Here is a 72,089-nt window from a genome sequence, read left to right on the forward strand (position 1 = left end):
AATTTAAAAGAATAAAGAGGAATTGCACATATGAAAAAGTTTGTAGAACAGAGATAGAACTGGTCGGTGAACGCTGTAAAAATAAAGGATATTCAGAGAAAAATATCACAAACGCTAAAGCTGCATTAAATGAGATTAATAGGGATGAACTTTTGAAGTCCAGCAAGAAAGTTGACAATAATGATCCATCATTACAATGGGCGTTTATGTCAATATGGATTTCATTTTAAAGCAGTAGAAAAGAGTGTACGAAAAAAATTGGAGGGTCCTACAAGAGGATTCCATTTTGAAAGAACACTTACCTGAAATACCCAAGTTTATTTACAGATGAGCACCGTCAATAAAAGACAAACTTGTCAAGAGTACCTTATATGATTCCAAAACCATGAGTGAAAGAACAAGGGGCTTTCACAGATGCGGCTCATGTTTAATGTGTCGTTCTACCAACAACTCATTTAACCCTAGGAAGATTACCTTGTTTGAGGTAAACAGTAAGACCTATACTCTGAAAAGTTTCATCACTTGTCATTCTAGGAATGTCATTTATTTAATAGAATGCATGTGTGGACTCCTCTATATTGGGAAGACCACCCGTAATTTAAAAATCCGTATGGCAGAACACATCTACAATATCTCTTTCCCCTACCTCTAGTAGCAAGGAAGGAGGACCCTCGCCCTTTTTTGTATTTATTGGGCCGAAAGGACTGCATCTGATAGTGAGGCGTTTTCTTCTGCTGTGTAGGGACATAAGGTAGAAAACGAGTTATGCTAAGAACTAACCTTTGTTAAAACTCTTTCTGCAAGGTACACTGGGCTCCACAAGTAAAGACATAGGGGTGTAGAGTAGGATCTTGATCCGAGGCACCAACAGGCTCAAAAGCTTTGACTGTTCCCAGAATGCACAGCGCCACCTCCTTTATAACCCCGCCTCCCTGCACAGGAGCTCAGTTTTTAGTTAACCAGCCCAATGCAGTAGCAGGAAAAGAGACGACAATGGTTAGTAGCCACATACACCACACTCTCACGACAGGAGAAGTGTCAGCGGCTAATGCCATACCAACCCAAAGAAGCTAAGTGCGTTAGGGTGGGCGCATTGTGGAGCCCAGTGTACCTCGCAGAAAGAGTTTTAACAAAGGTAAGTTCTTACCATAAAACTCGTTTTCTGCTGCGGGGTACACTGGGCTGCACAAGGAAAGACATAGGGGATGTCCTAAAGCAGTTCCTTATGGGAGGGGACGCACTGTAGTGGGCACAAGAACCCGGCGTTCAAAGGAAGCATCCTGGGAAGCGGCAGTATCGAAGGCATAAAACCGTATGAATGTGTTCATGAAGGACCACGTAGCCGCCTTGCACAATTGTTCAAGGGTCGCACCACGTTGGGCTGCCCAAGAAGGTCCAACAGAGTAGAATGGGTCTTAATATGATCAGGAGCAGATAGACCAGCCTTCACATAAGCATGTGCAATCACCATTCTAATCCATCTGGCCAGGGTTTGCTTGTGAGCAGGCCAGCCATGTTTGTGAAACCCAAACACAACAAAGAGAGAATCAGATTTCCTAATAGAAGCAGTTCTCTTCACATAGATATGGAGAGCCCGTACCACATCCAAAGACCGCTCTTTGGGAGACAAGTCAGGAGAGACAAAGGCCGGAACCACAATCTCCTGATTAAGGTGGAACGAAGAAACCAGCTTCGGTAAATAACCGGGACGATTCCGGTCACAGTGAAAAATCAGATATGGGGAACTACAGGACAGGGCACCCAAATCTGATACTCGTCTAGCAGAGGCAATAGCCAGCAAGAACACCACCTTAAGGGAGAGCCACTTAAGATCACCTGATGCAAGGGGTTCAAACGGAGGCTCCTGTAACGCCTCCAAAACCACCGACAAGTACCAAGGAGCCACAGGCGGGACATAGGGAGGTTGGATACCCAACACACCCTGAGTAAAGATATGCACATCAGGTAAGGTCGCAATTTTTCTCTGAAACCACACCGACAAGGCAGAAATATGAACCTTGAGGAAAGCCAGACCAGGTCTAAATCCAGGCCCTGCTGCAGAAAAGCCAAAAGTTTGGCTGTACTAAATTTGGAAGCGTCATAATTGTTAGATGCACACCAAAGTAGGAATGCCAGACCCTATGGTAAATCCAGGCAGAAGTCGGTTTCCGGGCCCGCAACATAGTTTGACTGACCGCCTCAGAAAAACCCTTAGCCCTCAAGACGGAAGCTTCAAGAGCCACACAGTCAAAGACAGCCGGGCTAGGTCCTGGTAGATCTAAAGCTACACAAAATCTGCTATAAGTGCCTAATCAGATAATTTAATATTTTAAAACGACATCATGAGCGCTGCCAAAAAAGCACTGTGTGTATGCTTTAGCAATTACCAGAAGCAAAGAGAAAAAGATTGGCTGCGCTTATAATGTAGTTAAAGGTGACCTTATTAATAGAGAGCTGACAAACCAATAATAATGAATAAAAATATTTATTAAAAATATTAGAATACCAATATGAATGTAGATACAATATCTTAAAAGATTAAGTATGTGTATGTACTCTGAGCTGACCCTAAGTCATATGCAGCAAGTAACAATTGTTACATAATAGGTAGATAATTAGTAATAACATAGAAAGTTATTATGACATGCATGTAACAATCAGATCGCTGTTCACTGAGATGGAATTGTTCACACACGAGATGAGACTACACACTATCTATAAGTACAGAGGCAGCATGTACTTTAAGATGTAGCAAGAGTCCCGGCAACAGGTGGTTTAATTGGGTAGGATGATTTAATTACCTCTCCTGGGCTATTACTGCCGGGCGTCCCCGGTGTGATCCACTGGAACCCTTTCTGTGAAGAAATAATTGTGGCAAATTGCTCTGAGGGAGACTATTCCCATGTGCTGAAAAATGTCTCTGTATTAACCGGCTTTTTCTTGGACTCTCCCGTGGGCTGGTACAAGTCCTTTAAAATGCCCACTTACATGCAGAAGGGAGTAAGCCGTCCGGTGCCGTTAGATGCTATTAACAGGGTTGCTGTATTTGCTGTGCATCAACGTAAACCAGGGTTTCCAGGTGTAATTGGTAGATTATCTCCCTGCGGCTGGAATGTCCGTACGCGGCAGCCGCCGCTTGCAGCAGGATGGAGCCGCTCAGTGAGAAGCGCTGGCCGGAGCCGTCCGAGGTATAAAGCCAATGCGGATGGGTCAGCAATCAGAGAGGTAGTGGGAGGAGTCTAACGCGTTTCGTCACGATCACATGACTTTTTCAAAGGAATATCCCCTCCTTAGCATCTCTCTACTTTTATAGTGGTCATACAATTAAAACCAGGTGTAATTGATATACGATAAACAGATGGTTAATTAAAAAATTATAGTCAGCTCTCCATAATATAGAATATACTACTATTACTAAGTACAGACTCGGAGTAATCTTTTGAATCCATTTAAAGGAAATATACCAATAATTGATTGAATAAATAAACTAAAAAGTAAAATACAAGAAAGCGGGACAGGATATATGTTATGTTTTGTAAAGACAGAACAATTAAATGTATAAACTGAAGTCAGCTGCAAGAACTAAGTGACCGACGCAACACAGCGATTAATTGCTGATGTTACGTAGTATAAAATCTATAACATATCTAGATATTGTGATAGAAAGACAGATGGCTACAATATGACCAAATGGATTTAAGTTAATATCCTATGTATCCCAATAGTGCAGGCTTTTTCAACCAGTGTGCCGAGCCAGAGCAGCTTCCTGCACCTTCAGAGTGAACTGTTGACCTGGGCTCTTCTTAGAGGATCAATCATGCTCCGGCCATGACGTATGCCTTGAAGACGCGGCGGTGTGATATCATAGGTCACGCTTCCGCGTCTCATCACCCAGCCAGCTAACCCACCTGCATACACATTTTCCAGTTCCTGCCTGCATCCACAGGTTTCCTTGCCCACCCACATCCACACCTGCCAGACCGCCCACTGCTCAGTATTCGCAGCACTCCAATATGAATAACACCCGCCACTGAGGGACAGGGAGGAGGACAGCTGACCGGTAGGGGCTAAAATTTGTTGTTATTTTTTTCCACCTGTGGGGAAAAAATAGGATTCATGTGGGGAGAATAAGGGTTTATGGATTTATGGGGGGAACAATGTGAATAATTCCTGTAGGGAGCAATATGATTTATGTGGGGAGCAATGTGATTGTTTTTTCTGTGTAGGCCAATGTATGTATGGATTTTTTTTTACTATGAGGGCCAATGTGTGTTTTTTTGTTTTTTGTGTGGGGAACTGATGGTGTGCCTTAGCAATTTTAAAATATTGGCCCTCATTCCGAGTTGATCGGTCGCAAGGCGATTTTAGCAGAGTTACACACGCTAAGCCGCCGCCTACTGGGAGTGAATCTTAGCATCTTAAAATTGCGAACGATGTATTCGCAATATTGCGATTACAAACTTCTTAGCAGTTTCAGAGTAGCTTCACACTTACTCGGCATCTGCGATCAGTTCAGTGCTTGTCGTTCCTGGTTTGACGTCATAAACACACCCAGCGTTCGGCCAGACACTCCCCCGTTTCTCCAGCCACTCCTGCGTTTTTTCCGGAAACGGTAGCGTTTTTATCCACACGCCTCTAAAACGCCGTGTTTCCGCCCAGTAACACCCATTTCCTGTCAATCACACTACGATCGCCGGAGCGAAGAAAAAGCTGTGAGTAAAAATACTATCTTCATTGTAAAATTACTTGGCGCAGTCGCAGTGCGAATATTGCGCATGCGTACTAAGCGGAATTTCACTGCGATGCGATGAAAAATACAGAGCGATCAACTCGGAATGAGGGCCATTGTTTGGTGTGCCACAAGTTAAAAAAGGTTGAAAATCACTGCAATAGTGGGTTATTTTCTTCCCCACTATTAGTATATATTTGTATATGTATACGTATTGATGACTTATATGCAGAAAAAGGATAAGTATTGGTCTAAAATAACAAAAGATAACAGTGAAACCAGATGAATTTAGATTATTTACCTGGGTTACCTAATATTTACCTACCTCATTGTAAACTTATTTTTATACCCCTAATATCTTAGGTATCCCAATGATGGGTTATTTTCTTCCCCATTATTAATTTATATTTGTATATGTATGCGTAACGATGACTTATATACAGAAAGGGGATGAACATCAATCCGAAGAGACAAGAGATCACAGTGAGACCAAATAGATTTAGATTATTGACCTAAGTTTCCTAATATTTACCTATCACATTATTAACTTATTTTTATGCCCGTACCTAATGAATTACATGAAATTCTGCACGTAAGTGGGCATTTTAAAGGACTTGTACCAGCCCACGGGAGAGTCCAAGAAAAAGCCGGTTAATACAGAGACATTTTTCAGCACATGGGAATAGTCTCCCTCAGAGCAATTTGCCACAATTATTTCTTCACAGAAAGGGTTCCAGTGGATCACACCGGGGACGCCCGGCAGTAATAGCCCAGGAGAGGTAATTAAATCATCCTACCCAATTAAACCACCTGTTGCCGGGACTCTTTCTACATCTTAAAGTACATGCTGCCTCTGTACTTATAGATAGTGTGTAGTCTCATCTCGTGTGTGAACAATTCCATCTCAGTGAACAGCGATCTGATTGTTACATGCATGTCATAATAACTTTCTATGTTATTACTAATTATCTACCTATTATGTAACAATTGTTACTTGCTGCATATGACTTAGGGTCAGCTCAGAGTACATACACATACTTAATCTTTTAAGATATTGTATCTACATTCATATTGGTATTCTAATATTTTTAATAAATATTTTTATTCATTATTATTGGTTTGTCAGCTCTCTATTAATAAGGTCACCTTTAACTACATTATAAGCGCAGCCAATCTTTTTCTCTTTGCTCCTGGTAGACCTAGCCCATCCTGAACGAGGAGGTCTGGGCGTTGTGGAAGTAGAATTGGACGCTCTGACAAGAGGCACTGCAGGTCTGAAAACCAGTGCCGTCTGGGTCACGCCGGAGCTATGATCAGCAGGAATCCTCCTTCTTGCTTGAACTTCCGAATTACCCTGGGCAGGAGTGAAACCGGAGGGAACACGTACGGTAGCCAAAACCTCCATGGCACAACCAGCGCATCCACGAATGCTGTTTGAGGATCCCTTGTCCTTGCTCCAAAGACCGGAACCTTCTGATTGTGTCGAGACGCCATCAGATCCACATCTGGAAGGCCCCACCTTTCCACTAAGAGTTGAAACACTTTGGGATGTAGGCCCCACTCTCCGGCGTGTACGTCCTGACGACTGAGAAAGTCTGCTTCCCAATTCAGAACCCCTGGAATGAATATTGCCGATATCGCCGGTAGATGGCGTTCTGGCCATCGACTAATCCGTGAGGCTTCCTTCATAGCCATGCGACTTCGAGTGCCGCCCTGATGGTTTATGTAAGCCACTGTGGTGGCATTGTCCGACTGTACTTGAACAGGACAGTTCTGTATCAAATGCTGGGCCAGGTCCAATGCGTTGAAGACCGCCCGCAATTCCAAAATGTTGATCGGGAGGAGAGACTCCTCCCTGGTCCACCGACCTTGAAGGGAGTGTTGCTCCAACACTGCGCCCCAGCCCCGTAGACTGGCATGCATTGTTAACAAGACCCAGTCGAGTATCCAGAAGAGACGACCCCTGCACAGTCGCTGATCCTGGAGCCACCAGTGTACCGACAGATGGACCTCCGGAATCAATGAGATCATGTGAGACTTGATCCAGTGAGGCAGGCCGTCCCAATTGGCTAGAATCAACCTCTGAAGTGGGCGAGAGTGAAATTGAGCGTACTCCACCATGTTGAATGCTGACACCATGAGGCCCAGCACCTGCATTACCGAATGTATCGACACTTGCGGACAAGATAGGAAGCAACGAATCCTGTCCTGAAGTTTCAGAACCTTCTCCTGAGACAGGAAAAACCATTGGTTGTGAGTGTCCAATAATGCTCCCAGGTGCACCATACTCTGAGCAGGGACTAGGGAGAATTTCATCCAGCTGATGAGCCACCCGTGGGCTTGCAGAAACCGGACCATCAGATCTAGGTGACGTAGGAGAAGTTCTGGGGAATTTGCCAGGATCAACAAGTCGTCCAGATACGGTAAAATCCTGACACCTTGATGGCAGAGTACCACCGTCACAACTTTGGTAAAAACTTGCGGAGCTGTGGTTAAACCAAAAGGTAACGCTCGACACTGGTAGTGGAGGTTGTCCACCACAAACCTCAGGTACTGCTGATGCGACACTGCTATAGGAACATGCAGGTAAGTATCCTGTATATCCAGGGAGACCATATAATCCCCAGCTTCCAAGGCCAGAACTATAGAGCAAAGAGTTTCCATACGGAACTTGGAAACTTTCACAAACCTGTTCAATGCCTTGAGATTGAGAATGGTCCGTGAGGACCCATTCAGTTTCGGGACTAGAAAATAGGATTTTGGTACTTACCAGGTAAATCCTTTTCTTTGAATCCATAGGGGGCACTGGAGTACTCTTGGGATATGGACGGCTTCCGCAGGAAACAGGGCACTGAATATTTAAATTTAGAACTCTCCACCCCTCCATATCCCCGAGTACCTCAGTGTACTACCTTAGTGTTTTTTACTGAGCCGAACAGGAACTATAGAGAGGTTGACAATGGAGAATTCCTATAACATAACGGACAACAACAAAGTTGACACATAACGTTACTGACAAATAAACAGTTGACACCATAACCGATAGAACTTTATAATTTGAACCAATCGGTGAAAATGTGTTACCATAAGATCCCCTGAGCTTAATACAACCCAGGTAAAACTGCTCTGAATGGGCGTCCAGTGCCCCCTATGGATTCAAAGAAAAGGATTTACCTGGTAAGTACCAAAATCTTATTTTCTTTTTCATCCACTAGGGGTCACTGGAGTACTCTTGGGACGTACCAAAGCTTCCCCTGTGGGCGGGAGAGCTGTTTGACACCTGTAACACTAGGCGGCCAAAGCTAGATGCTGATGCCGCAAACGTATCAAACTTGTAAAAGCGCACAAACATGTGCACTGAAGACTATGTAGCCGCACGGTCAAGCTGCGTCGTAGAAGCTCCACGACCAGCTGCCCATGACGTTCCCACAGAACCTGTGGCATGAGCTATTACTGATGTAGGCGACTATAACCTAGCCTTAAGGTAAGCCTGACGTATAGTCAGTTTTATCCATCTGGATAAGGTCTGCTGAGAAGCTGGCCTCCACTTGACAGCATCATAGAGAACAAACAACGTATCCGTATTACGAACTGTAAACGTTCGGGACACAAACGCGTAATGCGCGTACCACATTCAGAGTTCCAGAATGTGCTGTCAACACAGGAACTACTATTGGTTGATTGATGTGGGGAAAAAAATTGGACACTAGCTTTGGTAAGAAATCGGGTTTCGTCCGAAGTTCCTCTCTGTCATCATGAAACACCAAATACGGTGGCTTGCATGGCAAGGCACCCAAATCTGAAACACGCCTTGCCGAAGCTAAGGCTAGAAGAAAAATTGTTTTCCAAGTGAGAAACTTTATATCCACTTGCTGTAAGTGTTCAAAATATGAAGACTGTAATAAATCTAAAACCAGATTCAAGTCCTATGGCGCTGTAGGTGGAATGAATGGAGGCTGAACTCTGAGGACACCTTGGAGAAAGGTGTGTATAGACGGCAATAGAGCCAATCATCTTTGAAAGTAAATTGACAAAGCAGATACCTGCACCTTTAGTGCAGATAAACGCAGTCCTCCATTTAAACCCGTCTGTAGAAATAACAGAAGACGGAATAACTGGAAAGATGATGTCGGAAACTTCCGAGCTTCACACCAACCTATATAGGCACGCCAAATTCTGTAATAATGAGCTGCCGTAACCGGCTTCCTAGCCCGTAACATGGTTGTTATAACCGATACTGGAATGCCCTCTCTTCTTGAGAGCGGTCCCAATAGCCACCCCGTCAAACGCAGCCGCGCTAAACTGGGGTAAAAGAATGGACCCTGTTGTAACAGGTCTGGATGTAGTAGGAGCGACCAAGGATCTTATGCGAGAAGTCCGCGGAGATCCGAGAACCAAGCACTCCGAGACCAATGAGGCAACACTAGTATGACTGTGACGGACTCTCTTTTGATCCGTTTTATCAACCGAGAGAGTAGCGGAAACGGTGGAAACAGATACACAGTGAGAGCATCTACCGCCACTGTCTTTGGATCTCTGGTTCTGGACACATACTGGGGCGTTTGGTAATTGTGGCGAGGTGCCATAAGATCCCCCTGAGAGTAACCCCACCTGTGGACCAACATGTGAAACACCTCTGGCTTTAATGCCAAGTGCTTGGATGAAAATTCCGACTGCTGATATAATCCGATGCGCAGTTGTCCATTGTATTCTGGCCAATTGAGGATTCGAGCTACCTCCCGCATTGCCATGCAGCTGCTCGTTCCTCCCTGGTTGTTGATGTATGCGACTGGCGTTGCGTTGTCTGACTGAACTTGGCCAGTCTGAGAGCGAAGCATGTAGTGCATTGTAAATTGCATGGAATTTCAGGACATGTAAAGACAGCAATCTGTCGTGATCCGCCTAAAGACCCTGTCGCTGACAATTTTAAACTACAGCTCTCCAACTTCTGAGACTCTTACCCCGAGTACAGACACCCTCGCCCTTGGGGACAACCTCACCCTGTGGGGAATCTGCCGATGCGAGGGCAACCACTGTGTGGGCACATGCTGTGGAAATGGACGCGAGTGCAAACCTCCGAACTGAAGCGCTTCGAAAGCCACCACCATTGTTCCTAATAGGCGAATACACAAATGTACAGAGAGCGAAACAATCTGTACTTTCTCGTGTAGTAGGTAAATTCTATGATTTACCGTATCTCGAATCATACCTAGGAATTGAAGTCGTTAAGACGGAATGAGATGCGATTTCTTGAAGTTGACACTGCAACCGTGGTGTACATTAGCAGCGCAAGTTGGAGGAACATCTGTTGAGACGGAGCTCTTATGAGCAGATCGTCTAAGTACGGAACGATTGTCACTGCCAGGGATCTGAGATGAGCTATCATCACAAACATCACTTGGTGAATATCCGTGGTGCTGACGAGAGGCCAAACGGTAGAGCCTAACACTGTTAATGGTGTGGCGTATTGCAAATCGCAAGAACCTCTGATGAGGTGACCAAATCGGAATGTGTAAGTACGCATCCTGGAAATTAAGTGCAATCATGCAATCTTGTGACTCCAAATGTGCAAATACTGACCGCAGAAATTCCATCTTCAATCTGTAGTAAGTGACTTACTGATTGAGACTGTGACGGAGCCCTCCGGCTTCGGTACCACAAACAGACGGGAATAATAACCCTGACCTTGTTGGTGTACCAGGGCTGGAATTAAAAACTGCTGAATCCAGCAGATACTGAATGGCAATCTGCCAAAACGCCTTCTTGTCATCCGACAGAGGCTGTCCTGTCTTGAAAAAGTGCAGTGGCGGGAGACAGCTTTCTTTTAACCCTAAATTGCGGATACATCCATTAGTGGATGTCTGGAATCCCGGCTAATGTAACGTCTAAAGGCGCACTCCCACAATTGGAAATCCGAGATGACCTGGGAGCCCGTCAAACCACTGGCTTATTGATGACTTTAGTGCCCTGGCGTTACAAATTATGTACCACAGCCTAGAAAAGACTGAAGCCTAAAGGATTTAAACGCCGGACCAGAGTATTTACATTGTCAAAGTCAGAAAAATATCACACTACACGTTGCCATATATGCACCTCATGCGAGTGCCTGCTGCACGTGCACAGACCCACCCCGGTGCGTGCGCACACTCGCCGTCACGGGCGCACGGTGTGCGCATTTACGGTAGAGTTTGTGCGCATCTAGCATGTGACACGATCACTACATATCTAATCAAAATAATGTATTTTATAAGTTAATATTCCCCTGAGTTCAGCAAAGTATGGTATATTTAAAATGGCTCTTTGACCTTAGAGATTCCCCAAACAATAGCTTTCATGTTGGGAGGGCTTCACATGTTCTTATGCATAGTTAAGCACAGAAATAGTAATTGAAGATTAATTGTATTCCGAATAAATTACACCTAAGACCAGTCAGTTTCTTTCCCGCAGACGGAATACAATAGCCTTTAATTACACTAAGCTTTGAGACTGAATGAAGAGGGCTGGCACTTTGTTTATGAATGGGGCTGGGCTTGTCTCCAGAAGAATGATTGCTGAGATGTCATTGTCTCAACTGAAAGTGGACAGCTGAGAATACAGAACAAAACCCAGAGACAGGGGTTGTTTTGTATTCACCAAACAATAGCTTCCCACAAGACAGGAATTTGAAACAAGTGTTAGTCATCACCCGTTTTGCATAACCAAGATCACATGGCCAGCTCAGCTCACTGATACAGCTAGCCCACATGCTGTGAAAGACACACACTTCCTGTGGTTGACACACCCCCACAGCTGGAATGCAGGTATGATATATCCACTGGAAATCACAGAGCTCACTCTCCCAAAACCACAGGTGGCAGATGTACTGTAGCTGCACACAGCTACCTAGCACCCAGAAGCATGGCTGGCTCATCAACAGGACTGATCTCCTTATGAAGGCTAAGTATTGTATACACATGGCTTAATGGCATAGAATAGTTTAAATATGTGTTTGTGGTAAAGTAGTTGTGAAATGATTGGCATAGAATAGTTAGTTTGGAGATACAAATGGCTTAAGGTTAATTATGTTTGTGCAGTTATGTGATTGTTGTATGGTTGGGATGATACTCTATGAAATCTGTAATGAATTGGAACAGTAGACAATCTGTAGCATAGCATCTCTGGTATACATTTATGGATGGTGATTTATAACAGATTATAGTAGTTTTACATGATGCATCTTGCTGGAAGGTTAGAAGTCAAAACATACTTCCTTTTGTTACTGTAGTCATGTGCTTGTAGCAATAGCAGGCTGATACTTGCGGGTATGGAGATACTGTGTTGGCTTGAAATTGTGAAAGGTGATTTAGATGGTTTGGAATTGTAAAATCAGCACATATGCATTATATTGAAGCTTAGACATTTTGGAATATAGTGGAGTCTTATGTCTTCTGCTATGTGATTATGGTGTAGCAAAGAATGCCATGTGTTTGGACTTGCAAATCTAAAATGGCTGCTGGCATTCCCTTTTGAACCATATGTTACAGACTTTGGAATCATGGGAGTTTTTCCCAAAATGGAGTCTAGATTCAATCCCATGCGGTATTGTAGGGACCATTGTGTTGTTGCTGTGTGTTGTGTATATAGGGACAGCCAGCCTGAGTGAGCTCAAGTTTCTCAACACAAAGGTTCTCAGCATTGACTAACTGCGCAGCGATCATTCCCACATGTGTAAATTCTCTGCAACCATTTTGTCTTTTATTGTTATTGTAAGCCACACTCTCTCTCTCTCTCTCCTTCCCCTTAAATGTAATTGTGCCGCTATTGTATCTTATGTGTAGTAATTTGGTTAGGTATTCTATGTTAGTTTGGTAGTGTATAACTTGTATTGTGTATTCTTTTGCAAATTGAACGTTCATTCTCTCCCTTAAAGGTGTTAGAACCTTAGACCGGTATTTGAGTGTTTATTATATTGCTAAAGGGTTCTCAGAGCGTCTCAGTCGCTCATACAGCTTTTAAGCTAACAAGGTTACACTGCATTACATCTACACATTATCACTGCACAAAGGTTTACAGTATAAGTACATTCCTTAAGGTATAGTTATTAAAGTTTAATTCTGTAAGTATCTGCGACGCCTGTGTTCACACCCTGGCGTACCCTTGCGGTACTTTTTGCGCCAATTGCGTACTGTGTTCATTAACCTTTTAGAGTGTTTTAAATAGGATATATTTTATCCTTTGTCACCGTCTTGGTATCAAATTTAGGACCAAACAACTTCTGGCCACCGTATTCTTTTGACCTCTGACTGCGCTTGCCAAGAACGCAGCCAGAGTCCTTGTCGTGCTGTAACTAGCGACGATGAAAGGCGAGAAGCGAGCTAACAGCCGGCAGCAGAAGCTGTACATAGATACTCACCAGCTTCTCAGATTTGATTAACGATAAGTATAACGTGATCGTCATTGTTACCATACATAGAGCGCCTTAGTGACCCAAATGTATCTTGGGTCTTTATAAGGTTTGACAGAGACGAATTCACCAAAGGCGGATTCTCCAATGTAGATGTCACTGTGTGGAAACGGCAAATAGACTTAAATCTGTGAGGTATAGAACGGGTTATTCGCGTTCTACTAACATCTTAGTAAGATATCCTAAATAAGAAGCCCATTGGAGATCACTGTCGTTTAGTAACTACGACTGATTATATGTTAGAGGCTCCTTAGTCTCTGTAAACTTCAGAGACTGACGCCCTGGTCATTATCAATGTCTGGTTGTCAAAAACCGCACTATCTGACTGCTGGTCTAATGTGCCCTCCTCACCCTTATTTAGCGCCTTGAGGATTGGCATAGAATTGTGAGACTGCAACATAGCAGAAATGGTTAAATTATAAGACCAATTAAATTAACACCTTGTTACCAAAGTGAAGTTGGACCTTTGCAAAGGCTGAAACTCCTCCGTTAGAGCTGGCGTTGTCACCCGAGCCTCCGATCTTGCCGCTTCTGTCGAGCGGCGGCCCCTACAAAACATACTGAACATGTGGTAAATTTATGTACAGACATTGCAGTAAAACTTCTTTTTAGTCTTTGCTGGTGCCGTACTCATTATGCAGACAGACAACACAATAGCAAAGACAGACACTTCCACGACGCAGTAAAATTATTACTTAAGGTGTGTAATATATATATATATATATATATATATATATATATATATGGCCAAATTGCAGTTCACATGGCCAGCCTATGTGAAACCTAAACCAAAATTCCCACTAACACCCCTGCGCCTCCGGTGGAGTAGAGATGTAGGGCAGGAACATTCTGGAATTACTAACTGGAAGAAACAGGAAGCATGGTTAAAATGGCCCCCATACCATGCTTACACTGATAATCACAGGACAGGTTACAATACATGCTCCAGTGTTAATATATAGGCTCAATAGTCTATTATACAGTGATAATCACAGGTTAGGGTACAATACATGCTCCAGTGTTAATATATAGGCTCAATAGTTTATTATACAGTGATAATCACAGGTTAGGGTACAATACATGCTCCAGTGTTAATATATAGGCTCAATAGTTTATTATACAGTGATAATCACAGGTTAGGGTACAATACTCCTGTGTATAATTTAGGCTCAATAGTCTATTATACAGTGATAATCACAGGTTAGGGTACAATACTCCTGTGTATAATTTAGGCTCAATATACCTATGGTGCCTGAATTGTCATGCAACCTTATAAGTTTCTCTCCCCTGCAGCAGCGCTGTCTGTGATCAGACCTTGTGTGTCCCCCCCCCTCCCCCTGTGCTCCGTGTAGTTTAGCGGGGAGCGGGTGCCGGGAAGCTGACCTTCATTGCAGGGAGGCGGTGGACGATTGTGAGAAGAGCCGCTGAGCGAACGGAGTTCGGCTGGCTGGAGCTAGCGGCTTCCAGAGGAGCTAGTGTGAGCGCTGAGCATCCTCAGCTGCGGCGGTTGCCCCCCTCTTAACGCTGGATACAGCGCGGACAGGGCGGCTGGGGCGGCTGGCCGGACGGAGCGGCTGGCCGGACGGTTTAACACGGACCCCATATAGCGGTGTCAAAGTCAGAAAAATATCACGCTGCACATTGCCATATTTGCACCTCATGCGAGTGCCTGCTGCATGTGCATGAGCCCTGCCGTGCGTGCGCATACTCGCCGTTGCGTGCACCCGCGGGCGCCCGGTATGCGCATTTACGGTAGAGTTTGTGTGCGTCTAGCGTGCGACTCGATCGTTACATATTTTAGTCATATAATGTATTTTGTAGATTATGGTCCCTTTGATAGAATCTGAAAGTTTAGTTAATATAGTATGTTCATAGACAACGAGATCCCTCTTTGTTTGATACGAAGGGTCAGACAGAGGTTATACAGTGGTGTTTAGTATCCATCGGAAGAGTATTTAATTAGCAATATTCCGGTGTTGGTTAGAAACGGATTAATCGCTCGTGCGAATAGTTATGACTATAAGAAGGTTATGGACATTTACTTTGTTTGCACTTTATTACCCATGCGGCGGGAAACCTGAGATTCCTTCCCACCTGAGCAGTTTGAAATAGTCACAGCCCACCTGTATGAACCAACCTATGACCTTTTGTTATAATGCAGAGACAAATTCCTGTGTCCAATGAACAATGAGATTGTATGGCCCTTTGTAGTACACTGTATGTTGTGTATATAAGGGTCACCGTCCCCAGACCGGCCAGTACTCTCTCTTCAACAGTTATCGCTGATAATTGGAGGACTGGATTCCGGTTGCGCCTGCGAGTGTTCCCCGTATGGTATGTTTCTCTGTTGCCACTTTGTTACCCGTATAATGTTATCCATTCACACTTAGTCTATGTATTTGTAATGCGATCATTCTCTATTGTGTATATTTCTGTCTAGACATTCTGTTAGAATTATATGTTAGTTTGTAGCATATGATTTGTGAACTGTTTCTCTTTTCAATATAACTTAAGACTCTTGTTAGTAAAGGTGTTGGATCCTTAGCACGGTATTGTGTGTTCATTATATTGCAAGGAGTAATAGGAGCGTCTCAATCGCTCAAACAGCTTTAGTATTAACAAGGTTAAACAGCGTTATATCGCTACAGTGTTTTAGTACAAGGTTTACAGCATAAGAATATCCTTTCTGTGTGTTACATACAGGGTTTGCTGATTGTCATCTTGTGAGCGTCTGCGCCGCTCGTGATCTCCTCGTGGTCTCGAGCGTCCGCTACGCTGGTAGCGTATCATTACGGTAGTCGGCAGCCTATAGCGTGCTTGACTTTACGCGGTAGGCCGTGAGCGAACGTGCCGCTCGTGCGTCTCACCCTCGTCTAAGTGTCTGCTACGCTAAGTGCGTACCCTTACGGTATATCATACGCCAATTGCGTATCAGTCTCTTACTCATACAGTGAAGGTTATTAGGTAATCAATATCAGCATTCTCAATTGAAGGCTCATCCGTCCTCCACACATCCATCTGCACTAGCAAAAAACAGACTTTATCTGTCAGCAAAGGGCGGGAACGCAGTATCCTTTCGTATCCGTATTGGTGGTGAGGGATACAGTGGTGCTGACTAGATAAGCGTCTGTTACGTTACGCTGAAGGAGTGCTGGGGTGGAATCCGGAACCGGAGGTAAGAACAATACGCTATTATCTTTTAAAACTGTTTATTTCTGCTTCTGCATACGCACACACGCATGCACGCACACATCTACATAGTTGCAGCTCACTTTCTTGTTGCCAATAGAATTATTAGACACGTGCTGAGGAATCTAGTGCTATTTAGTTGAGATTAAACAGGATAATTGTTAAGGGTATAATTGTAAAGGACACGCACACAACATAGCAAATACTGTGTGGTGTACGGTAAGCGATTTCTGTTGAATATTGTTTACATTGATAGAAACGTGTTGATTGTGTCGCTGTGGGCATATCTGCACTTTGTGCATAAGGGTCTCGGACAACGTGCGAAAGCACGTACGTGACGCAAAGGCATACGCACGTGGCGTGTTTTACGCAACGGAGCGTACGGATACGCCCATTGAGACTCAAATCACACAATAACCTTGTTTACGGTGGGTGGTATAGTATAGCCACCTGATAATAGCACACGGTTGTTCAGTTTTTCCAAAAAGTATTAGTTAAAAGAAAACCTTTTTCTATTGCAAAACCCAGGGATTGGACTCCTGCCTGTATGAAAGGAATTTCTGTACAGAAAGATCAGTGTATATGATTGAATAGGAATGAGTGTGGAACTTAAGGTATTATTTGTGTGAACCCACAAATCGGGATCCCGTTGGAGACCACATCAGGTGAGCTGAACTTGGTGGCGTGGGACTGGCATGCCCGTGTTAACATTGTATAAGGTAAAGGAACAAGTAGTTTCCGCAGACAAAAGGACTGCGAGGTATTTAAGCGCAGCCCCGGGGGTTTTGCGTAGCACCCATATAGTCAAGGTGAAAGCTCCGGCTGAAGGTTTCACAGTCTAAACAACCGATTCCGTTGGTCGCAAGGCAGATAATTAATAGTTACTTATACGCAGTGCGACTATACCGCACGTAATTGTGTGCATTAGTTTGTTACCTTGATACCCATTAACAATTTACTGTGGGGTCATAAACGCTATTTGTACATTCTAACGTGATTTGTGTAGGTGTTTGTTATTTTAAGGGAGTTTCGCTGTTCACTCAGGAAATCTCTAACAACCAATATTTGCTGGGGAGGGTAGCATACTCCCAACGCGCCCCAGTAAATAGAGGTCATAGGACGGAAGTGAGTGAAGGCACTAGTTGAACTTTCACCGTCGCCTTACCGAGGGCAAGTTGGTCTGTTTGTAGGAATTAGCTAAGACAGCAATATCTACAAACGATGGGGGCCAGTTGTTCAAAGAAGGGACGTCCAACAAGGGTTCACGTTGGTGGTTGCTGGCCCAAAGGGTCCGCACGGTATATAATGTGTGAAAAATACGGATCACACACACAGGTATTATGCAAAGAATGGGAACGTATGACAGAGGATGATGGGGAACAGTTTCCCCGGGTAGGCAGTCTGAACCCTGAGGTATTGCAGAACCTAAGGAAAAGGATAGGTCTAATAAAATCTGCAAAGCCGAGGATTAGACATTATGATTGTTTACAGATATGGCAACAGGAAAGTGAAATACAACAGGAATTAGCTCAGAAAGCAAATTCCAATCCTGGTAGAAATCTAATAGCAACGGCACCACCACCATATATAGTAGGGGACAAAGTGGCTGCAGAGAATGACATGCGGGTGTACGATAAGGGTGCACTTAATCAATGTATTAGTGATAAGATTAAGATAAAAGTAAATGCAAATGTTGATACTAACGCTAACCCATGCAAGCTGTATCCTATTTTAAACTTCCCCCAGGAATACGACCAAGAAGATGAGCCCACTACGATTTCAGCTCTCTCTCTAGCGGCCACCATAAGCGAAACTCCAGTGGGTACCACCCAACCAGTAAGAGGGGCAAAAGCCCATAGCTTAGGGACAGGTTGCCTTATTGACAGATGGGAAGGACCATACCAAGTCTTATTGATTAGCACGACAGCATTGAAGGTTGCCGAGAGAGAGACTTGGGTTCATTCGTCCCATTGTAAGAAGGTTGCTGATCCAGAGAGGTCCCGTGATAAAGAACATACGGTAGAGGAAGTTGTATCACTGGAGTGTCTGTTTCAGGAGGACTGAAACGTCACCTGAGCATTGAAAATAATAAGATCGGAGGCAGTTGTCGATTCCCTGGTCCCTTTTATTGTTTTCTCCACTTCCCATCCCATCTCCCTCAATTATTTCTTTCCCCCTTCTCATTCTTCTCCGTTTCCTCCTATAAGATGGACTTGCCCCAAGAGACTGTGATCCGGATTTTCCTGTTGACCATGATGTTGACCAGAGCAGTCTGTTCAAGCGAGAGTACCATGGAGGTCGAGAGAGGTTCTGGAATGGGTTCTGATGACAAAGATGGAGGCGTAGATTTCCAAGAACAACATAATCAACAAGCAAAGGTGAGTATCAGAAAACGATCCGATAGCATTGACAATAGAAGGAATTGTGAAGGATTGTTAGCTGAAGAGAACTGTATCTGTAGACTCTGTGACAATGTAGTTGAGGATGGGTGCATCAAGAAATGTCAGTCCAGTTTTAATATTCACATGGACCGGCATCCATTGAGTGACTATCACTCCTTAGTGGGTAATGTGTTAAATCAGATTGTTGGGTATGCTCTCAAGTACCTCAAGGTCATAGCAAATCAGGATTAGTACCATTCCCTTTAACGGTAGGGGAGGTACTTGAGCTAAGTGGTGGGAGGCCGGTGGACAGAAGGTTTAATATCTCCAGTCCTCCTAGTTTGAAGCTCCACCAATATCATGTGGATAGATCCCTAATATGTTTTAACATTTCCAATCCCCGAAAGCCAGGAAATTGGGAAGTGTCATGGAATAACCAAACCATGACCTTTTCATATAGAGCAGATAGAATGCCTACAGATACAGAACTTATACGCCACATAGCCGGTAGTGGAAAATCTTTCCGATATAGGTATACCCTAGAAAGTAGGATCATGAGAGTTGGAGAGGTATCACCAGGATACTGTGCACATATCATACAAACAGATACGTGCACTAAACAGATGGGAGAATTAGGGTTAGGAGATTTCATATGGAAAATGTGTAATATGGTTATGTCCTACTCCGTCCCATATGTTCTCCCCGATGATGCATATTTCATATGCGGGAGGAAGGCGTATAAGTGGCTTGCCCCAAACTCAGAAGGATTATGTTACATTGGAAAAGTACTGCTTGAGGTAATGACTGTATCGCATACCAAAATGAAAGATATTCACCGTGGTGCCCAAGCTCCTTACACTCACACTCATTACGAGCACGTAGTTAAAAGGCAACTGGCAGAAAGGACAGAGCATCCGGCCTCTGACCTGATCCATGAATCTACCGGGATTCAGGTTCTACTCGCGTTAGATTTCACTCGCACCGCCAGAGGAGTGTTGAACTATAAATACATATCTGCGCTTGCAAATTTATTAGACAATATCACTGAAATGTATGACAACACTTTTAGGTATACTGGAAGGGAACTCCAGGCTTATAAAACAGAACTGGTTCAGCATAGGATGGTTCTTAATTATCTCACGGCAGTGACAGGTGTATATTGTGTCACACTGGCAACGCAGTATGGCGTGAAATGCTGCACTTATATTACGAATAGCACCGAGGACCCGGTCGAGGTCATAGACCAAAAGATGGACGACATTCTCCAATTAAAGTGGGAATTCCGCAGGAGACACAATCTCACCCTTGCTGCTGTGGGTAATGAGCTGACCGGTTGGGTGTCATGGTTGAACCTGCGAAATTGGTTCTCCGGTTTAGGAGACTGGGCTCAAGGAGTTATAATGGATGTAGGGAAATTTCTTCTGTGTATCTTGGGTGTTGTCATATCGATTGGTTTGATATTTAGATGCGTTCAGGCTTTAACGAAGTGTAAACGAAGTACTAGGGTAATGAGTCTAAGGAGTGAAGACATTGTAATTCCAATAGATTTGATTTATGACCCAGCAATAGAGACAATGTTGTGATGAAAATGTGATTCCACGGTCCGTTTCTTTCACCCGTTTCTCCTTTGTTTTCCTCCAAGGTACAAAGACATCCGCTTGGAAGAAGAATTTGACAACCTTTTACACAGACAACTGATGGACTATGCCATAGACCCCCATTTCCCTAGTAATTTTAACTTACGCTAGCCCAACACTTTTTGTAAGTCTATGGACATTGATAAAACTTTTGCTCGCACTTTTTGCAAAAGCCCAAGGAGACTACAGTCAACATGTACATCGAGACAAGACACCAGACAAGACTTCAATCAACAAATGTTTATTAACCTCACATAGAATACCACTGCATTTACCATAATTGTTTCTTATCTTCACCTCTACAACCTTCAGGTAATGACACACATAGTCGATAGGGAATACAGGCACAGATATCAGCAATCACATATTCCCCCATTCATGTATCATCAACTAAAATGTGCTCCCCCATTTTGTTGCAACTAAAAGCCGAAAAGAGCTCGGTAAAGTTTGACAGCCCATCCACAGACCCTTAATACGGGGGTATCCGGACTCCAGGTCGACAGCACAAAGGTCGACACACTTTAGGTCGACACCAATTGGTCGACACACACTAGGTCGACGGGGTCAAAAGATCGACAGGGTCAAAAGGTCGACAGGAACAAGGTCGGCATGGAAAAAGGTCGACATGATTTTTTCATGATTTTTTTCTTTTTTTTAACCTTTTCATACTTAACGATCCACGTGGACTACGATTGGAACGGTAAAGTGTGCCGAGCGGTGCACTAATTCGGGTTCCCGGTCACTCTACGAAGAAAACGACACCAAAAAAAAAAAAAAAACTCATGTCGACCTTTTTCCATGTCGACCTTGTTCCTGTCGACATTTTGACCCTGTCGACCTAATGTGTGTCGACCAATTGGTGTCGACCTTTGTGCTGTCGACCCTGAGTCCCAGACCCAATACGGGATAAGGAGGAATTCAAATGTATACTTCGCAATACCTCGAAGCTTGATTTAAAACACGTACGGCACGATGATACATGACCCCCCAAACATAGATTCATACACACATGCTTCTGCTATCTCACTAGGTCATACCCTTTTCACACCTTCTTCTCTCCTCCCCTACCCGACCATGGAAATGTATTTACACATGACATATATTTTTCTCTTTTTGAAATGTTTTAGGAAATGGCAGTTATTGATGACTGCCAAAGGGTGGACTGTCAAAGTCAGAAAAATATCACTCCACACGTTGCCATATTTGCACCTCATGCGTGTCCCCGCTGCGCGTGCATGCGCTCTCCCGTGCGTGCGCATACTCACTGTTGCGTGCACCCGCAGGCGCACGGTATGCGCATTTACGGTAGTTTATGCGCGTCTAGCGTGCGACTCAATCGTTACATATTTTTACCATATAATGTATTTTGTAGATTATGTTCCCTTTGATAGAATCTGAAAGTTTAGTTAATGTAGCATGTTCATAGACAAAGAGATCCCTCTTTGTTTGATACGAAGGGTCAGACAGGGGTTATGCAGTGGTGTGTAGTATCCATCGGAAGAGTATTTAATTAGCAATATTCCGGTGTTGGTTTGAAGCGGATTAATCGCTTGTGCGAATAGTTATGACTATAAGAAGGTTATGGACATTTACTTTGTTAGCACTTTATTACCCATGCGGCGGGAAACCTGAGATTCCCTCCCACCTGAGCAGTTTGAAATAGTCACAGCCCACCTGTATGAACCAACCTATGACCTTTTGTTTTAATGCAGAGACGAATTCCTGTGTCCAATGAACAATGAGATTGTAGGGACCATTGTATTGTACTGTGTGTAGTGTATATAAGGGTCACTGTCCCCAGACCGGCCAGTACTCTCTCTTCAACAGTTATTGCTGATAATTGGAGGACTGGATTCCGGTTGCACCTGCGAGTGTTCCCCGTATGGTATGTTTCTCTGTTGCCACTTTGTTACCCGTATAATGTTAGCCATTCACACTTAGTCTATGTATTTGTAATGCGATCATTCTCTATTGTGTATATTTCTGTCTAGACATTCTGTTAGAATTATATGTTAGTTTGTAGCGTATGATTTGTGAACTGTTTCTCTTTTCAATATAACTTAAGACTCTTGTTAGTAAAGGTGTTGGATCCTTAGCACGGTATTGTGTGTTCATTATATTGCAAGGAGTAATAGGAGTGTCTAGATCGCTCATACAGCTGTAGTATTAACAAGGCTGAACAGCGTTATATCGCTACAGTGTTTTAGTACAAGGTTTACAGCATAAGAGTATCCTTTCTGTGCGTTACATACAGGGTTTACTGATTGTCATCTTGTGAGCGTCTGCGCCGCTCGTGATCTCCTCGTGGTCTCGAGCGTCCGCTACGCTGGTAGCGTATCATTACGGTAGTCGGCAGCCTATAGCGTGCTTGACTTTACGCGGTAGGCCGTGAGCGAACGTGCCGCTCGTGCGTCTCACCCTCGTCTAAGTGTCTGCTACGCTAAGTGCGTACCCTTACGGTATATCATACGCCAATTGCGTATTAGTCTCTTACTCATACAGTGAAGGTTATTAGGTAATCAATATCAGCATTCTCAGCGGGGCAGCAGCGTGCGCTCACCGCCCCGTCCCCCCCAGCATACCTTGTCTCCTGTAGGGAGGGCTGCTTCTGTCCGTGCATCAGGTCATGGCTGTGACGGGGCTTCCTGTAAGCTCCGTCCAGCTCTTGTTCATGGCTGTGACAGGGCTTCCTGTAAGCTCCGTCCAGCTCTTGTTCATGGCTGTGACGGGGCTTCTCCTGTAAGCTCCGTCCAGCTCTTGTTCATGGCCGTGACGGGGCTTCTTCTGTAAGCTCCGTCCAGCTCTTGTTCTCCAGCTGTAGCAGCAATCAGTGAGCTGCGTGTGGCTGTGAGGGTGCTCTTTGTGAGGACCGACACGCCATGCGCTGCTTCTGTGCAGCGGCACTATCCCGGACCCATGTTTTTAGGAGAAACTGGGAAGGGATGTGCTTGAAATAGTAATAAAAAGGTAAAAATTAAAATCAAAAATATTCAAAGATAAGAGTGGGAGCTCCACACAAGCCTCTGTTAGTGCATGAGCACAGAAAAAACACTGAGGTAGTACACTGAGGTACTCGGGGATATGGAGGGGTGGAGAGTTCTATATTTAAATATTCAGTGCCCTGTTTCCTGCGGAAGCTGTCCATATCCCAAGAGTACTCCAGTGACCCCTAGTGGATGAAAAAGAAACAGCGGAGAATAGTACCCCCGGCCCCTCTGAGCAAGAGGCACCTGTACTACGACTCCTGTATCCAGGAGGGTCTGTACCACCGAATGTAGAGTGTTTGCATTGTCTAGTCCAACGGGACATCTGTCAGGAAAAATCGATGAGGGGGGCGGTTTTTGAAGGCAATGACGTAACCTCGAGTGATGACTTCCCTTACCCAGGCATCTGAAATGGTCTTCAACCATTCCTGGGTATACCCTAGAAGCTGTCCCCCCACCCTGGGATCCCCCAGGGGGAGGCCCGCCCCGTCATGCGGCAGGTTTATCCATATTGGAAGTTGGCTGATGGGTAGCCCAGGCTCTTTTGGGCTTCGGCTTACCAGGTTTGGAAGTGCGGGCCTGCTTGTTGTACGCCTGACCTTTTGCTTTACCTGAAGGGCGAAAGGAAGTACCTTTAGCCTTTGACACAGATGGAGCGGTACTTGGTAGACAGGCAGTTTTGGCAGTAGCCAAGTCAGCCACTATCTTATTTAAGTCCTCCCCAAACAGAGTATCACTCTTAAAAGGGAGTACCTCCAGGGTTTTTCTAGAGTCCAGATCCACGGATCAGGATCTCAGATACAATATCCAGTGAGCCAGGACTGATGTAGTAGAGGCCTTGGCTGCTAGAATACCGGCATCAGAAGCCGCCTCTTTAATATAGTGAGAAGCTGTGACAATATATGACAAGCATTGTATAGCATGGTCAGAAGAGATTTCAGTTTCCACCTCTAGGGCCCATGCTTCAATAGCCTCTGCAGCCCATGTCACTGCAATAGTGGGCCATTGTGCAGCACCCGTGAGGGTGTAAGTCACTTCCAGACAACCCTCCACACATTTATCCGTAGGCTTTTTCAGAGACATGACGGTAGTGACAGGTAGAGCTGAGGAAACCACCATCCTAGCCACATGTGAGTCTACTGGAGGAGGCGTTTCCCAATTTTTAGACCGGCGCGAGGGGATAGCGAGCCAGCATCTTCTTTTGAGGCACAAACTTCTTTCCCGGGTTTTCCCAGGGTTCCTGACGTATATCCACTAGGTGGTCAGAGTGAGGTAAAACTTGTTTAACCACCTTCTGATGCTTGAACCTATCTGGTTTCTTAGGAGGGACGGATGGCTCGGGATCATCCGTAATCTGTAGAATTAATTTAATAGCCTCCAAAAGACCAGGAACATCCACATGTGAACTACCCTCCCCATCAGCAGTATCTGTGTCAGAATCTGTGGGGTCAGTGTAAGCGCCATCTTCATCAGACGAGGTGTCAGTGACAGCAGTGGATTGTAAGGAGGTAAGAGCTCGCTTAGAGGACCCCTTGGTCTTAGGCGAGCGAGTGTCAGACTTTTTAGTATTCAAGGAGTGGTTCAACTTCTTCAATTGAGCAGACAAGTTATCCACCCAGGGCAGATTAGCTGCGGGGACCACATATGGTTGAACCGGCATAGGAGGTCCCATAGGGGGTGTTAGTTTAGTAACTAGCGTATTTAGAAGCGTGGAGAATGTAGCCCACGGTGGGTTATTTTGGGCCCCCATTGCCACAGTCCCACTGGGGGGCAAGGAGCCCCCAGAACCAGAGCCCGCAGCTGCTATATTCTCCTCATATGGATCTGTGGCTTCAGCAACACCGGCAGTGTGTTCAGCCCCAGAACCGTTACCCTCAGAAGCAGACATGATATAACTTGCAATATCAGGTAACACAGTACAATTGTCAGCAGCACAATACCTCTTGCCCAAACCCCTGCGCAGTGTAGTCAGCACAAGCAGAGATACAGGAGAGATATGGTGACTAAAATCACAGAGAAAAATACGTATCAAGTATATCTTGTGAATATCCTATATTACAGTATTATAAACCTGACGCACCAAGCCCCCCCAGGTTATAGAATATAGGGATAGCAAGTGGAGTGAGAGACACGAAATGTAAACCACCCACCCAGCTAATGCACACATATAGTCACAGTTATACAATGCAGAGGTTATTACCAACAATAATACTGCACTGTACCAACTTATATATATATATATATAGCTTTGTAACAATAGATATAACACTGCACTGTAAGAACTGGATGTATATCACAGGGTACTTGTACCAGAGAACCCTGACTAAATGCACTCTTTCTTAACTAACACTGTCTAAATGACATGTAGAATACTTAAGTGTCATGTAAAGTCTCAGCGCTGATAACCAGGCGGCTTTACAAAGGAGGATTTGCCCAAGCAGTCCCAGGAAGTGTAGCTGAGAAAATGGCGCCCAGACACTGACAGGGAGTGAGGGAGATTCAGATATGCAGCTCCAGAGCGGGAACATTTTCTGGAAATGGCGCCCTGGGGCTTGGGGAGGGGCTCCAGGGCTAAGCCTTATTCCCCCTGCTGGCAAAACCACCAGGTACTGCGGGCTACACACAAAACAGGGTTTTAAGAGAAAACCTGACCTGCTTCCATGCCCTGGTGATCTAGTGGGATCGCCTGTACTGCCACAGTGTCCACCGCCAGCAAGCGTGGGGCCCGCCTCCCACCGACCACGCCAGATCGCGATAAAGCACCACGCGATCCTGGAGAGCCCCCGTTGTGTGTGCCTGATGTAGAAGAAAACCGGAGCCTCCTGCTGTAGTTACCAGGCAACCAGGGCTCGGGAGTGTACAGCGCCACTGGGGAGAGATGGAGCTGTAGCAGTGAATGTCACTAGACATGTACACACAGCTGCAGCCCTTGTAGTCTTCACTTTTCTTCTCAAAAAAAGCTCTTCTTAGGACTGCCCAGAGCAGACCCTCTGTTATGTGCCTGCTATCTGCAGAACCAACTACAAAACTGAGCTCCTGTGTAGGGAGGCAAGGTTATAGAGGAGACGGCGCTGTGCATTCTGGGAACAGTCAAAGCTTTTGAGCCTGTTGGTGTCTCGGATCTACTCTACAACCCTATGTCTTTCCTTGTGGAGCCCAGCAGAAATGATGACTTACCCGCAGTAGCCGTAGATACCAGGTCAGCGAGGCCGTCACCAAACAAGACACCACCTTTATACAGCAGAGCTTCCATAGCCTTCTTTGAGTCCGCATCAGCATTCCATTGACAAATCCACAATGCCCTCCTGGCCGAGACTGCCATGGCATTGGCCTTTGATCCCAAAAGGCCAATATCCCTTGCAACTTCTTTTAGATAAGCTGCAGCATCTCTGATATAACTTAATGTCAAGAGAATGCTATCCCTATCCAGGGTATCAATCTCAGAGGATAAGTTATCCGCCCACTTTTCAATAGCGCTACTCACCCATGCCGACGCAACGGTAGGTCTGAGTAGCATACCCGTAGCGACATAGATGGATTTCAATGTGCTTTCCTGTCTATGATCCACAGGATCCTTCAGTGCTGCCGTGTCAGGACACGGAAGTGCCATATTTTTGGACAGTCGCGATAAAGCCTTCTCCACCGAGGTGGTTGACTCCCACATTTTCCTGTCCCCCGAAGGAAACGGATATGTCAACAGAATTCTCTTGGGAATCAATAACTTCTTGTCAGGATTTTCCCAAGCCTTTTCAAAAAGAGTATTCAGTTCATGAGAGGGAGAAAACGTTACCCTTGCCCTTATACATGCAGACCCTCGTATCAGGAACATCAGGGTCCTCCATGATATGCAACACGTCTTTTATTGCCACAATCATGTACTGAATATTCTTAGCCAGCTTAGGATTCAATCTGGCATCATTATAGTCAACACTGGAGTCAGTGTCCGTGTCGGTATCTGTATCCGCTATCTGGGTAAATGAACGCTTCTGTGACCCCGAAGGGGTCTGTGACAATGCATCCTCCATGGATTTTCTCCATGCTTGGTGCTGAGACTCAGATTTATCAAACCTCTTATTCAGCAAAGCCACATTTGCATTCAAAACACTCAACATATTTACCCACTCAGCAGTCGGCGGTGCCGACAGGGTCACTCCCACAGACTGTACTTTCTCCACTCCTGCTTCCTCCTGGGAAGAGTACTCAGCGTCAGTCATGCCGACACATGCGCATCGACACTACCAAACACACTGGGCTATAGGGGACAGACCCACAACTAAGCCTGTCAGAGAGACACAAAGGGAGTTTGCCAGCTCACAACCCAGCGCCTAACCCGGTTCTGCAGTGTGCAATACAAAGCCTCAGACCTGGCAACGCTTTTCTATTGACATATATAATTAGCACCAAATCAACTGTGCCCCCCCCCCCCCTGTTTTGCTCCGTTACTTGTAAGGTGGAAAGTAAGGCTCAGCGTCTCTGCAGCTCCGTGGAGAGAAAATTGTGCTGGTTAGAGCTGTGAGGGCTAAGCCACGCCCCCTCAATAACGCACTTCAGTCCCGCTTTCTATATTCATATTTATACTGGCGGGGGTACTTAATCTGTGCCCAGGCACTTATATATATATATATATATATGCCAGTGCTGAGAGTTGAGGATTAATGCTGCCCTTCAGTGCCGCTGATGTGTGTGTGGGAGCATGGCGCGCAGCGCGAACGATGCGCGGCACCTCAAACTCTGAAGTCTTCTGATCTTCTAATACTCACCCAGCTTCTTTCTTCTGGCTCTGCAAGGGGGGCGACGGCGCGGCTCCGGGAACAAGCATCAAGACACATCTAGCGATCAGACCCTCTGGAGCTAATGGTGTCCAGTAGCCTAAGAAGCAGAGCCTTTGAACTCACTGGAAGTAGGTCTGCTTCCCTCCCCTCAGTCCCACGAAGCAGGGAGCCTGTTGCTCCCTGAAATAAAAAAACTAAATTAAGTATTTTTCAGACAAACTCTGTAGAGCTCCCCTGTGTGCGTCCAGTCTCTCTGGGCACAGAATCTAACTGAGGTCTGGAGGAGGGGCATAGAGGGAGGAGCCAGTTCACACCCAATAAAATTCTTAAAGTGCCCATGTCTACTGCGGATCCCGTCTATACCCCATGGTCTATGAAGCGTCCCTAGCATCCTCTAGGACGTATGAGAAAACACAATACAATGGAAGCTGTAACTGTTATGATTCCCGTACTCCAGACCAGAGGAGATCTTATGACAGAGGTCTGAGTACTGGAAAGATATGCTGGTTACGGGAGCAGGAAAGCCTAGTAACCCCTGGCGCCCTAACTCCGTTGTCTCGCCCGTGTTATCAGAAATCCCCTGCGAGACTATGGTTGCTTGAGCCCATGGCAGCCGTGTTTGAAGGGCGGATTATGTCTGCCCAACTTCGATGCCCCCTCAGGTCTTAATGGGAGACAAAGGGAAATCCGAGACAGGGTGATAACAAGGGGCCCTCTGACTAAGCAACCAGGCCAGGGGCTACAAGCTAACTAACTTAAACCAAAAGTATGTGCGGACAAACCGCCAGGGAAAAGGACAACCAAAAATCCACTGATCCGTTACTCCTATCCAGCACCGCTGGATACCAGAGTGGATTTGTGGGAGCGGAATCCTCCGCAAAAGCTCCGAAACACAAAATAACTAAATAATAAACAGTAAGCGGTCAAGCCGCAACACACGGCTAGGCCGCGACTCACGAACACCACAGGATGTTAAAGGTGCTCGGTCGGACTCCAGGAATAGATGACAACTTCCGAGTACTGGACCACTGAGGACAGGAACAACCGGATTGAGCAGGACTGGAAACTCTCTGTAACTGACACAGCAAACAGGAAGCTATTACCGGCGTCTGTGAGAAGTCCTGAGAGTGCTTTTATTTGGGAACCCTCCAATCAGGATCCAGACAGGGTAATAATCATCATGCCGTGCAGCTGCATGCTGCACGGCCAGGATACAAATAAACTGATTAATTAGACCTAGCAACGGGGAACGCGGTCCGACAGTGGCGTCCCCGTTGCTATGGTCTGAGCGGCTCCGTGCGCCCGGCGTCTAGCGTTGCTAGGGAGCCGGCGGCTGTCTGCCTGCGGCGTCCCTAGTTGCTAGGCGCCGGGCCGCACTGACGGGCGGACCCTCGGCGCCTAACAGTACCCCCCACTTGAGGAGGGGTCAAGGAACCCCTAAGGCCAGGTTTCTGAGGAAATTCTCGAAAAAATGCCTTTTTAAGCCTTGGGGCATGGAGATCCTCATCCAGGACCCAAGACCTTTCTTCTGGACCATAACCTTTCCAATGTACCAAAAAATAAAGCCTTCCCCGGGACAACCTGGAATCGAGAACCTTCTCCACCAAGAACTCCTGCTGACCCTGTACATCTATTGGTGATTTCCCCTGAGAGATCTTGCGAGGAAATCTACTGGACGAAACATATGGTTTCAACAAAGAGCAATGGAAGGTATTTCCGATCCGTAAAGTTTTTGGTAAACGTGACCGGAAAGCAACTGGATTGACTTTTTTTATAAATTTAGGGCCCAATCTGGCTGAGGTTTGTCGAAGTTTAATGTTTCGAGTCGACAACCATACCCTATCTCCTACTTTAAAAGTGCACGGCCGCCGGAGCCTGTCAGAAATTTTTTTCTCCCGAAATGCCGCTTTTCTGAGAGCAAGGTGCACTTTTCTCCAAATGAGTCTGAGATGAGAGGTCAAGGTCAGCGAGGAGACAGAGGAATGTTGAAAAAAGGAATTAGCTCTGGGGTGAAAACCAAAAACTGTAAAAAATGGAGACACATTGGTGGAGGAATGACAGGCATTGTTGTAAGCAAACTCCGCCAACGGAAGAAACTCAGACCAGTCATTTTGGAGTTTGGCTGAGTACAAACGCAAATATTGTTTTAATGATTGATTAACTCGCTCAGTCTGCCCGTTGGATTGGGGATGGTAGCCAGACGTTAAAGATAATTTCATCTTTAATGAGGCACAAAAAGACTTCCAAAATTGTGCAATGAATTGTGGACTCCGATCAGAAACAATATCAGTGGGTAACCCATGGAGTCTGAAAACATGGCGGAGGAACAAGACTGCCAATCCCTGGGCAGATAACAATCGGGGAAGAGCAATGAAATGGGCCATTTTGCTAAAACGGTCCACTACCACCCATATGACTCGGCATCCGGCTGACAGAGGGAGGTCCACCACAAAATCCATGGAAATATGAGACCATGGCCTAAGAGGAACATTCAAGGGCATAAGTTGACCGATAGGCAAGGAACGGGGAACTTTATGCTGTGCACAGACTTGACAAGAAAAAACAAACTCCTTAGTGTCTTTGGAAAGACCAGGCCACCATACTGAGCGGGAAACTAATTCCAAAGTCTTAGCGATCCCCGGATGCCCGGCAACTTTGCTATCATGAAACTCCGTCAAAACAGTTGCTCTCAAAAACTCAGGGACATAAAGACGACCAGCAGGAGTATTTCCAGGAGCTTGATGTTGAAGCTGCTTTAACTGGGTAAATAAATCTTGTGTGAGGCCTGCCCGAATGACTGAAGATGGAAGTATGGGAGTAACAGGACTGTTATCTTGAACTGGAAGAAAACTGCGTGACAGGGCATCTGCCTTGGTATTCTTGGAACCTGGCCTGAAGGCGATAATGAACTTGAAACGAGTAAAAAATAAAGCCCAACGAGCTTGCCGGGCATTCAGCCGTTTAGCTGATTCAATGTATTGAAGATTTTTGTGATCAGTCAAAACAGAAATGGTATGAGTGGCTCCTTCAAGCCAATGCCTCCACTCCTCGAAAGCCCATTTAATAGCCAGTAATTCCCGGTTACCAACATCGTAGTTGGATTCAGCAGATGAGAATTTCCTGGACATAAAGGCACAAGGATGTAGTTCTAGAGAATCCGGATCCTTCTGAGATAGGATAGCCCCTACTCCAACCTCCGAGGCATCAACCTCAACAATGAAAGGCAATTCTGGGTTGGGATGTCTGAGGACTGGGGCTGAGACAAAGGCTTGTTTCAAGGCCTGAAAAGATAACTCAGCTTCACGTGACCAGTTGGTTGGATCTGCTCCCTTCTTAGTCAGTGCCACAATGGGAGCAACTAGGTCGGAGAAAGAGTGAATAAATCTTCTATAGTAATTCGCAAACCCTAAAAAGCGCTGAATTGCTTTTAAGTTGGTGGGTTGCGCCCAACTCAGGATGGCTTGGAGCTTCTTTGGTTCCATACAGAATCCCCGAGGGGAAATGATGTACCCTAAAAAGGATACCTCCGTGACATGAAATTCACACTTCTCCAGCTTGGCATATAGGTGATTTTCACGTAATTTTTTTAGAACCTGACGCACCTGGGTAACATGTTGTTCTATAGAGTCAGAATATATCAAGATATCGTCTAAGTAGACTACAACGAATCTTCCCAGAAATTCAGGGAGCACATCGTTAATGAGATCCTGGAAAACTGCCGGAGCGTTAGACAGGCCGAATGGCATAACCAGATACTCATAGTGACCCGACTGAGTACTGAATGCCGTTTTCCACTCATCCCCTGACTTGATTCGGATGAGGTTATATGCTCCTCTCAGGTCAATCTTAGAAAAAATCACAGCCGAACGTAGCTGATCAAAGAGGACAGAAATCAGCGGCAAAGGGTAAGTATTTTTTACTGAGATCTTATTCAAGGCTCTAAAGTCAATGCAAGGTCTGAGTGATCCATCCTTCTTCTCCACGAAGAAGAAGCCTGCACTTAAAGGGGATTTAGATGGCCTGATAAATCCTTTCCCTAGGCTTTCTTTAACATACTCATTCATGGCCACAGTTTCTGGTCCAGACAATGCATATAACCTTCCCTTAGGCAAAGTGGCACCAGGAATTAGCTCAATAGCACAATCATAAGGCCGATGGGGAGGCAGAATGTCCGCATTGCCCTTGGAAAATACATCAACAAAATCCTGGTATTCCACAGGAATGGGTGCGGGAATGACAGCAGCTATTCTGATGGGAAACGTAATACATTCCTTACTACAGATGGTACCCCATTGTGAGATCTCCCCCGACTGCCAATCAATGATGGGGTTATGAAAGGCCAGCCAAGGGTGACCCAGAACCACTGGAACTGCTGGGCAATGGGTAAGGAAAAACTCAATCTTTTCAGAATGCAAAGCTCCTACCGAAAGTAGAACAGGGGGTGTACAGAGAGAAATAACCCCATTGGACAAGGGACTCCCATCTAAACCATGCATGGTGATACACCTACCCAAGGCTAACTGAGGTATACCTAAGGCCTTGGCCCATGTTAAGTCCATAAAGTTCCCTGCAGCTCCACTGTCCACAAAAGCTGACACCGAGGAACAGAGGCTGCCAAAGGAAACTTTAGCTGGAACTAACAGTGAATTATTTGAGGAGATAAGCTGCAGACCAAAGTGAACCCCCTCACAAATCACTTGGTCGAGGCGTTTCCCGACTTGTTCGGACAATTACGGGCAAAATGTCCCTTACCTCCACAGTACAAACAAAGACCAGAATTTTGCCTTCTGGTTCTTTCTTCAGGAGACAGTTTGGAGAGGCCTATCTGCATGGGCTCCTCTATGTCCACAGGAATGGAAAAAACACAAGGAGTAGACCCGACAGGTGCTCCTTTTTCAGCCCTCCGCTCTCTGAGACGACGATCAATCTTAATAGAGAGCTCCATGAGTTTATCGAGAGTCTCAGGAGCGGGATACTGAAGGAGACTGTCTTTTATAGACTCGGATAAGCCGAGGCGAAACTGACTGCGCAGGGCTGGGTCATTCCATCCACAGTCGTTCGACCAACGGCGAAACTCCGTACAATAAATCTCTGCGGGATTCCTACCCTGTCTGAGAGCACGCAACTGACTCTCTGCGGATGCCTCTCTATCAGGGTCGTCATACAATAGCCCTAAAGGCCCCAGAAAGGCGTCTACAGACAATAATGCCGGATCGTCTGTTCTTAAACCAAAAGCCCAGGTCTGGGGATCCCCCTGAAGTAAAGAAATAATAATTCCAACCCGCTGAGATTCCGTACCTGAGGAGACTGGTCTTAAACGAAAATAAAGTTTACAAGACTCTTTAAAATTAAAAAACTGCTTTCTATCCCCAGAAAAAACGGTCAGGCAAATGCATTTTTGGTTCAGGAATGACCCTCGGGGAAGTCCGTAACAGATCTTCCTGTGACCTCACCCGAAGGGACAGATCCTGAACCATCTGAGTAAGTTCCTGAATCTGGCTAACTAGAAGCTGGCCAGGATTTGGCCCAACACCGGTGGGATTCATGAGGCCGACAAATCTTCCAACTGAATAAGGGAAAAAATTAAATCCTGTTTAATTTTAAATTTTAGTCTGGCCGGTAATAATGTTATGATTCCCGTACTCCAGACCAGAGGAGATCTTATGACAGAGGTCTGAGTACTGGAAAGATATGCTGGTTACGGGAGCAGGAAAGCCTAGTAACCCCTGGCGCCCTAACTCCGTTGTCTCGCCCGTGTTATCAGAAATCCCCTGCGAGACTATGGTTGCTTGAGCCCATGGCAGCCGCGTTTGAAGGGCGGATTATGTCTGCCCAACTTCGATGCCCCCTCAGGTCTTAATGGGAGACAAAGGGAAATCCGAGACAGGGTGATAACAAGGGGCCCTCTGACTAAGCAACCAGGCCAGGGGCTACAAGCTAACTAACTTAAACCAAAAGTATGTGCGGACAAACCGCCAGGGAAAAGGACAACCAAAAATCCACTGATCCGTTACTCCTATCCAGCACCGCTGGATACCAGAGTGGATTTGTGGGAGCGGAATCCTCCGCAAAAGCTCCGAAACACAAAATAACTAAATAATAAACAGTAAGCGGTCAAGCCGCAACACACGGCTAGGCCGCGACTCACGAACACCACAGGATGTTAAAGGTGCTCGGTCGGACTCCAGGAATAGATGACAACTTCCGAGTACTGGACCACTGAGGACAGGAACAACCGGATTGAGCAGGACTGGAAACTCTCTGTAACTGACACAGCAAACAGGAAGCTATTACCGGCGTCTGTGAGAAGTCCTGAGAGTGCTTTTATTTGGGAACCCTCCAATCAGGATCCAGACAGGGTAATAATCATCATGCCGTGCAGCTGCATGCTGCACGGCCAGGATACAAATAAACTGATTAATTAGACCTAGCAACGGAGAACGCGGTCCGACAGTGGCGTCCCCGTTGCTATGGTCTGAGCGGCTCCGTGCGCCCGGCGTCTAGCGTTGCTAGGGAGCCGGCGGCTGTCTGCCTGCGGCGTCCCTAGTTGCTAGGCGCCGGGCCGCACTGACGGGCGGACCCTCGGCGCCTAACAGTAACCTCTTCATCTATAGGTCCAAGGGCTGGTCATTTAGAGTACAGGAGGGGTCATAGGTTGGTTTGAATAAGTGGGCGATGTCTGTTCCAGGTGTACTTGCAGTTGGTCTCCACTGGGTTCCCGCCGAATATCAAAGGTGGTCATTCCGAGTTGTTCGCTCGGTCACTTTCTTCGCATCACAGCGATTTTCCGCTTATTGCGCATGCGCAATGTTCGCACTGCGACTGCGCCAAGTAAATTTGCTATGCAGTTAGGAATTTTACTCACGGCATAACGAGGTTTTTTCTTCGTTCTGGTGATCAGAGTGTGATTGACAGGAAGTGGGTGTTTCTGGGCGGAAACTGGCCGTTTTATTGGTCTGTGTGAAAAAACGCTGCCATTTCTGGGAAAAATGCGGGAGTGGCTGGAGATACGGAGGAGTGTCTGGGCGAACGCTGGGTGTGTTTGTGACGTAAAACCAGGAACGACAAGCACTGAACTGATCGCACTGGCAGAGTAAGTCTCGAGCTACTCAGAAACTGCACAGAGATGTTTTTTCGCAATATTGCAAATCTTTTGTTCGCAATTTTAAGATGCTGTTATGATTCCCGTACTCCAGACCAGAGGAGATCGTATGGCTGAGGTCAGAGTACTGGGAAGATATGCTGGTTGTGGGAGCAGGAAAGCCTAGTAACCCCTGGCGCCCTAACTCCGTTGTCTCGCCCGTGTTATCAGAAATCCCCTGCGAGACTATGGTTGCTTGAGCCCATGGCAGCCGCGTTTGAAGGGCGGATTATGTCTGCCCAACCCCGATGCCCCCTCAGGTCTTAATGGGAGACAAAGGGAAATCCGAGACAGGGTGATAACAAGGGGCCCTCTGACTAAGCAACCAGGCCAGGGGTTACAAGCTAACTAACTTAAACCAAAGGTATGTGCGGACTAGCCGCCAGGGAAAAGGACAACCAAAGATCCACTGATCCGTTATTCCTCTCCAGCACCGCTGGATACCAGAGTGGATCTGTGGAAGCGGAATCCTCCGCAAAAGCTCCAGGACACAAATATACTAAATAATAAACAGTAAGCGGACAAGCCGCAACACACGGCTGCGCCGTGACTCACGAACACCACAGGATGTTAAAGGTGCTCAGTCAGACTCCAGGAAAAGATAACAAATCTCTGAGTACAGGACCACTGAGGACAGGAACAACCGGCTTGAGCAGGACTGGATACTTTCTGCAACTGACATAGGCAAACAGGAAGCTGCCGACACCGACTTTCAGAACTGGAGGACAGGCAGAATCCACTGGAACTCAGGGTAGGACACGGGATCAGACACAGGGACTGACACAGGAATCAACACAGGGACTGACACAGGAATCCACACAGGGACTGACAGGAACCAGCTCAAACTTAAAGCAGACTGCAAACCAAGGAATATCATCAGCATCTGCTAACTGCAGTGAGCCAGCATATATCAGAGAGGCCTAATTAATTATCTCTTGCAGCTGGCCTGCTGCACGACTAAGCTGACAAGATGCAATCAGCAGCCAGATGAGGCTGAACACATGGGAACAAGCTGCAATTGCACAGACTCACCAGCGGCAGCAGACAAGAGTAATCCAAAACAGAGCAATGGGAAATCCTGGCATGCAAGACAACTAAATAAACATAAAATAGGAATGAACCACTACCTGTGGTTCATAACAGTATCCCCTCCTTAAGGGTGAGCTCTGAGCACCCCATGACACCCACGGGGAACATAAACAGAAGTATAACATGAAATACCTAACAAAAATGCAAAACAGGAATGAGCCACAGCCGTGGCTCATAACAGTACCCCCCCCCCCTTGAGGAGGGGTCAAAAGACCCCAAAATTCAGACTATCCAGAACAAGGGATACAAAAAAAAAACCTGACACATTGGTCTAACAGACACGAAAACAGAAACAAGCTGCAACCACAGCTTGTAACAGTGCCCTCCCCTTGATGGTGGCCACTGGACACAAGACAAGGGAAAAAAAATCTTTTTTTTTTTTTTTTTTTATCAAGGCAAGAGTCAAAAAATTATTTCTTTTTCTTCTTCTTCTTTTTACAAAGCTCTTTAGGTCTGACCAAGGTAATTCCCCAAACATTGTCTGAACTGATGGTACCACCCAGCAAGGCTGCGTTCAAATCAGAGACAGGTCTCTTACCCTTGGGAGCTGAACTTTCTGGTAAAGTACTATTATTAGAAGAAGTAGTCAGAAAAGCACATCCTGCAGTCACAACAACGGGCTGAGACTCCTGTGCCGAGTTTACAGTATTTTGTGGACTCTCAGCAGACAAGACGGGTGACTTAGAGGAACCTGAACCAATTTCTTTGGAACCATATCTTTTAATAATTGCATCACTGAATGCTGGGGGATCCTGAAGAATGGGATCTTCAGCTTTCATTAGGCTGGTCGCCCACTCAAAAGGCTCTCCTCTAAAAGAATAAATAAGATAGAGCACAAGGTTCTCTGGAGTGATGCCCAGAAATGGTCTAGACAACATAATAATGTAATAGTGTTTGTAAAGCGCCAGAAATTGGGCTAAGTCCCCATCAAAGATTATGGATGTTGAGATATCAGAGTCAGGATCTGTTTCCTTCTCATCTGACTGACTGGAGTGCTTTGCTAGGACCTGGTCACTATTGACCTTACTCGAGGCTGAGACTCTCTGAACCCCACCCGGGGCTGAGACTTTCTGAACCCCACCAGGGGGCAGTGACTTTCTGAACCCCACCTGGGGCAGTGACTTTCTGAACCCCACCCGGGGCAGTGACTTTCTGAACCCCACCCGGGGCAGTGACTTTCTGAACCCCACCCGGGGCAGTGACTTTCGGGAACCCCGCTGGGGCAGTGGCCTCCGGGAACCCCACTGGGGCAGTGGCCTCCGGGAACCCCGCTGGGGCAGTGGCCTCCGGGAACCCCGCTGGGGCAGTGGCCTCCGGGAACCCCGCTGGGGCAGTGGCCTCCGGGAACCCCGCTGGGGCAGTGGCCTCCGGGAACCCCGCTGGGGCCAGCACCTCGGATTCTTTTACTGGGACCGGGTCGTTGGCCTCCCTGACTGGGATCGGGCCATCGGCCTCCCTCTCTGAGTCGATAATAATCGAAAGTTCTCCCGGGACTATGACTTCCGGGACTTTTGCTGAAGCAATAACGTTCAGATCCTCCACTAATGCTATGCTTCTTAAGTTCTTTCCTGGGGAAGCGACTTCTAGACCCTTCTTTGGGGCTGCGTCTCTCGAGACCCCACTTGGGGATATTACTTCAAAGATCCCTTCTGGGGTTTTGCTTCTCGAGTTCCCTTCAAGAACTATGGTTTTAGATACCCTTTCTGGGGTTGCGCTCCTCAAGTCCCTACCTGGGGTAACAGCTTCTGAGACCCCTTCTGGTATGGAAACCTGAGCTACAATATTTGATGTCCGTCTATAAGCTTGGGCATCGGGTACCGCTCCAGCCCTCTGGGCATCGGGTACCGCTCCAGCACTCTGGGCATCGGGTACCGCTCCAGCACTCTGGGCATCGGGTACCGCTCCAGCACTCTGGGCATCGGGTACCGCTCCAGCACTCTGGGCATCGGGTACCGATCCAGCACTCTGGGCATCGGGTACCGCTCCAGCACTCTGGGCATCGGGTACCGCTCCAAGACCCTGGGCTACGGGCACCACTCCAAGACCCTGGGCTACGGGCACCACTCCAAGGACTTGCAACTCCGCTTCCACAGGAACCTCAAGAGAGGAGAGAAACATTCTCTTTTGATTCCTGAATCTATAATGGGGCTCCCTTGCCCAAGGACCCCAATTATAGGACAGAGAGTTTTTTTGTGTGGGTTGTGTGACAAGTACCTCTGCCACAGTAGAGACAGGAGTAGGTCTTGTATCATGACTCAACTTGGCCAGAGGGCAAGACTCGTCACCACACTTTGGCTTGCGCAACTCACAGGTCTGCAGATAATGGCCTAAACCCCCACAATATAGGCACAAGTTTAAGTTTCTGCGACGCAGACGCTCCTCTTCTGAGAGCCTGGGCCGCAGAAAACTTTTAAACCTTTTCTCTTCAATTAAACCAGAGGATTCTCTTGTCACCATACTGTGAACAAGAGTATCTTTAGAGATAGATGTACTCTCAACGACTTCTGGCAAGAGGAGCAAGATTTTAGTCAGAAGGTTTTGCAGTTGCTTCAAAGATTGCTGCAAAACTGCTAGTCGCTCAGGTTTCAGAGCACTGACAGCAGAGTTCAGGGCTGAGAGAGATGCCTGCAGGGCTTGCATAGTTGACATAGGAGGATTTAAAACTAGACACGGCAAGACTAGACACGGCAAGACTAGACACGGCAAGACTAGACACGGCAAGACTAGACACGGCAAGACTAGACACGGCAAGACTAGACAAGGCAAGACTAGACAAGGCAAGACTAGACAAGGCTGAAATTTTGTTGTTTTTTTTTTTGTTTTTTTAAAACACCGGACTGGATCTCAAAACACCGGACTGGATCTCAAAACACCGGACTGGATCTCAAAACACCGGACTGGATTCTAAACACCGGACTGGATTCTAAACACCGGACTGGATTCTAAACACTGGACTGGATTCTAAACACTGGACTGGATTCTAAACACCGGATTGGATTCTAAACACTGGATTGGATTCTAAACACCGGACTGGATTGGATTCTAAACACCGGACTGGATTGGATTCTAAACACCGGACTGGATTCTAGACTAGACACTGGACTGGGCCAAAAAAGAAAAAAAAGTTTTATTTCTTTTTTGTGGTATGGCTGATGATAATGTTATGATTCCCGTACTCCAGACCAGAGGAGATCGTATGGCTGAGGTCAGAGTACTGGGAAGATATGCTGGTTGTGGGAGCAGGAAAGCCTAGTAACCCCTGGCGCCCTAACTCCGTTGTCTCGCCCGTGTTATCAGAAATCCCCTGCGAGACTATGGTTGCTTGAGCCCATGGCAGCCGCGTTCGAAGGGCGGATTATGTCTGCCCAACCCCGATGCCCCCTCAGGTCTTAATGGGAGACAAAGGGAAATCCGAGACAGGGTGATAACAAGGGGCCCTCTGACTAAGCAACCAGGCCAGGGGTTACAAGCTAACTAACTTAAACCAAAGGTATGTGCGGACTAGCCGCCAGGGAAAAGGACAACCAAAGATCCACTGATCCGTTATTCCTCTCCAGCACCGCTGGATACCAGAGTGGATCTGTGGAAGCGGAATCCTCCGCAAAAGCTCCAGGACACAAATATACTAAATAATAAACAGTAAGCGGACAAGCCGCAACACACGGCTGCGCCGTGACTCACGAACACCACAGGATGTTAAAGGTGCTCAGTCAGACTCCAGGAAAAGATAACAAATCTCTGAGTACAGGACCACTGAGGACAGGAACAACCGGCTTGAGCAGGACTGGATACTTTCTGCAACTGACATAGGCAAACAGGAAGCTGCCGACACCGACTTTCAGAACTGGAGGACAGGCAGAATCCACTGGAACTCAGGGTAGGACACGGGATCAGACACAGGGACTGACACAGGAATCAACACAGGGACTGACACAGGAATCCACACAGGGACTGACAGGAACCAGCTCAAACTTAAAGCAGACTGCAAACCAAGGAATATCATCAGCATCTGCTAACTGCAGTGAGCCAGCATATATCAGAGAGGCCTAATTAATTATCTCTTGCAGCTGGCCTGCTGCACGACTAAGCTGACAAGATGCAATCAGCAGCCAGATGAGGCTGAACACATGGGAACAAGCTGCAATTGCACAGACTCACCAGCGGCAGCAGACAAGAGTAATCCAAAACAGAGCAATGGGAAATCCTGGCATGCAAGACAACTAAATAAACATAAAATAGGAATGAACCACTACCTGTGGTTCATAACAGATGCTAAGATTCACTCCCAGTAGGCGGCAGCTTAGCGTGTGCAATGCTGCTAAAAGCAGCTTGCAAGTGAACAACTCGGAATGAGGGCCAAAGTGCAGTAAACATAGTATAATATTAATATCCTATTCCTGCGCATAACTATGCGCAGGCCGTGCAATCTTCTGCAAACTGCTACCGGAATCTTGCCCTTAAAATACCCTACAGTTGGATACCAAATACCACCTCATAACCTAATGCTGTCCCCTCATATCCTGTAAAGGTGAATCCCTTTGTTGTTGTACCATTTAAACAAGTATAAATTGCTGGTGTGGTGCATGTGGGCTATGTGTTCATTGTGCACTATGTGGATTAAAATAGGATTTTAATACCTACCGGTAAATCCTTTTTTCTTAGTCTGTAGAGCAGGCATGTCCAAACTGCGGCCCTCCAGCTGTTGAGAAACTACACATCCCAGCATGCCCTGACACAGCTTTAGCATTCTCTGACAGCAAAACTGTGTCAGCGTATGCTGGTATATGTAGTTTCACAACAGCTGGAGGGCCGCAGTTTGGACATGCCTGCTGTAGAGGATGCTGGGGACTCCCAAAAGGACCAGGGGGTATAGACGGGATCCGCAGGACACATGGGCACTTTAAGACTTTAAATGGGTGTGAACTGGCTCCTCCCTCTATGCCCCTCCTCCAGACCTCAGTTATAGGAACTGTGCCCAGAGGAGACGGACATTTTGAGGAAAAGGATTTTGTTAAACTAAGGGTGAGATACATACCAGCTCACACCACAACACCGTACAACATGGCATTTAACCAAAACCAGTTAACAGCGTGAACCAAAGAGATCAGCAACAGGCTGACCTTTACCAAAACACAACCCTTGTGTAACATAAGTAATAACTATTTACAATTACTGCAGATAGAGTCCGCACTGGGACTGGCACCCAGCATCCTCTAAGGCAGGCTTTTTCAACCAGTGTGCCGTAGCACACTAGTGTGCCGCGACCAGTTGCAAGGTGTGCCGCGGAGCCAGAGCAGCTTCCTGCACCTTCAGAGTGAACTGTTGGCTCGGGCTCTACTTAGAGGATCAGTCGTGCTCCCTCCATGATCTATGCCTTGAAAACGATGTGATATCATAGGTCACAGCCGCCATGTCTCACCACCCAGCCAGCCCATCCGCCTGCATACACATCTTCCAGGTCCCACCTTCATACACAGCTTTCCTTGCCCACCCACATCCACACCTGCCCGACCGCTCAGAATATAAACTATAAACAACCCCCGTTACTGAGTGACAAGGAGGAGGATAGATGATAATAATATTTGTTATTTTATTTCTCCTGTGGGGAACAATAGGATTTATATGGGGAGAATAAGAATTGATGGATTTATGGGGGGGAACAATGTGAATAATTCATGTGGGGAGCAATAGGATTTATGTGGGGAGCAATGTGATTGTTTTTACTGTGTAGGCCAATGTATGTGTGGATGTTTTTTTTTTTTACTGTGAGGGCCAATGTGTGTGTTTTGTTTTTTTCTGTGGGGAACTGATGGTGTGCATTGGCAATTTTAAAATATTGTTCGGTGTGCCGCGAGTAAAAAAAGGTTGAAAATCACTGCTCTAAGGACTAAGAGAAAAGGATTTACCAGTAGGTATTAAAATCATATTTTCTCATATGTCCTAGAGGATGCTGGGGACTCCAAAAGGACCATGGGGTTTATGCCAAAGCTCCAAACCGGGCGGGAGAGTGCGGATGACTCTGCAGCACCGTTTGAACAAACATGAGGTCCTTATCAGCCAGGGTATCAAACTTGTAGAACTTTGCAAAAGTGTTTGAACCCGACCAAGTAGCTGCTCTGCAAAGCTGTAATGCCGAGACGCCTCTGGCAGCCGCCCAAGATGAGCCCACTTATCTGGTAGAATGGGCTTTCACTGATTTCGGTAATGGCAAACCAGCCGAATGAGCCTGTTGTATCGTATTACAGATCCAGCGTGCAATAGTCTGCTTAGAAGCAGGAGCGCCAACCTTATTGCCCGCATACAGGACAAACAGCGCCTCTGTTTTCCTAACCCGGGCCGTTCTGGCTACATACATTTTCTGACCACATCAAGAGACTTTGAATCAGCCAAGGCTTCAGTAGCCACAGGCACCACAATAGGTTGTTTCATGTGAAATGAACAAACCACTTTAGGTAGAAATTGCTGACGAGTTCTCAACTCCGCTCTGTCCTCATGGAAAATCAGATAGCGGCTTTTGTGAGACAAAGCCACCAATTCGGACACCCGCCTTGCGGACGCCAAGGTCAATAGCACTTTGCGTGTGAGTGAGAAATTACAACTCAACCTTGTGTAAAGGTTCAAACCAATGTGACGTAAGGAACTGTAACACCATGTTAAGGTCCCATGGTTCCACTGGGTGCACAAACGGAGGTTGGATGTGTAGCCCGCCTTTCACGAAAGTCTGTACTTCCGGAAGTGATGACAATTCCCTTTGAAAGAAAACTGATAAGGCCGACACCTGCACTTTAATGGAGAATAACTTCAGGCCCGCATCCACACCTGCTTGCAAAAAGTGTAGAAAACGCCCCAGCTGAAATTCTTCCGTAGGAGCATTCTTGGATTCACACCAAGACACATTTTCTCCAAATACGGTGATAATGCTTCACCGTTACCTCCTTTCTAGCTTTAAGTAGAGTGGGAATGACTTCCCCGGGAATACCCTTTCTAGCTAGGATTTGGCTTTTAACCGCCATGCCGTCAAACGCAACAGTGGTAAGTCCTGGAACACGCACGGCCCTTGCTGTAACAGATCCTCTCTTAGAGGAAGAGGCCAGGGATATCCTGTGAGCAATTCCTGAAGATCAGGATACCAGGCCCTCCGTGGCCAATATGGAACGAGTATCGCCTAAACCCTTGTTCTTCTTATGATCCTTATCACCTTTTGGATGAGTGGAAGTGGAGGGAATACATAGACCGACCGAAACACCCACGGTGTCATTAGGGCGTCCCCTGCTATTGCTTGAGGCTCCCTCGAGCTGGAACAATATGTCGGCAGCTTCTTGTTGAGGCGCAATGCCGCCATTTTTCACTTGTGCAATGAAAATGATAGTGAGAGGTCGTGGCTGGCGTCCTCTCAGTTTTATTCAGGTGGCTGAAAATATCTGTGCTCACTGCTTTATTGTGGGGACTGGGGACCACCAGTATTATATAGGAGGAGTACAGTGCAGAGTTTTGCTGACCAGTGACCACCAGTATTATATGTTCTCTGCCTGAAAAACGCTCCATATCTGTGCTCAGTGTGCTGCATATATCTGTGCTCACACTGCTTTATTGTGGGGACTGGGGACCACCAGTATTATGTAGGAGGAGTACAGTGCAGAGTTTTGCTGACCAGTGACCACCAGTATTATACGTTCTCTGTCTGAAAAACGCTTCATATCTATGCTCAGTGTGCTGCATATATCTGTGCTCACACTGCTTTATTGTGGGGACTGGGGACCACCAGTATTATATTGGAGGAGTACAGTGCAGAGTTTTGCTGACCAGTGACCACCAGTATTATACGTTCTCTGCCTGAAAAACGCTCCATATCTGTGCTCAGTGTGCTGCATATATCTGTGCTCACACTGCTTTATTGTGGGGACCAGCAGTATATTATATAGGAGGAGTACAGTGCAGAGTTTTGCTGATCAGTGACCACCAGTATTATACGTTCTCTGCCTGAAAAACGCTCCATATCTGTGCTCAGTGTGCTTCATATATCTGTGCTCACACTGCTTAATTGTGGGGACTGGGGACCAGCAGTATTATATAGAAGGAGTACAGTGCAGAGTTTTGCTGATCAGTGACCACCAGTATTATACGTTCTCTGCCTGAAAAACGCTCCATATCTGTGCTCAGTGTGCTGCATATATCTGTCATCACACTGCTTTATTGTGGGTACTGGGGACCACCAGTATATTATATAACAGTGCAGAGTTTTGCTGACCAGTGACCACCAGTATTATACGTTCTCTGCCTGAAAAACACTCCATATCTTTGCTCAGTGTGCTGCATATATCTGTGCTCACACTGCTTTATTGTGGTGACTGGGGACCACCAGTATTATATTGGAGGAGTACAGTGCAGAGTTTTGCTGACCAATGACCACCAGTATTATACGTTCTCTGCCTGAAAAATGCTCCATATCTGTGCTCAGTATGCTGCAAATATCTGTGCTCACACTGCTTTATTGTGGGGACTGGGGACCACCAGTATTATATACAAGGAGTACAGTGCAGAGTTTTGCTGACCAGTGACCACCAGTATTATACGCCTGAAAAAGTGTGCTGCATATATCTGTGCTCACACTGCTTTATTGTAGGGACTGGGGACCACCAACCAGTATTATATAAGAGTAGTACAGTGCAGAGTTTTTCTGACCAGTGACAACCAGTATTATACGTTCTCTGCCTGAAAAACGCTCCATATCTGTGCTCAGTGTGCTGCAAATATCTGTGCTCACACTGCTTTATTAGGGGGACTGGGGACCACCAGTATTATATAGGAGGAGTACAGTGCAGAGTTTTGCTGACCAGTGACCACCAGTATTATACGTTCTCTGCCTGAAAAACGCTCCATATCTGTGCTCAGTGTGCTGCATATATCTGTGCTCACACTGCTTTATTGTGGGGACTGGGGACCACCAGTATTATATAGAAGGAGTACAGTGCAGAGTTTTGCTGACCAGTGACCACCAGTATTATACGTTCTCTGCCTGAAAAAACGCTCCATATCTGTGCTCAGTGTGCTGCATATATCTGTGCTCACACTGCTTTATTGTGGGGACTGGGGACCACGAGAATTATATACGAGGAGTACAGTGCAGTTTTGCTGACCAGTGACCACCAGTATTATACGTTCTCTGCCTAAAAACGCTCCATATCTGTGCTCAGTGTGCTGCATATATCTGTGCTCAAACTGCTTTATTTTGGGGACTGGGGACCACCAGTATTATATAGGAGGAGTACAGTGCAGAGTTTTTCTGACCAGTGACAACCAGTATTATACGTTCTCTGCCTGAAAAACGCTCCATATCTGTGCTCAGTGTGCTGCAAATATCTGTGCTCACACTGCTTTATTAGGGGGACTGGGGACCACCAGTATTATATAGGAGGAGTACAGTGCAGAGTTTTGCTGACCAGTGACCACCAGTATTATACGTTCTCTGCCTGAAAAACGCTCCATATCTGTGCTCAGTGTGCTGCATATATCTGTGCTCACACTGCTTTATTGTGGGGACTGGGGACCACCAGTATTATATAGAAGGAGTACAGTGCAGAGTTTTGCTGACCAGTGACCACCAGTATTATACGTTCTCTGCCTGAAAAAACGCTCCATATCTGTGCTCAGTGTGCTGCATATATCTGTGCTCACACTGCTTTATTGTGGGGACTGGGGACCACGAGAATTATATACGAGGAGTACAGTGCAGTTTTGCTGACCAGTGACCACCAGTATTATACGTTCTCTGCCTAAAAACGCTCCATATCTGTGCTCAGTGTGCTGCATATATCTGTGCTCAAACTGCTTTATTTTGGGGACTGGGGACCACCAGTATTATATAGGAGGAGTACAGTGCAGAGTTTTGCTGACCAGTGACCACCAGTATTATACGTTCTCTGCCTGAAAAACGCTCCATATCTGTGCTCAGTGTGCTGCAAATATCTGTGCTCACACTGCTTTATTAGGGGGACTGGGGACCACCAGTATTATATAGGAGGAGTACAGTGCAGAGTTTTGCTGACTAGTGACCACCAGTATTATACGTTCTCTGCCTGAAAAACGCTCCATATCTATGCTCAGTGTGCTGCATATATCTGTGCTCACACTGCTTTATTAGGGGGACTGGGGACCACCAGTATTATATAGGAGGAGTACAGTGCAGAGTTTTGCTGACTAGTGACCACCAGTATTATACGTTCTCTGCCTGAAAAACGCTCCATATCTATGCTCAGTGTGCTGCATATATCTGTGCTCACACTGCTTTATTGTGGGGACTGGGGACCACCAGTATTATATAGGAGAACAGTGCAGAGATTTGCTGACCAGTGACCACCAGTATTATACGTTCTCTGCCTGTAAAAACGCTTCATATCTGTGCTGCATTGTAGTATATTGTAGGAGTACAGTGCATAATTTTGCTGACCACCAGTATATAATATATAGCAGTACGGTACAGTAGGCCACTGCTCTACCTACCTCTGTGTTGTCAAGTATACTATCCATCCATACCTGTGGTGCATTTCAGTTGTGCGCAGTATAGTAGTAGGCCATTGCTATTGATACTGGCATATAATTCCACACATTAAAAAATGGAGTACAAAAATGTGGAGGGTAAAATAGGGAAAGATCAAGATCCACTTCCACCACGTGCTGAAGCTGCTGCCACCAGTCATGGCCGAGACGATGAAATGTCATCAACGTCGTCTGCCAAGGCCAATGCACAATGTCATAGTAGAGAGCACATAAAATCCAATAAAATAAAGCTCAGTAAAATGACCCAAAAATCAAAATCGTCTGAGGAGAAGCGTAAACTTGCCAATATGCCATTTACCACACGGAGTGGCAAGGAACGGCTGAGGCCCTGGCCTATGTTCAAGGCTAGTGGTTCAGCTTCACCTGAGGAGGGAAGCACTCATCATCCTGCTAGAAAACTTAAAAGTGTTAAGATGGCAAAAGCACAGCAAAGAACTGTGCATTCTTCTAAATCACAAATCCCCAAGGAGAGTCCAATTGTGTTGGTTGCGATGCCTGACCTTCCCAACACTGGACGGGAAGAGGTTGCGCCTTCCACCATTTGCATGCCCCCTGCAATTGCTGGAAGGAGCACCCGCAGTCCAGTTCCTGATAGTCAAATTGAAGATGTCCCTGTTGAAGTACACCAGGATGAGGATATGGGTGTTGCTGGCGCTGGGGAGAAAATTGACAATAAGGATTCTGATGGTGAGGTGGTTTGTTTAAGTCAGGCACCCGGGGAGAGACCTGTTGTCCATAGGACGAATATGGCTATTGACATGCCTGGTCAAAATACAAAAAAAATTACCTCTTCGGTGGAATTATTTCAACACAAATGCGGACAACTGGTGTCAAGCCGTGTGTTGCCTTTGTCAAGCTGTAATAAGTAGGGGTAAGGACGTTAACCACCTAGGAACATCCTCCCTTATACGTCACCTGGACCGCATTCATCAGAAGTCAGTGACAAGTTCAAAAACTTTGGATGACAGCGGAAGCAGTCCACTGACCACTAAATCCCTTCCTCTTGTAACCAAGCTCCTGCAAACCACACCACCAACTCCCTCAGTGTCAATTTCCTCCTTAGACAGGAAAGCCAATAGTCCTGCAGGCCATGTCACTGTCAAGTCTGACGAGTCCTCTCCTGCCTGGGATTCCTCCGATGCATCCTTGAGTGTAACGCTACTGCTGCTGGCGCTGCTGTTGTTGCTGCTGGGAGTCAATCGTCATCCCAGAGGGAAAGTCGGAAGACCACTTGTACTACTTCCAGTAAGCAATTGACTGTCCAACAGTCCTTTGCGAGGAAGATGAAATATCACAGCAGTCATCCTGCTACAAAGCGGATAACTCAGGCCTTGGCAGCCTGGGCGGTGAGAAACGTGTGTCCGGTATCCACCGTTAATTCACAGGCAACTAGAGACTTGATTGAGGTACTGTGTCCCAGGTACCAAATACTATCTAGGTTCCATTTCTCTAGGCAGGCGATACCGAAAATGTACACAGACGTCAGAAAGAGTCACCAGTGTGCAAAAAAATGCAGTTGTACCCAATGTCCACTTAACCACGGACATGTGGACAAGTGGAGCAGGGCAGAATCAGGACTATATGACTGTGACAGCCCACTGGGTAGATGTATTGCCTCCGGCAGCAAGAACAGCAGCAGCGGCACCAGTAGCAGCATCTCGCAAACACAAACTCGTTCCTAAGCAGGCTACGCTTTGTATCACCGCTTTCCATAAGAGGCACACAGCTGACAACCTCTTATGGAAACTGAGGAACATCATCGCAGAATGGCTTACCCAAATTGGACTCTCCTGGGGATTTGTGACATCGGACAACGTCACCAATATTGTGCGTGCATTACATCTGGGCCAATTCCAGCACGTCCCATGTTTAGCACATACATTGAATTTGGTGGTGCAGAATTATTTAAAAAACAACAGGTGCGTGCAAGAGATGCTGTCAGTGGCCCGAAGAATTGCGGACCACTTTCGGCATTCAGCCACCGCGTGCTGAAGACTGGAGCACCAGCAAACACTCGTGAACCTGCCCTGCCATCATCTGAAGCAAGAGGTGGTAACGACCCTCTATATGCTTCAGAGGATGGAGGGGCAGCAAAAAGCCATTCAAGCCTATACATCTGCTTACGATATAGGCAAAGGAGGGGGAATGCACCTGACTCAAGCGCAGGGGAGAATGATTTCAACGTTGTGCTAGGTTCTGCAACCCTTTGAACTTGCCACACGTGAAGTCAGTTCAGACACTACCAGCCTGAGTCAGGTCATTCCCCTCATCAGGCTTTTGCAGAAGAAGCTGGAGACATTGAAGGAGGAGCTAAAACAGAGCGATTCCGCTAGGCATGTGGGACTTGTGGATGGAGCACTTCATTCGCTTAACCAGGATTCACGGCTGGTCAATCAGTTGAAATCAGAGCACTACATTTTGGCCACCGTGCTCGATCCTAAATTTAAAACCTACGTTGTATCTCTCTTTCCGGCAGACACAAGTCTGCAGAGGTTCAAAGACCTGCTGGTGAGAAAATTGTCAAGTCAAGCTGAACGTGACCCGTCAACAGCTCCTCCTTCACATTCTCCCACAACTGGGGGTTCGAGGAAAAGGCTAAGAATTCCAAGCCCACCCGCTGGCGGTGATGCAGGGCAGTCTGGAGCGAGTGCTGACATCTGGTCCGGACTGAAGGACCTGTCAACGATTACTGACATGTCGTCTACTGTCACTGCATATGATTCTGTCACCATTGAAAGAATGGTGGAGGATTATATGAGTGACCGCATCCAAGTAGGCACGTCAGACAGTCCGTACGTATACTGGCAGGAAAAAGAGGCAATTTGGAGGCCCTTGCAGAAACTGGCTTTATTTTACCTAAGTTGCCCCTCTCCCCTCCAGTGTGTACTCCGAAAGTGTTTAGTGCAGCCGCTCACCTTGTCAGCAATCGGCGTACGAGGTTACTTCCAGAAAATGTGAAGATGATGTTCATCAAAATGAATTATAATCAATTCCTCCATTCACCAGCAATTGCCTCCAGAAAGTACACAGGGACCTGAGATGGTGGATTCCAGTGGGGACGAATAAAAAATCTGTGAGGAGGGGGATGTACACAGTGAAAGGGGTGAGGAATCAGACGATGAGGAGGAGGTGGACATCTTGCCTCTGTAGCGCCAGTTTGTTCAAGGAGAGATTGATTGCTTCTTTTTTGGTGGGGGCCCAAACCAACCAGTCATTTCAGTCACAGTCGTGTGGCAGACCCTGTGGCTGAAATGATGGGTTTGTTAAAGTGTGCATGTCCTGTTTATACAACATAAGGGTGGGTGGGAGGGCCCAAGGACAATTCAATCTTGCACCTCTTTTTTCTTTCATTTTTCTTTGCATCATGTGCTGTTTGGGGACAATTTTTTTAAGTGCCATCCTGTCTGACACTGCAGTGCCACTACTAGATGGGCCAGGTGCTTGTGTCAGCCACTTGGGTCGCTTAGCTTAGTCATCCAGCGACCTTGGTGCAAATTTTAGGACTAAAAATAATATTGTGAGGTGTGAGGTGTTCAGAATAGACATAGAAATTATGGTTATTGAGGTTAATAATACTATGGGATCAAAATTACCCCAAAATTCTAGGATTTAAGCTGTTTTTGAGGGGTTTTTGTAAAAAAAAACACCTGAATCCAAAACACACCCGAATCCTACAAAAAATTTTCAGGGAAGTTTTGCCAAAACGCATCCGAATCCAAAACACGGCCGCGGAACCGAATCCAAAACCAAAACATAAAACCCGAAAAATGGCCGGTGCACATCACTAGTGTCCAGTAGCCTAAGAAGCAGAGCCGTTGAACTCACAGAAGTAGGTCTGCATCTCTCCCCTCGAAGCAGGGAGCCTGTAGCCAGCAGTGCTCCCTGAAAATAATAAACCTAACAAAAGTCTTTTTAGAGAAACTCTGTAGCACTCCCCTAGTGTGCAACCAGTCTCCTCTGGGCACAGAATCTAACTGAGGTCTGGAGGAGGGGCATAGAGGGAGGAGCCAGTTCACACCCATTTAAAGTCTTAAAGTGCCCATGTCTCCTGCGGATCCCATCTATACCCCATGGTCCTTTTGGAGTCCCCAGCATCCTCTAGGACGAAGGAGAAAATAAGATTTTACTTACCGATAAATCTATTTCTCATAGTCCGTAGTGGATGCTGGGACTCCGTAAGGACCATGGGGAATAGCGGCTCCGCAGGAGACAGGGCACAAAATAAAAGCTTGAGTATCAGGTGGTGTGCACTGGCTCCTCCCCCTATGACCCTCCTCCAAGCCAGTTAGGATACTGTGCCCGGACGAGCGTACATAATAAGGAAGGATATTGAATCCCGGGTAAGACTCATACCAGCCACACCAATCACACCGTACAACTCGTGATCTGAACCCAGTTAACAGTATGATAAATGCAAAGGAGCCTCTGAAAAGATGGCTCAACAATAATAACCCGAATTTTTTTGTAACAATAACTATATACAAGTATTGCAGACAATCCGCACTAGGGATGGGCGCCCAGCATCCACTACGGACTATGAGAAATAGATTTATCGGTAAGTAAAATCTTATTTTCTCTAACGTCCTAAGTGGATGCTGGGACTCCGTAAGGACCATGGGGATTATACCAAAGCTCCCAAACGGGCGGGAGAGTGCGGATGACTCTGCATCACCGAATGAGAGAACTCCAGGTCCTCCTCAGCCAGGGTATCAAATTTCGCAAACGTGTTTGCCCCTGACCAAGTAGCTGCTCGGCAAAGTTGTAAAGCCGAGACCCCTCGGGCAGCCACCCAAGATGAGCCCACTTTCCTTGTGGAATGGGCTTTTACTGATTTTGGCTGTGGCAATCCTGCCACGGAATGTGCAAGCTGAATTGTACTACAAATCCAACGAGCAATCGTCTGCTTTGAAGCAGGAGCACCCAGCTTGTTGGGTGCATACAGGATACACAGGGAGTCAGATTTTCTGACTCCAGCCGTCCTGGAAACATATATTTTCAAGGCCCTGACAACGTCAAGCAACTTAGAGTCCTCTAAGTCCCTAGTAGCCGCAGGTACCACAATAGGTTGGTTCATGTGAAATGCAGAAACCACCTTAGGTAAAAATTGAGGACGAGTCCTCAATTCCGCCCTGTCAGAATGAAAAATTAAGTAAGGGCTTTTACATGATAAAGCCGCCAATTCTGACACACGCCTGGCTGAAGCCAAGGCTAACAGCATCGACACCTTCCACGTGAGATATTTTAAGTCTATCGTGGAAAGTGGTTCAAACCAATGTGATTTTAGAAAACTCAACACAACATTGAGATCCCAAGGTGCCACTGGAGGCACAAAAGGAGGCTGTATGTGCAGCACCCCTTTCACAAATGTCTGAACTTCAGGTACTGAAGCCAGTTCTTTCTGGAAGAAAATCGACAAGGCCGAAATTTGAACCTTAATGGAACCTAATTTTAGGCCCATAGACAGTCCTGTTTGCAGGAAATGCAGGAAACGACCCAGTTGAAATTCCTCTGTAGGGGCCTTCTTGGCCTCACACCACGCAACATATTTTCGCCAAATACGGTGATAATGTTTTGCGGTTACTTCCTTCCTGGCTTTGACCAGGGTAGGGATGACTTCTTCTGGAATGCCCTTTTCCTTTAGGATCCGGCGTTCAACCGCCATGCCGTCAAACGCAGCCGCGGTAAGTCTTGGAACAGACAAGGCCCCTGCAGTAGCAGGTCCTTTCTTAGAGGTAGAGGCCACGGTTCGTCCGTGAGCATCTCTTGAAGTTCCGGGTACCAAGTCCTTCTTGGCCAATCCGGAACCACGAGTATAGTTCTTACTCCTCTCCTTCTTATGATTCTCAATACTTTTGGTATGAGAGGCAGAGGAGGGAACACATACACTGACTGGTACACCCACGGCGTTACCAGAGCGTCCACTGCTATTGCCTGAGGGTCCCTTGACCTGGCGCAATATTTGTCCAGTTTTTTGTTTAGACGTGACGCCATCATGTCCACCTTTGGTTTTTCCCAACGGTTTACAATCAGGTGGAAGACTTCCGGGTGAAGTCCCCACTCTCCCGGGTGAAGGTCGTGTCTGCTGAGGAAGTCTGCTTCCCAGTTGTCCACTCCCGGAATGAACACTGCTGACAGTGCTATCACATGATTTTCCGCCCAGCGAAGAATCCTTGCAGCTTCTGCCATTGCCCTCCTGCTTCTCGTGCCGCCCTGTCTGTTTACGTGGGCGACTGACGTGATGTTGTCCGATTGGATCAACACCGCCTGACCCTGAAGCAAAGGTTTTGCTTGACTTAAGGCATTGTAAATGGCCCTTAGTTCCAGAATGTTTATATGGAGAGACGTTTCCATGCTTGACCACAAGCCCTGGAAATTCCTTCCCTGTGTGACTGCTCCCCAGCCTCTCAGGCTGGCATCCGTGGTTACCAGGATCCAATCCTGAATGCCAAATCTGCGCCCCTCTAGTAGATGAGCACTCTGCAGCCACCACAGGAGAGACACCCTTGTCCTTGTTGACAGGGTTATTCGCTGATGCATCTGAAGATGCGATCCGGACCATTTGTCCAGTAGATCCCACTGAAACGTTCTTGCATGGAATCTTCCGAATGGAATCGCTTTGTAAGAAGCCACCATTTTTCCCAGGACCCTCGTGCACTGATGTACCGAGACCTGTCCTGGTTTTAGGAGGTTCCTGACTAGCTCGGATAACTCCCTGGCCTTCTCCTCCGGGAGAAACACCTTCTTCTGGACTGTGTCCAGAATCATTCCTAGGAACAGTAGACGTGTCGTTGGAATCAGCTGCGATTTTGGGATATTTAGAATCCATCCGTGCTGACGTAGCACTACCTGAGATAGTGCCACTCCGACTTCTAACTGTTCCTTGGTTCTTGCCCTTATCAGGAGATCGTCCAAGTAAGGGATAATTAAGATGCCTTTTCTTCGTAGAAGAATCATCATTTCGGCCATTACCTTGGTAAAGACCCGAGGCGCCGTGGACAATCCAAACGGCAGCGTCTGAAACTGATAATGACAGTTTTGTACTACAAACCTGAGGTACCCTTGGTGAGAAGGGTATATTGGGACGTGAAGATAAGCATCTGTGATGTCCAGAGACACCATATAGTCCCCTTCTTCCAGGTTCGCTATCACTGCTCTGAGTGATTCCATCTTGAATTTGAACCTTTTTATGTAAGTGTTCAAAGATTTTAGATTTAAGATTGGTCTCACCGAGCCGTCCGGCTTCGGTACCACAAATAGTGTGGAATAATACCCCTTCCCCTGTTGTAAGAGGGGTACCTTGATTATCACCTGCTGGGAGTACAGCTTGTGAATGGCTTCCAGAACTGCCTCCCTTTCGGAGGGAGACTTTGGTAAAGCAGACTTCAGGAACCGATGAGGAGGAAACGCCTCGAATTCCAGTTTGTACCCCTGTGATACTACCTGTAGAATCCAGGGATCCACTTGCGAGTGAGCCCACTGCGCGTTGAAATTCTTGAGACGGGCCCCCACCGTGTCTGAGTCTGCTCGTAAAGCCCCAGCGTCATGCTGAAGACTTGGCAGAAGCAGGGGAGGGCTTCTGCTCCTGGGAAGCGGCTGCATGGTGCAGTCTTTTTCCTCTTCCTCTGCCCTTGGGCAGAAAAGAGTGGCCTTTTGCTCGCTTGTACTTATGGGAACGAAAGGACTGAGTTTGAAAAGATTGTGTCTTTTTCTGCTGATGTGAAGTAACCTGGGGTAAAAAGGTGGATTTTCCAGCCGTTGCCGTGGCCACCAGGTCTGTTAGACCAGCCCCAAATAACTCCTCCCCCTTATACGGCAATACTTCCATGTGCCGTTTGGAATCTGCATCCCCTGACCACTGTCGCGTCCATAATGCTCTTCTGGCAGAGATGGACATTGCACTTACTCTTGATGCCAGGGTACAAATATCCCTCTGCGCATCACGCATATATAGCAATGCATCCTTTAAATGTTCAATAGTTAACAAAATATTGTCCCTATCCAGGGTATCAATATTCTCAGTCAGGGAATCCGACCATGCGACTCCAGCACTGCACATCCAGGCTGATGCGATTGCTGGCCGCAGTATAACACCAGTATGTGTGTATATACTTTTTAGGATATTTTCCAGCCTCCTATCAGCTGGTTCTTTGAGGGTGGCCGTATCAGGGGACGGTAACGCCACTTGTTTAGATAAACGTGTGAGCGCCTTATCTACCCTAGGGGGTGTTTCCCACCGCGCCCTAACCTCTGGCGGGAAAGGGTATAGTGCTAATAATTTATTAGAGATTAGCTGTTTTTTATCCGGGGAAACCCACGCTTTATCACACACCTCATTTATTTCATCAGACTCAGGAAAAACTATTGGCAGTTTTTTCACACCCCACATAATACCCGCCTTTGTGGTACTTATAGTGTCAGAAAGGTTCAATGCCTCTTTCATTGCCGTGATCATGTAACGTGTGGCCCTACTGGACATTACGTTTGTCTCGTCACCGTCGACACTAGACTCAGTATCTGTATCTGGATCCGTGTCGACCCACTGAGGTAGCGGCCGTTTTAGGGCCCCTGACGGTGTCTGAGACGCCTGAACAGGCACTAATTGATTTGCCGGCTTTCTCATGTCGTCAACAGTTTTTTGCAAATTGCTGACATTATCACTTAATTGCTTAAACACAATCATCCAGTCAGGTGTCGACTCCCTAGGGGGTGACATCACCAACACAGGCAACTGCTCCGCCTCCACCTCATTTTCCTCCTCATACATGTCGACACACGCGTACCGACACACAGCACACACACCTCTGATAGAGGACAGGACCCCACTTAGCCCTTTGGAGAGACAGAGGGAGAGTCTGCCAGCACACACCCAGCGCTATATATATACAGGGATAACCTTATATAAGTGTTAGTCCCTTCTAGCTGCTGTTTAATTTTATCTGCTGCCAAAATGCCCCCCCTTCTCTTTTTTACCCTGAATCAGAAGCAGGACTGCAGGGGAGAGTCAGGGAGCCGTCCTTCCAGCGGAGCTGTGAGGGAAAAATGGTGCCAGTGTGCTGAGGAGATAGGCCCCGCCCCTTCACGACGTCCTTCTCTCCCGCTTTTTCTGTGTAAAATGGCAGGGGAAAAAATACATCCATATAGCCCTGGAGCTATATGTGATGTATTCCTTTAGCCAGCTAAGGTATTTGTGTTATATTGCGTCTAAGGGCGCTCCCCCCCCAGCGCCCTGCACCCTCAGTGACCGGAGTGTGAAGTGTGCTGAGAGCAATGGCGCACAGCTGCGGTGCTGTGCGCTACCTTAGTTTGAAGACAGGATGTCTTCTGCCGCCGCTTTCACCGGACCTCTTCGTCTCTTCTGGCTCTGTAAGGGGGACGGCGGCGCGGCTCCGGTGACCCATCCAGGCTGAACCTGTGATCGTCCCTCTGGAGCTAACGTCCAGTAGCCTAAGAAGCCCAATCCACTCTGCACTCAGGTGAGTTCGCTTCTTCTCCCCTTAGTCCCACGGTGCAGTGAGCCTGTTGCCAGCAGGACTCACTGAAAATAAAAAAACCTAACTAAACTTTTATTCTAAGCAGCTCAGGAGAGCCACCTAGATTGCACCCTTCTCGGCCGGGCACAAAAATCTAACTGGCTTGGAGAAGGGTCATAGGGAGAGGAGCCAGTGCACACCACCTGATACTCAAGCTTTTATTTTGTGCCCGGTCTCCTGCGGAGCCGCTATTCCCCATGGTCCTTACGGAGTCCCAGCATCCACTTAGGACGTTAGAGAAATATGTGATACGTCTTTGTGGCTTTTCCATGTGAGTACAAATGCTACCGTAATTACTCATTCCATGCGCTAATACGCAGGACCGTGTGAGCGTTCATATGCAACTTAAGTACGCGCACGGAGCAAATCTGTGTGGAGTTTGTACGTGGTGCGTGTACTGTAATATTTTCCGACTTCGACACCCTGAATTGGCAAAACACCAGCACTCTACACATTATATGCATGATTCAACTCACCAATCCTGTCCCTGCGCCGTGCTTGCCTGGGCGATGCCCTTTGTCGTTGATGCCTGTGCTGCGCTTGCCGTGGCGCTCGGCTGTTCTGACGACTTGATGGACGAAGCATGGACCGCACTGGCCGCGCGCTCTTGGCTCTGGTGGCTGCAGTGATGGGAAAGGTGGGGTTGATGGGGCGACCCCCCTCAGAGGGGGCCTGGGGCCCAGCAGCCATTGTACCCTGGCCTACCCTAAAGGGAGGGGGCTGTTAGGTGTCAGTGAGCCTGCCCTCTCTGCAGCACGGCTCCGCATTGCTGTTCTGCGTGTCTTGATCCCTCCTTGCGGACCTATAAGCTCCCTGGCATCACTCACGTCTGGTCATCGTCTTCTCCGCCTGCGTTCGCCAACCGGGCTGCGCATGATGCTCCAATTGATGGGAGCCTCCTCCTTCAGAGTGGTGTGCTATAGGGTGTCCTTGGCGCGCTTTGGCCTCACCGGCGTGCTGTGGGTAGCCAATGTCCATCAACCCCGGGCTTCTCCCCGGGACGCTGCTGCTGGCTGTGGTCCATATGCTGGTGATGCGGCAGGACGTGGCGTTTGGTGAGCGGTTCTCCTTGGTCCGTTTCCTCGTGGTGGTCCAGTGAGTTCTCCAGCATCTGCCAACTGTTGGGCTGGCCATCTGATGCCCAGCGGTGTGGAAAGGCCACCTGATTTCACGGGAGGGGGGGGTTGTATGTTCTTTACACGCTCCAGGCCTGATGTCATGTAACCTGCCCCCTCAGTTCCGACTCGGTGCCCGCCCAGCAGTCTGCTACCTCCTGGAGCTCCCGTGGGCTCTTTGGTGTTTCTCTCGTCAGGTCCTCGCCGTCTCCATCTCCACCTGCCGTCTGTGTTATCTGCGATGCCCCGAATGGTGGACTCTTCCGGCTGTGAATTTGTAAGCGTTGCGGGGGCACACTGTTGGGCTGCGTGTGGCAGATATGTCGCGTTTTGCCCTCTGCACTCCCATCTCTCCCCCATGGCCCTCCCTCTGGCTCTCCCCGGTGTCCTTCCAGTCCCCCTTGGGAGTGAGCCGGCCAAGCTGCATGTGGCCGAAGTGAGGAGTCGGCAGCTCCCGGGAGTCCCGATGCCCATCTGGGCCTGGCTGGGGCAATAGTTCTAGTGAGTTTCCCTGTGTGTTCCAGACACAGGACGGGATGTATTAAGATACATCGCCGCCCCTCGCAGCGATGTTGATCGCATATGTACTAACATATGCGATCAACATCGCGATCCGGTGACTGCGCCCCCCCCGCGATACCTGTTAGGTGGTCTCCGTCACCTCACAGGGGTCCCCACACTGGCTAGACGCCGGGACGCAGCAGCAGGCTGACTCCGGCGCCTCCTCCTCCCCCTGCAGCCGGACGGATGTCCGGCTGCGTTGCTAGGGGGAGGAGGAGCCTACAGTACCACACGGGTCCAGGGCAGACTAGAGAAAAGTAAGCTGGGAAAGAGATGGGTCGGCGTCTGCGGCGATAAGAAGCCCATAGGTTTCTATAGGGTATCGCTTTCCAGAGATAGCTATACCCTGGATGCCGAAAACGTGGCAGTAGCGTGTTAGTAAATATGAAAAAGCGGTAAGGGAGAGAGAGAGAGAGAGTATGTATTTACCTGCCACTGGGACCGATGCTCTGCCTCGCTGCTTTCCGTGGTCCGCTGCCCCCCGGCATCCCGTGACCTCTCCTGCGCCTCTCCCGCCTGGTCCTGGTGGTTGAGGCGGTGAGGCATGCTCCGAAGAGGAATACTCCCGGCTGGACACTACTCTTGATATCGTGCTGTTGCCGTCTGTGCAGAGTATATCCGCGGCTACAGTAGGGTACATGCTGAGGAGTAGGACGGGGCAGCAGCCACTTGGTTAGTGTCCGTGCTGCAGCCAGTTGCTGAGCCATCGCTGCTCCCTCTCCCGTCCACGGTAACAGTCTGCATGCTTCAGCTTCTACCAGAGCGCGTCCTGGATGCGGATATCACCATCGGAGGAAGTTGCCCTGGCTGGGACAGCGAGGTAAGAGGGCTCCACCATTCCCTCCACCCAGCTGCTATATACCCCTGCTGCCCCCCTTCCAAGCCATTAGCCATGTTAAGTTCTACTGGCCAGCAAGGCCAGCCACGTGCTGAAAGGGGGACCGGCTTGCCCACCTGCAACCTCCCCCTTACCACCTGGATACTTGCTGTTGGCCCGCGGGCCGCCTGGCGCCCCTCCCCCTTATCCGGCTGCGGCACCAGTTCCCAGTAACTTCGCTCCCTGAAGGAACTGTTGATTCTATTTTGGAGTGGGAGAAGGGACCTTCTGACGTACCTAGGGGAGGGGACACGTCACCTGGGGGAGGAGCTACGGGCAAACAGGGTACCCAAAAAGTACCCTCGCGGGCTTGCTTCACCTGATTACTAATGGTAATAGTTGGTGGAAAGGATAGTAGAGGAACTATCCCGCTGGCATAGCTCCTCCTCCTTATGTCGTGGCTCCTCCTCCTGACGGAAAAGGTACCTTAGCCTACTTGATTTTAGCATCTACCCTGAAGGAACCCTCAGTAAAGGAAATTATGTGTATTTTGATTTGACTCTGACTGGCGCGCAGTCGACCAGCGCCATCTCCGTACGTGTTACGCCATTTGCGCAATCCAGCGTATCCGTGCTGCGCTTGCGCACTGTTTACTCTGAAGCCGCCGGCGTCCACACCCGGTAGATGATATATCCAAGCGCGTCTACACCCACCCAGCTGCAAAGCTCCCGACCGGAAGTGACAGCGCGGCCAGCGCGACGCTTCTTTGGACTCGGCCCCCAACACCGCCCATTGCCTGATGAGCACTAGGTCCTTCCGGCGAAGGCATCCTAGACGCTACCGCTTTGTTACCCAGGCCGGCGGTCACTTCCGGTGCTGAGCTATGCAGCGGGGTGTAGACGTCGGTGGCTTCACAGTAGACAGTGCGCAGGCGCAACACGGATACGCTGGGTCGCGCAAATGACGTAGATCTTACGTAGATGTCGCAGGCCTGCTGCGTGGCGGTCAGAGGTAAAATGGGCGTCGTAGCACGCACTGATCGCTCTTTCCTTCCGAGCTGTCCATTGGTAGCGTCTAGTTTCGTAGCAGCAGCGGCTTCAGTGCAGTCATGGAGAAGGATAAACAGGAGCAGTTGTATGTTTGTACGTATTGCAATTTTACTGGAAATTCAGTCTACATACATGAACATGTTTTGGGGAAAAAGCACAGAGAGCAGGTGCAAAAGCAGTGTCCTGCAATGGTTCCTCAGCTAAAGAGCTTCCAGCACTTCCTGGACACCTATTTGAAGGATGAGCCCATACTGGGCCTGGAGCACGTTGTGGAAGTGCAGATGGGCAACTACCTGTACATATGTCACCTCTGTGCTGTGATATTGCATAGAGCAGGCATGCTCAGGCATTTAGTTGCGTCCATGCATATAGAGAGGTATTTGCAAAAACACCATCCCGAAGCATTGGCGTCCAAGCAAGACATTGCAAGACTGTATGGTCGGGATACAGCTATATGTTGTGCTACACTAGAGATTTACTATCAGTGTGGGAGAAAAGAAATTAAAACGTTAGCAATTGCCGACAAGGGTCCAACACCGGCCAAAATGGGCAAAAATGTCCATAATAAAAATGATTGCCGCAAGAGCAGCAATCAATATGAAGCAGAGCGAGAGAAATGGAAACTGCTGAATCAATCGCCATTTACACACAATGATGAATTCTTTGCGTACATGAGAGACTTTGAGATACGGAATGAGGAGGACGCTTCGTTTGTTAAAATCATCCTTCAGAACTGTAATAAAGCGCTGAAGATATCCCAGCGAGAGCGGGCAAACGCAACGGGGGTTCAGGAATCTCCCGCCAGCAGTCACCAGGCTCCAGCACCCACAGGCCAGGCTAATCTAGAGAACGTTGGTTATAGTCCAAAGACTGTAGATGAATCGGTTCCTTCTGTGTCACAGTGTGCCGTCAGCTCCAGCCTGGAACCGGATCTGACCGGACAAAGTGACGCTAAAGAGATCTTCTTCAGTAGCATCAAAAATATGGATGCGTCCCAGCTCCACAGCGTTTTCCAGTATATTGCTGCTACACATCCAGAGTTTAGAGGGATTAATGTACCAGATGTGATCAGATTCTTTCAGGAAACTTGGAGTCTTAAACCATCGTGATGCTCTCACATTCTATAACTACAAATATGTTCCGTATTATTTCATAATGAGTTCTTTCATATTTGTCTATTATCTGTTTGTTTGTTTGTTTTTTCTAAATTTATTCCGGCTGGGAGATCCGCGATGCGGCATGTTTAGGTTATGCTATTTATACAGAACAAAGGTGGTCATTCCGAGTTGATTGCAGCCAGCAACTTTTTGCTGCTGCTGCGATCAACTAGTCCACGCCTATGGGGGAGTGTATTTTAGCTTAGCTTGCGATCACTTGTGCAGCCCTGCTAAGCTAAAAAAAATGTAAGCAGAGCTTAACCAGCCCTATACCTACTTACCCTGTGCGATGATCCCTGCGATGCTGAAGCAGCCTCTGACGTCAGACATCCGCCCTCCGTTGTTCTGGACACGCCTGCGTTTTCCAATCCACTCCGAAAACGGCTGCAAACGCTGTGGAGACGGCCAGGTTCGCCTTCTTCCTGTCCATCATCTTTGCGGTCAGCTCTGCGACCGCTTCTCAAGACACGACGCGACCCCTGTTGCCGGGGCAAAGTCGTGCACGCGCACTGTGGCCGTTGCGCATGCACATTCCTCACCCGTTCGCACCGCAGCGATAAACCGCTGCGTGCGAACAGGTTGGAATGACCCCCAAAGTTGTGATTATTTCCAATGAAATTGGTCACATTTGCATTTTACCATTTTTACACTGAGTTCCGAGGTTCTGTCCAACACTGAGCATTCACACTTGGGATAACTCCCGCTAATTGGATTGCTCCAGCAATCCACGGCTAATTGAATATCCCCATTGGACTCAATGAATATCCCCATTGGACTCGGTCTCTGTACAGCTGGGGTGCTGTGTAATACCAGTGTTAACAAAACAAAAAAGTAATTGTTCCTTTTGCACAGTTCGGCTCCAGTTGCAAAGATTTACAAATATGTGGCTGCAAAATACGTTAAGCGTGGCAATGCTTGGACTACAGCTGGGGTAAATATAGTGGCTGGAACAGCTTTAATACAAGTCACTCTTTGATTAGAGAGTCATAATGGAGCCTTGCATGTGAATATTATATAATGTGATGCTAGTTGATTACTAACCACACATCTACTGTATATGTGCTTATTATCAAAGCTGCTCCATATCTGTAATAAAAACATTTGCAAGCTCTGAGAACTGGCAGCGTATGTGGTTACAAACTAATGACTCTTACTGTTTTCATATGTGATATCGCTATTGCTATGGAGGGGTTTTGTGTTTTATGCAAAAAATACAAATATTTTTGAATAAAAATTGCAGTTGATAAATATTACCTGCTTATTAATGGAGAGCAACACTAAATATCTCTATTTCTCTAACGTCCTTGTGGATGCTGGGGACTCCGTAAGGACCATGGGGAATAGACGGCTCCGCAGGAGACTGGGCACATCTAAAGAAAGATTTAGTACTATCTGGTGAGCACTGGCTCCTCCCCCTATGACCCTCCTCCAAGCCTCAGTTAGATTTCTGTGCCCGGCCGAGCTGGATGCACACTAGGGGCTCTCCTGAGCTCCTAGAAAGAAAGTATAGTTTAGTTTTTTTTTATTTACAATGAGATCTGCTGGCAACAGGCTCACTGCAGCGAGGGACTAAGGGGAGAAGAAGCGAACCTACCTAACTGGTGGTAGCTTGGGCTTCTTAGGCTACTGAACACCATTAGCTCCAGAGGGATCGCACACAGGACCCGACCTCATCGTCCGTTCCCGGAGCCGCGCCGCCGTCCCCCTTACAGAGCCAGAAGCAAGAAGGTCCAGAAAATCGGCGGCTGAAGACTTCTGTCTTCTCCAAGGTAGCGCACTGCAGCTGTGCGCCATTGCTCCTCATGCACACCACACACTGCGGTACTGATGGGTGCAGGGCGCTGGAGGGGGCGCCCTGAGCAGCAATATTTACACCTTGGCTGGCGAACTAACACCATATATAACTCCAGGGACTATATAGGTGTAAAAATACCCCTGCCAGACTTACTAAAAAAGCGGGAGAAAACCCGCCGAGAAAGGGGCGGAGCCATCTCCCTCAGCACACTGGCGCCATTTTCCCTCACCGTTCCGCTGGAAGGATCGCTCCCTAGCTCTCCCCTGCAGTCCTGCACTACAGAAAGGGTAAACAAGAGAGGGGGGGGTACTAAATTTAGGTGCAGTATATTAATATAAGCAGCTATAAGGGAAAACACTCTGCATAGGTGATATCCCTGTGATATATAGCGCTCTGGTGTGTGCTGGCATACTCTCCCTCTGTCTCCCCAAAGGGCTTTGTGGGGTCCTGTCCTCTGTAAGAGCATTCCCTGTGTGTGTGCTGTGTGTCGGTACTGCTGTGTCGACATGTATGAGGAGGAAAATGATGTGGAGGCGGAGCAAATGCCTGTGAATGTGATGTCACCCCCTGCGGGGTCGACACCTGTGTGGATGGACTTATGGAAGGAATTACGTGAAAGTGTCAACTCCTTACATAAAAGGTTTGACGACATAGGACAGCCGGCTACTCAGCTTGTGCCTGTCCCAGCGTTGTCATCGGGGACCTTAAAACGCCCGCTACCTCAGGTGACAGACACAGATGTCGACACGGATACCGACTCCAGTGTCGACGACGATGAGACTAGTGTACCCTCCAATAGATCCACCCGTTACATGATTGAGGCAATGAAAATGTATTACACATTTCTGATAATACCCCAGGTACCACAAAAAAGGGTATTATGTTTGGTGAGAAAAAACTAACAGTAGTTTTTCCTGCATCTGAGTAATTAAATGAGGTGTGTGAGGAAGCGTGAACTTCCCCCGTTAAGAAATTGATTATTTCTAAACGGTTATTGGCAGCGTACCCTTTCCCGACAGAGGATAGATCACGTTGGGAAATACCCCCTAGGGTAGATAAAGCGCTCACGCTTATCAAAAAGGGTGGCACTACCGTCTCCGGATACGGCCACTCTGAAGTAACCTGCTGATAGAAAGCAGGAGGTTACCCTAAAGGCTATATACACACACTCGGGCATTATATTGCGACCAGCCATTGCTTCGGCATGGATGTGCAGTGCTGCCGCTGCGTGGTCAGATTCCCTGTCGGATAATATTGACACTATGGATAGGGACAATATTTTGCTGACAATAGAGCATATAAAAGACGCTGTCTTATACATGCGTGATGTACAGAGGGATATTTGCCGGCTGGCATAAAAAATAAGCGCTATGTCCATTGCCGCCAGACGAGGGTTATGGACTCGGCAATGGTCAGGCGATGCCGACTCGAAACGGCACATGGAAGTTTTGCCCTATAAGGGGGTGGAACTGTTTGGGGATGGTCTTTCAGACCTCATTTCCACAGCTACTGCTGGGAAATCGAAATTTTTGCCACAGGCTGCCCCACCACAAAAGAAAGCACCGTATTACTAGGTACAGTCCTTTCGGCCCCAGAAAAGCAAGAGGGCTAGAGGCTCATCCTTTCTGCCGAGAGGCAAAGGTAGAGGACAAAAGCGGCAACACACAGCTAGTTCCCAAGGGCAGAAGTCCTCCCCTGCGTCCGGTAAGTCCACAGCATGACGCTGGGGCTGCTCTGGCGGACCCGGGTACGGTGGGGACCCGTCTCAGAAATTTCAGCACACAGTGGGCTCTCTCACAGGTGGATCCCTGGGTCCTTCAAGTAGTGTCTCAGGGGTACAGACTGGAATTCGAGACGTCTCCCCCCCGCCGTTTCCTGAAATCTGCCTTACTGGCAACTCCCTCCGCCAGGGAGGCAGTATTTGTGGCTATTCGAAAACTATATTCACAACAAGTGATTGTCAAGGTACCCCTCCTTCAGCAAGGAAAGGGTTACTATTCCACAATGTTTGTGGTACCGAAACCGGACAGTTCGGTGAGACTCATCTTAAATTTAAAATCCTTGAACACTTATATCAAAAGTTTCAAGTTCAAGATGGAATCGCTCAGGGCGGTTATTGCGAGCCTGGAAGAAGGGGATTACATGGTATCTCTGGACATCAAGGATGCATACCTGCATGTCCCCATTTATCCTCCTCACCAGGAGTACCTCAGATTCGTGGTACAGGACTGTCACTATCAGTTCCAGACGCTGCCATTTGGGTTGTCCACGGCACCAAGGGTCTTTACCAAGGTAATGGCCGAGATAATGATACTCCTTCGCAAGAAAGGAGTTTCAATTATCTTATGCTTGGACGATCTCCTGATAAAGGCGAGGTCCAAAGAACAGTTGGTAGTGGGGGTAGCACTTTCTCGGGAAGTGCTACAACAGCACAGCTGGATTCTCAATATCCCAAAGTCACAGCTGGTCCCGACGACACGTCTTCTGTTCCTGGGAATGATTCTGGACACAGACCAGAAGAAAGTGTTTCTTCCAGTGGAAAAAGCCGAGGAGTTGTCATCTCTAGTCAGAAACCTCCTAAAACCAGGACAGGTGTCGGTACATCAATGCACACGAGTCCTGGGAAAAATGTTAGCTTCATACGAAGCAACTCCATTCGGAAGATTCCATGCAAGGATCTTCCAGTGGGACCTGTTGGATAAATGGTCGGGGTCCCATCTCCAGATGCAGCAGCGGTTAACCCTGTCGGCAAGGACCAGGGTGTCGCTACTGTGGTGGCTGCAGAGGCCTCATCTACTAGAGGGCCGCAGATTCGGAATACAGGACTGGGTTCTGGTAACCACGGACGCCAGCCTTCGGGGCTGGGGTGCAGTCACTCAGGGAAGAAACTTCCAAGGACTGTGGTCAACTCAGGAGAGTTTACTTCACATAAATATTCTGGAGCTAAGGGCCATTTACAATGCCCTAAGCCAAGCAAAGCCCCTGCTTCAAAATCAGCCGGTACTGATCCAATCAGACAACATCACGGCGGTCGCCCATATAAACAGACAGGGCGGCACAAGAAGCAGGAGAGCAATGGCGGAAGCCACACGGATTCTCCGATGGGCGGAGAATCACGTGTTAGCACTGACGGCAGTGTTCATTCCGGGAGTGGACAACTGGGAAGCAGACTTCCTCAGCAGGCACGACCTCCACCCGGGAGAATGGGGACTTCATCCAGAAGTCTTCCAACTGCTGGTGAACCGTGGGGAAAAACCACAGGTGGACATGATGGCGTCCCGCCTCAACAAAAAGCTAAAAAGATATTGCGCCAGGTCAAGGGACCCTCAGGCGATCGCTGTGGACGCTCTAGTAACACCGTGGGTGTACCAGTCGGTTTATGTGTTTCCTCCTCTACCTCTCATACCAAAGGTACTGAGAATAATATGAAGGCGAGGAGTAAGAACTATCCTCGTGGTTCCGGATTGGCCAAGAAGAGCTTGGTACCCGGAACTGCAAGAGATGCTGTCAGAGGACCCTTGGCCTCTGCCACTCAGACAGGACCTGCTGCAGCAGGGACCCTGTCTGTTCCAAGACTTACCGCGGCTGCGTTTGACGGCATGGCGGTTGAACACCGGATCCTGAAAGAGAAAGGCATTTCGGAGGAAGTCATCCCTACCCTGATCAAAGCCAGGAAGGATGTCACTGCAAAACATTATCACTGCATTTGGCGAAAATATGTTGCCTGGTGTGAGGCCAGGAAGGCCCCAACGGAGGAATTTCAACTGGGTCGATTCCTGCATTTCCTACAAGCAGGAGTGACGTTGGGCCTCAAATTGGGGTCCATTAAGGTCCAGATTTCGGCCCTGTCTATTTTCTTCCAAAAATAACTGGCTTCATTGCCTGAAGTTCAAACATTTGTCAAAGGAGTTCTGCATATTCAGCCTCCTTTTGTGCCACCAGTGGCACCTTGGGATCTCAATGTGGTTTTGGAGATCCTGAAATCACATTGGTTTGAGCCACTTAAGACTGTGGATTTGAAATATCTCACGTGGAAGGTGGTCATGTTATTGGCCTTGGCTTCGGCAAGGCGTGTATCGGAATTGGCGGCTTTGTCATGTAAAGCCCTTACCTAATTTTCCATACAGATAGGGCAGAGTTGAGGACTCGTCCTCAGTTTCTCCCGAAGGTGGTATCAGCGTTTCACCTGAACCAACCTATTGTGGTGCCTGCGGCTACTAGGGACTTGGAGGATTCCAAGTTACTGGACGTAGTCAGGGCCCTAAAAACTTATGTTTCTAGGACGGCTGGAGTCAGGAAAACTGACTCGCTGTTTATCCTGTATGCACCCAACAAGCTAGGTGCCCCTACTTCGAAGCAGACTATTGCGCGCTGGATTTGTAGCACTATTCAGATGGCGCATTCTGCGGTGGGATTACCGCAGCCTAAATCTGTAAAAGCCCATTCCACAAGGAAGGTGGGCTCATCTTGGGCGGCTGCCCGAGGGGTCTCGGCTTTACAACTTTGCCGAGCTGCTACTTGGTCAGGGGCAAACACGTTTGCTAAATTCTAGAAATTTGATACCCTGGCTGAGGAGGACCTGGTGTTCTCTCATTCGGTGCTGCAGAGTCATCCGCACTCTCCCGCCCGTTTGGGAGCTTTGGTATAATCTCTAGAGAGAGACACCAAGGTCCAAAAGGATAATGCACAGGCATTTGTTAACAATAAATGATAAATTGCAGAAAGAACCAACCAATAAAAAAATTACTCGACCCAAAAGAAAGGGCCCACAAATAACAACAGGTTGGAGGTGCGCCACTAAGCTGAAATTGCAGTGTATTTCTAGAGGTGATTAATGTAGACCACTAGTGGGTACTTCATTAAACAAAGAAGCTTAGTGTGTGGCGCACTCTTTTATGTAATATTAGTTAATTTTAAAATATAACTTTTATTTCATTTGTTAAAATAAGTCTCCATGTCCAGGCATGTGAATGTATGTAATAGCCTGAGAGTAGAACTACAAATAATGATTGCCTCTAATTTTCAAAATCCAGATACTGGTAAGATTCCAGAATTAATATGGGCAATTAATTTCACTAATGTTATCAAACCAAGTGATATATTAATAACAAATTGTGCACATATGCTAATGGCTATCATTTATGCCTATTAGCATGACTTATTCAGTCTCGGATCCTAGATATGAGCCTGGCAAAAAAACTATTCTCAGGAAAAATTATGTATAACTGTTTGCGTACTAAACCTAATTACGTCATGAAGTAACAAAAATTAAGAGAAAAATTGCCACAATATCATCCCCTGGAGGTCATGGGGGCTGCCCTCAGCTAATTGCTGAGAGAGGTGTATATAAAGTATTCAAAAATTATGATGTGTAACATGTGTACATACTGTCTACCAGTCTATTTGCCCAGACTGTAGTGGTCGTACATATGTAAATTTATTGCATTTTGTAACCGCAGTTGTAGCCCGAAAAAGAGAAAAATTATATAAAATGAGGACAAATAATATATATTGTGTCTCATATATCACTTAGCAATTGGTATAGTCATTGATTCTCTCCATAGTATTTCTTATGTATCCCTTCAGGTTAAACAATGGTACTCACCACATATTATAAGTAACCCTTGTTAGATGAAAAAAACAACAAACAGCCACACTTTCCCTCTCTGATTGATAGAATAGTTACAGTGACTCAATTCACAGACCGTCTCTGTATATTGAGACTATATGTTATTCCATATAAAACATCTCTTAAGATGATACCCTGCACGATTTAATGTACTTTTTATATCTATTCATAAAATCTTGTAATTTTCTGAAAGACACATTGAATATTTAGAAACAATGGTACTAATCGTAGCTGGTATAATTGTTACTACCAGATCCTTATAGACAAGATATTTCTTAATAGACAAATATTAAAGCTAAAAGATATAGAGTCCCAGGTGTATACCGACGGTTTCCCTCTCTGCTGTTGTTCCATGTGCCGTGGTTAATACCTTGGCAGTGAATGGAGACAATGAGAGTCGGGGAAAGCCATCCACCTGGAGACAGAAAGGACAGAGCAGTGCGAGCCGCTTCTGCTGTCCACGCTTTGCAAACCTCCTCCCCTGTTGTGAGTCACATTGCAGGGGGGGGCCCGTAATGCCCAGCAGCGGATGAGAGAGCGGCTCTGAATACCTGTTTCTTATTCAGGGTCTGTTGTGTCACTGTGTCAGCTCAAATCTCCGTGTATAGCGGATAACCGCTAGCAGGAGCCGGGCGCCGGATCAGATGTAATAACCGCTCCTCTGTTTGCTCCACACGCTCGTGCCCCGCTGATAATCTTCGTGCTGGAACTGCTGCAGGACGTGATCGCCGGATCGGGTATAATTTCCCGTACTTCCGTTTGATTAGCGTCCACGACCTGCTGTTAGTATTAATTGCCGATGACGTACGTTTCACATATTGTTTGATCACATCAGTGACACACACTAAGCTTTGGTATAATCCCCATGGTCCTTACGGAGTCCCCAGCATCCACTAGGACGTTAGAGAAAATAAGAATTTACTCACCGGTAATTCTATTTCTCGTAGTCCATAGTGGATGTTGGGCGCCCATCCCAAGTGCGGATTGTCTGCAATACTTGTACATAGTTATTGTTACACAAATCGGGTTGTTATTGCGAGCCATCTGTACAGAGGCTCCATTGTTATCATACTGTTAACAGGGGTTCCTATCACGATTTATATGGTGTGATTGGTGTGGCTGGTATGAGTCTTACCCGGGATTCAAAATCCTTCCTTATTGTGTCAGCTCTTCCGGGCACAGTGTCCTAACTGAGGCTTGGAGGAGGGTCATAGGGGGAGGAGCCAGTGCACACCAGATAGTACTAAATCTTTCTTTAGATGTGCCCAGTCTCCTGCGGAGCCGTCTATTCCCCATGGTCCTTACGGAGTCCCCAGCATCCACTACGGACTACGAGAAATAGAATTACCGGTGAGTAAATTCTTATTATTTCTCATACGTCCTACAAGATGCTGGGGTCCACTTCAGTACCATGGGCTATAGACGGTTCTGCAGGAGCCATGGGCACTTTGAGACTTTTCAATGGTTGTGAACTGGCTCCTCCCTCTATGCCTCTCCTCCAGACCTCAGTTTAGAAAATGTGCCCAGGCAGACTGGATGCACTCCAGGGGAGCTCTACTGAGTTTCTCTGAAAAGACTTAAGTTAGGTTTTTTATTTTCAGGGAGAACTGCTGGCAACAGTCTCCCTGCTTCATGGGACTTAGGGGGCAGAAGTAGGAACCAACTTTCTGAATAGTTTTGAGGCTCTGCTTCTGGCTGACAGGACACCATTAGCTCCTGAAGGGTACTGAACGCTAGCTGCGGCTATGTGCTCGCTCCCACAGCACGCTGTCACCCCCCTTGCAGAGCTAGAAGTCGGGAGTGTTAGAAGAAAGGATCTTCAGTCAAGGTGACGGCTAAAGGTACCGTGCGTCTGGCGGGAGCGCAGCGCGCCATGTTGCCCACACACGCATGCACTGCAGGATGGTGACCTGGGCAGCATGAAACCTATTTAAACTGGCATAAATAAGGGGCATAAGTTGCTGAGGCACAGTCCTACCCCCGCCAGTATAAAAAAATGACCTCATAAATGCTGAGGAGAAATGCGCCATTGAGGGGGTGGGGCTTCCTCAGTCAGCCAGCACACTGCTCAGTGCCATTTTTTCTCCTTCCAGGCTGCAGAGAAGAACTCTGGTCCTCCTCCACTGCTGAACAAGTATCAGGGTGCAAAATGGGGGGGGGGGAGGGGCCACAGTGAATTTGGTGCTATATAATTGTGTGATTAACATTGTAAAAGCGCTGCATTTTGTGTTCACAGACATTGTGTTACTGGCGCTGGGTTGTGAACTGGTAAATCCTATCTGTGTCCTTCTGACAGATTTTACTGTGGGTTTGTCCCCTATAAGTCCCGGAGTGTCTGTGGTGTGGATCTGCACGTGTGTGACATGTCTGAGGCAGCAAGCTCTTTCTGAGGGAGCCATTTTAGGGACACAGAGTTGTAATGTGGTGGCGCTGCCAGCACACCACGAGCCTGAATGGGTGAAAGAATTACGTGATAGTATGAATCATATCAGTAAGAGATTGGATAAGTCTGAGTCTCATGCAGAGAGCTGGAAAAAAGCAGTGGAAGATGTGATTTTTCATAGTCCTGCTTTTTCATCCATAGTCGACCCCGCTGGGTCACATAAGAGACCATTTGCACAAATAGTACATACTGATACCGACACGGATTCTGATTCCTGTGTCGACGATAGTGATTCCAGGGGCATAGATCCTAAATTGGCCAAAAAACGATTCAATACATGATTTTTGCTATAAAGGAAGTTTTGGAAGTTACAGAAGCCCCTCCTGTACCTCAGGAGAAGGCTTATTTTTATAAAGAAAGGAAAATTAATGTAACTTCCCTCCTCATGAGCTAAATACCTTTTCTCATATGTCCTAGAGCATGCTGGGGACACTTCATAGACCATGGGGTATAGACGGGATCCGCAGGAGACATGGGCACTCTAAGACTTTGAATGGATGTGAACTGGCTCCTCCCTCTATGCCCCTCCAGTTAGATTCTGTGCCCAGAGAGACTGGACACTAAACAGGGGCGCTCTACCGAGTTTCTCTGAAAAGACTTTTGTTAGGTTCATTATTTTCAGGGAGCACTGCTGGCAACAGGCTCCCTGCTTCGTGGTATTGAAGGGAGAGAAGCAGACCTACTTCTAGTGAGTTCAAAGGCTCTGCTTCATAGGCTACTGGACACCATTAGCTCCAGAGGGTCTGATCGCTAGCCGTGCTAGATGCTCATTCCCGGAGCCGCGCCATCACCCCCCTTACAGAGCCATAAGAAAGAAGCCGGGTGAGTATTAAGATCAGAAGACTTCAGTATACTGCAGAAGATCAGAGTATGAGGTACCACGCTGCACGCCATACTCCCACACACACAGCGGCACTGACGGGTGCAGGGGGGGCAGCATTAAACCTCGGCTCTGGCAGATAAAATAGGTGCCTGGGCACACATACCCCGCCAGTATAAATATGTATTTTTCATGAAGCGGGACTGAAGCGCGCTATTTTCGGGGGGGGGGCTTAGCCCTCACAGCGTTAA

The sequence above is a fragment of the Pseudophryne corroboree genome, chromosome 4, assembly GCF_028390025.1.
Source record: "Pseudophryne corroboree isolate aPseCor3 chromosome 4, aPseCor3.hap2, whole genome shotgun sequence".
Lineage (NCBI taxonomy): Eukaryota > Metazoa > Chordata > Amphibia > Anura > Myobatrachidae > Pseudophryne > Pseudophryne corroboree.